Source organism: Typopeltis vanoorti, chromosome 10 (assembly GCF_054136105.1).
Source record: "Typopeltis vanoorti isolate ZY-2024b chromosome 10, IOZ_Tvanoo_1.0, whole genome shotgun sequence".
NCBI classification, from domain to species: Eukaryota; Metazoa; Arthropoda; class Arachnida; order Uropygi; family Thelyphonidae; genus Typopeltis; species Typopeltis vanoorti.
The window spans coordinates 77,380,356-77,452,444 of record NC_143558.1 but is presented as its reverse complement, the minus strand read 5'-3'; positions in this window follow the sequence as shown (position 1 = coordinate 77,452,444).

Here is a 72,089-nt window from a genome sequence, read left to right as displayed (position 1 = left end):
TTAGGTCACGAATCGGTATGTATTATGTCTGTGAATACCTGAGAAAGAACACGCATGAGCTATGAACAACAGCCGATTCATTGGTGGTAATTTACATATTTGTAATAATGTAAGAAGACAAAAATATAATAATCAAATTTGTAGTTTAGTCAACAGATGGCAGCACATGCTTTAATTTATATCGGATCACATCCCCCAAAACAGGCAAACCGGCCCCGTGAACACACATGGATTACAGTCAGGAAAACTTATGACCCAGCCATAGGTCTGATTCGATGCCGATCCCGGTTAAAAATGGGGGGGGGGGCATTGAGATGGTGCCGTACCTCCCCGTAAAAGGGGGCTCATGGCCGTTGTATCATCACAGAAAATAAATAAATGTGATACCTACTTCCCTCAGGGAAAAAAACAGACTTGTAATTTTTATTGCAATAACCTTGCAATAAAAGTTATTAAATAATTTCAACATAACATTTCAACAATTCAGAATGGCAGACATTTAATTTTGCAACACAAAGCTTAAAATCATTCGCAAGAGCTGTGAATAACACTACCTTAACTCGTTCATCATATTTTTCTTTCCATACTTTAAATACATCCAAGATTTACTTGTTTTAAGTAAGATTTTCTTAACTGTCAATCCTATGGTTTCCCTTTGCAATTTCTTTCTTATGGTTTCACCTCATGAAACCGCTTTTCATATTTTTCTACACCGAGGGAGTGTCCTGGAACTCTCTGTTATATCACCTAATTTATTTCCGCTGTATACAAATGTCCGATCTCAAACAGCCTCCTTTTCCGCTCAAGACGGTATTTTTAATCTATCTAACTACAAGGTCTTCTCATATCCACCCAACCATAGAATACTATTCTCACGTTCAAAGCGGTATCCAGAAGAGAATTCAGCTTATCGTTGATCCTTTTCACGCAGATGTTCCAATTACTGTCTTAGAAGTGGTCGGTTCTTCTTTATATTTCTTTTCGACATCAGTGGATAGTGTTCTACTGAATGGTATCCATCGTTCCTCCGCTTTTCATTAAATCTGTGATAATTGTAGAGGCAGCTGCCCAACTTCCATTTACAATCCGACTGCTAACCCATCGGACCTGCTTTTCATTTCATCTACCTTTATTCTCTGGAACAGACTTATTCACAAAGTCTTCTCCAAAAACTACAACCTCTGCCTATTCAAAAATAATAATAATATGTTGTCTGTTAACCCCCAATCCACGCCCGGTACCGCGTTCTGTACGATCTACTTCTCGTGTGTGGGGCTGATCTATAACAATGAAGAATTATTTTATTCCTTTGATAGCGAAACTAACTTGTAGAGTTTGCAACATCTGAAAGATCCTTACGTTCATTTTCTTTCAAGACGTGGAAAGTGGTTCTGCTTAATACCATTCTCAAAGGCCAAACCTTCTTAAAAACACTCATTCTACTAGAAAACGGTAAAAAAGGTGGCATCGAATATGCCTTTTATATTCCATAACATCCTGTGTTTTTATTTTATTTATTTTTTAACTTGAGCTCGAAATTTACCTTCACACGCAATCCAACGTCTGTTATGCCGATGCTATTAGGTTTAGTACACTAAAAGATGCAATAAAGGCATAAAAAGGCGATTATATGCTTTTTAAAGTGTTTTGCCGAAAAAAAAAATTTTTTTTTCAGCAACACGTTTTCTGTTGTTGCTGGAAAAAAATCTTTCGGCGACACAAACGAATAACGAACTCGAAGAGAAAAAACATTCTTCCAAAAATCGTTTTTAATTTCTTACTGGATTTTTTTTTTCTTTTAAGTAATCGTTTAGTTTAAAGGTTACTGAACTCTTGATAAGTCTTCATGAATAAACAACGCATAATTATTTATTCATCATCTTAATAAAAACGGCAATGGACTTTTTATTCGATAATAAAATATCCCATTACCTTAAAACGAAAAGTGCCTCTCGAGTTACTCGCATCGCATCCGAATTTCAGTTTACTGCTAGATAATCGAATCACCAGAAACTCATCTTACACCTTTCTCTCCGTTTGTTTTATTTCTTTGCTCTCCTCTCCACTAAACCACTCCAATGGGGGATGATGCAACCGTTTAGTGCCATTTATCCCGAATTTTACGGTACAGCGTTCATTCTTCGTCTTAGAAAAGCAAAGACACTCTGAGAATTGCTTTTAATCGTTTCAATTTTCTTTAACAGCGACCATTTCAAAGGTCCGCTGAAAGTGAAATAAAGGACAATGCGCTGCTGTCTTAAGAGTGAGAGAACGAGGAATAGAAACAAACAAAAAAAAAAAAGAAAAAGAAGGTCGGCGAATTGAAGAGAAAATAAACGTTTGGTATACGAGCATGAATGCAAGTCCTCGAGCAATTATTTACGTTAAATACTCGTGAATTGTTACATATTTACATAACGCATAAAAAAGATTAAAGGGGAAAATACAGTTTACATACTGTCGAGAACAGAAACAGTGTCTTTGTAAGGTATCTTTGCCAGCAGATGCCTCTATAGAACCCACGGTAAAAGTCTATTCCATTACCTAATCAACACGACACCAAGCAATAGCCGGGGAGGAAGGATTCGACTCGAGTTGTGCGAGGTCGTTAGTAATACAATGCAGTCCTCGTAGCGGGAGGAAGCCTCCATTTGAGACAAAACAGAGCTATAAATAAGGTTTAATGCTCTGTTTGTAGGCCATCAGGGGTACCCTTTAAGCCATTGTTATGATGTAGCCAAGCAACGGAGACGACACTGGTGAAAATAAATAGCTCTATCTCTCCGTTATGGCTCTTTTAATTGCCCTCCTTGGCCTGCAGCATAAAGCACCCTCCTTAGCACATCTCTATCCCTTCCCCACGTGGAAACTAAGCATAAAAGGCACACACGCTGGATCTTTTAGTTACAAGAAGACCATACGGTGCGTTAATAGCGTTTCATTAGGCACGTATTAAGTTACCATGCAGAAGACACCGCACTTGTTGCGCAGGTAAATGGGTTCTGTATAAAAGGATCGCAGGCTGAACTTACAAATTTTGTGTCGCACAAAATTTTAATATTTTATTTCGTTATCCCATTCCAGATAAAATACCGTAATCAGGAGCCAAGAACCAGAGAATAATAAAGATTTCGGTGCTACGCAAGGATTCAAGAACCAGCATGTTCCTAGTATATCCAGAAAGCCTACAGTGGTTTATGATTTTAATTAACAATCTCCAGTGACTGCCATATTTACTGTGTGCAGTGATGAAAACAGACTTGTAAGCCACATCAGAAAGATCACCTGGATTTTAACAAAAGCTGTTAAAACAACTCGCATAAAATTCTGCACCCTGACTACACAAATTTCTGTTTCTGAAATTTCTAAAGTGAGCGGTACAAACTTTACGCACATTTTAAATTATTTCTATTTTATATATGCATGAAATTATCTTTCCAACTTTGCCATAAATTCAAATCTATATTTCTGAAATAAGTCGTCTGTAAGTCAGCATGCAGGTGTTCTAGATATCTAAGATTATCACCTTTCTTCGGGAAATGGGGATCAGAACTGCTTGGAGGATCACTTATGTAGTTCGGCGAACAATTTCTTCCATAATGTAAAAATTAATCATTTAAATTATTTAAAGTTTTTTTTTTAAATATTAGCGCACTGTTCACAATTTATGTAAATATATTCATAGTTTCTTAATTTTGAAAAAAATAACTCCTTTGATTAAATGATTTCGTATTGTAATCTGTTTATTTTCCCCCTTTGTCTTTTGCGCCTGTTGAATCGAGGAATTTTGAAATGAATTTGGCCTTGGATTGTTCACTCTCAAATTTTGCTCGGCGGCAATTTTTCTTTTGACAAGTACTTTGCATGTTGTCATAGCTAATTCTAAACCTTAGTTTCTCAGTAGCTATTTCAACAGCATAACGCACACAGCCAACTAATTATTCTAACTCATTTTCAAAAGACACGCAGTTAACATGCAAATACTAACTACCAAAACAATCAGCAAATGGAGGCTTCAGGACACTCTGCAAAACTTTGTAACTTTTGGGACACTCTAAAAAAAAAATATGCGTTTTCTCCTGTTAAAAAGAACTGACTTTACAATTACATGTCACAGTTTGTGAGTTTTCCTCGCTTCAATGTTATGCAAACAAAACCAGTTATATGCGCACTTCACGTGGAGACAGAATTACCACAACGAAAGCAACCTATAAAGGCTCTTACGTTACACATACTCATGATTAGAATATCAGAAAAATGTTTTTTTTATTCATTTAATACTGTTATATCTTATGGACATGACTTTTGTTATATTTTACGTCTTACTATTCTATAATGCAACATGCATGATGGTGAAAAAAAAAATTTCGACGTATTACATGATCGCCTGAAAGTGCACAGCAATATGCGAGAGCACTCAACCTTGTTCTCATAAACGCAGCGAAAGTATTCCACGATACAGAAAAATAAAACAAACATTGTTTATGGGATGTAAATATATTTAGGCTTATAATGCTATCCTTCTGCCTAGAAAGGGGGGGGGGGGAAGGGTAGAGAAAATAGAGAGAGTGCAGAGGTAAATATTACATGCAAGAGGATGATGCATACAAGCCATAACACAAATCACTTGTGCTTCAGCCAGACCAAGGTTTTCTAGCATTTCTAATCTCGGCTAATGCACACGTGGAATTACAAACAAGTGTGCAGTATCTTAATAATAAAAAGATGCTATATTTCTACATAAAAGTAGGAAGATATTTCAGAAGGAAAGAATGGGGGGGGGGGATATCGTTCAAAATGTATGGCTTACAACCAACGCAGTTTTGGCCAGCTGCAAACAAGAAACTGCGACGAGCATAACGTTTCCGAACACATCGCACGTGCGACTTTCTGATACTCTGAATCCTCTTAGAAGGAAACCCATCTCGATTCAGTTCCCGTGCGTTTCGGAGACGTTCTTAATACCCAACACAGTGGTATTGTTTCAAGGTTGTGGAAAGATTCGAAATCTTTATGATGTTGTCGACTGCGAAATGTTTTTTCGGTCAAGCGACTGATTTTCTTTTGTTTATTTAGGAGCGAAAAGACATCGGCGAAACTGCAACTGAACAAGCTACGCACCCCGGTAGTCAACGAGAAGAAGAATATTGACCAGATAAGTACATATTAAGATTTTAAATACGAAAGTCTACAGAAGATTGTCACACTTTGCGTGTTTTCACACAAGAATATTGCTTGAAATAATTACAAGTAGTCGTGAAGACGCTTCGCGCGCAACACTTGGATAAAGGATTAAGCAAGAATATTTCCTGTCAAGTATAATATCCTTCGTAACCAAGTGAAAAACTTTCAAAAATAATTAATACTAAGTGCTTTTTAATATTTTTCTTAAGGATCGTGTTTTAGCGCATCTCTTGCATAGATGGAAGCACAATCATTCTAAGACAAATGAAATCTTTATGAAGACTTTTTAAACGAAAGTGAGTTAACCAGTCACACGTAATAATGACAGTGCATTTACTCCTCAAAACTCGTATTTCTCTTCGTGCTAAGTCAAAAACTGATTGACAGGCATCACTACTCAATTTGTTGCACGAAATTTCAGTTTTTTTTTTTTTTCCTTAAGTTTTCAGCCGCTCTCTTCGGTTTCGATTCAGGATTCTATTCGATAGTTATACAGTATGTCAAGTTTCTAATCTAAAAATTCAAAACCTTCTAAGAAAACGACGACTTGCAACACACAGGGTGGCATACTCTCAGGTAGGCCCGGTAAATGTGCCACCCTAGTTAAATGAAGAGTTCAGAAAGAAGGAACAATGACGCTACTCTGTACTAACGGACCTGTGTTGCTGCCATAGGGTCATGTGAATACGAATAGGAAACTGAAAAAAAAAAATTTTTAAAGCTTAATCTGAATAAAACTGCAACATTAAACTGAAGATTTCAATCTTGAAAATCAGAGTTACCTGTTGCAGCTAATGGATTTAATGCTTTGCCAGCCATTCAAAGCTGTTTGTGTAATCATCCATCATTGTAACCACTTGGGTTATCATCTCTTCAGGAACACAACTTGATTACAATGAACACAAATTTATTTTACAAAGATGAATTTTAATAGCTCAATTCAAGTTCGACTTTATCTTTTCCCGATATTCTGAAATTTGTCAACGTAGCGACACATTTATGAATAGCACAATGCTGAAGCCTTTTTCTTCTAGAATTCTTAGAAATATCCGGGAGAAGAATGCGTCGCAATGCCCTTAAGATGAAAAAAAAAAACACCATCATCGATCATTTCAAGGAAAGAAGAGGGTACAGAAAACAGCTTCCCGTCGCTAGCGCGTAAAAGGCTTTTAGCTCTTTGTGATCCAAACAGCGCATTACTCGGTGTGGCTGCAGGATAGGAGACACTGTCCCTCATAAGACACTTCGTTATTGTGCTATTACGTTGCATATATGCACATATTGTATAGGACGAGCGAAAGTACAAGCGAACGGGCGGACTTCCCGCACTGTGACCTCATCTCCACAACAGCCAGAGGAAGTTTGCATAAGTTATACACCTCTATGCGCTTCCTTCCTCTTGTAATCCGGATAACTCGATAAAACTGCGCCAGCACTACAACTATGAATATTTGAAGACTGCTCTTTACTTCTACAATTCATTTTTCTTACTTTCCGACCACTCCATTCTTCTCCCTTGGGGGGGGGGGAGTCGAAGAAGATTTTTCCATGCCAAAGTGTATTTACTCTGGTAATACACGAACTGCCCAAACATCGCAGTCTACTAAAGAGACTTCACGTTAATTCTAGGATATGTGTAATTTACATCAAGTATTCTTTGAGCTATTTCAGTCCTATTAATCCTCAATTCTTTTTCACAATGTATTTAAGACAAAATTTCAGGATTAGAATAAAGCCTGCTAGCTGCGTTTCTGCTACACAGCGAGAAAACTGCCATAGTAAACTACTTTACTTTGGAAGCTAACTGTATCTTGCTTGTAAATATCCAATCTCTCTCTCTCTCTCTCTCAATGAACTCGCGCGTTTTTCGAAAAAAAGCAAACACCCTTCTTAGTGAAGAATGAATGCATTAGTACCGAGAGTGATTAATTAATTAGACAATCCGGAATCACAAACTTTTGGAATTCGAACCTAAACTGCAAACTTTATCCACCAAAGATGCCAATATAGCGATTTCTTTGTTAATTGGCAACTTATATATAATACTACTGCTTACGCAATATCTGTCTGTTTTACGCTTACGTGTACAACCACACAGTATCACAAGCTTCTGAAGCCAGATCCGATAAAAATCGGTACTTCATCCTTATTCCTATAGTCTTAGTGTTTATATATTGCGTGTATTCTCATAGCTGGTTTGCCTGTTTTGCGGAATGAAAAACCCGAGTTTCTGGGAGGAAAAAACAACCTTTCCAACCGTGCATGAGACCAGCTAACTCGCCTTCCAATCAAAAGCCCTGGTAAAGGTTCTTCGTATCCTAGGCCAGATTCGAACCCACATCTTTCCAAAGGGAATCGTCTGAGCTGTGGCAGTTTTCACACAAGATATAATAAATCTTTTTCTTCGTGAAGTTTACTTTTACAACCACTTAACTATTTTGATTGGAATATTATGAAGATATACAGTCGTAGGCCATTTTTTTCCCCCGTAATGTACAAAATTAATAAGTGCAGGCTATTTTTCAAGAAGTCAATCAAAACTGGCTTCTTGAAATAACCAAATAAAAATTGTAAATCTCCCCATAAAAAACAAGGCCACCATATGAGCCCTAGATACTTAAATTATACATTTTAAGGTAGATAATTCAGAGAAATGAAAAATTATCAACAATGAGCGAGAGATGGCAAGCATCATCATCATCACATGATGATGAAGTCTTTCCACAATTTGTTTGTAATTTCGTATTTTGTTTACAATTAAATTACATTTAATTATTATATCAATCACTTAAGTATTAGACAATTAAAGTAGTCTGGAAGTAGATTCATCAAACAGCAACCGTCTTCTTCAGAAATGCGCGTAACACTGAATTATGAAGGTAAACCTAATGTCCCAGCGCGTGGCGGTGCATAATAACTAAAACTTGAAAATACATAACAAGGAATTCTCAGTGAAGTGTTAATAATCAATTTATGAAATTTAATTGTTATAAAGAGCACTCGCAATTCGTATCTCTTTCTCTCTTTCAACTATTTTTATCCACTCCTTCATACTGAATCCTTCAATCGTCACCAACACTGTCAGCTATTCAATCCCTTGTCAGACAGTCAATCACAGCAACCGGGCATCAGGTGCAGTTGCTACAAGGTTTAAAGGTTGCAGAAGCATCGTGTAATAACACTGGAAACTTATTACAGTACGCTTTTCTTTATGGCGAAGAAAAACTGTCTAAGAACGGTTAAGGAGATACATTACGCAGTTCTCACTTCTATAAAACCACATTTCAATCCCACGAAATAATTATTACTTTATCGGATAAGTTGCCTGATCATATCCGATCAGTTGCTTATAGGAAACCGCAAGCAACTAATCGGGTAAAGCGATTCAGATACGCAATTATGTGCATATTTATGTATGCAACTGTACATTAAGCAACTTCATTGGGTCTGAAAAGATTTCGTTGCCAGCAAATCCCTGAGCACGAAAATGACAACTAATTTTTCTATTCATGCCAAACTTCTTAAAAAATCGTATACTCATTTATATATTCGAATAAAATAATTAAAATATTTTCTTTATTTTTATTTTTTGAGAAATTGAGACTTAATGTTAACTATCGGGCATGTTTGCAACAACAGAATATTCTAAACGCTATAGGAAGAGTGCCAGTGGCGTTAAGTAACATGACTTACTTAATAGTCATTAAGTAAGTCATGTTACTTAATGACTATTCCTTAATAAACCAAAATGGATAAATGGCAAGTGGATAAATGCAAGAATATGTTCGCTAAGCGCAATATCCCGAAGGAGTGGTTAACATCGGTGGCTGAGTAACCCCATCGTTTGTATTATTTTCACTGCAGAATAAAGTTACTCGCGCAATTTAAAATATGTTTTGGTTTTCATGCTAATGAAGTGCCACTTACTGAATATTTTAGCGAAAATTAAAAGAGCCAATTCTTCCGAAAAATGTCAGGTTTTTATCAGAATTATTTCATCTCAAGTTATTTCATGCGAGAAGAGGTAGATATGAAAAGACAGATGTTTCTAGCTTGTGAACGAACCTGAAAGGGTAAGTCAAAGCAGCACAGTTTCTATTGATCCACGAGAGTTTCAGTCTAAGCGACAGAGATGATTGTTCAAGCCTTAAACTGAGAGAGAGAGAGAGAGAGAGAGAGAAAAGAACAGTTCAAACAAAGCGAATTAAATAATCTACCGAAAGATTGAAGTCTACCAAAGGATTTAATACAAGCAACTGGCTAGAGATTCAAAGCTGTGAAGCTGCAACTGGTTAACCTAACCAGTTTGACCTAAACCAAATTGAAGTTGTTCATCGATTCATTTAACAGACGCTCGACGAACATTGTATTTATGACAATATTTTCGCTTCTGTCTTTCATTCTTTTCATTTAAGAGAGACTTACGCAAATCTTGAACTTCTTGATAAATGAAAATATATAGCACAAGAATGGTTAATTTAAGATTTGAAAATTCTGTGTGCATCTTAGTCAACAACGTGGTTACACAAAAATGTCACGAATCCGCATCCTGTAAAAAGTAGGTAGCCAAAGGAAGAAGAAATATTCCATTTTAAGACAATTTAGCATTAAAGGTTAACGAAGCAATTAGTTAAGCCATCAGCAGGGTCAACTTACTGCGTGTGCGACCAGTACAGGTGCAAAGAGTCCCGCGCTTGGTAAAGAACATAAATATGAAAAATTCATGAATTCCATTGTATTAAATTAGGTTTACAAAACAAACGCGAAGGGATGTTTAAATTGGGAGATTCGAGCGGTGGCGGTCGTTGGGATTGAATGACGCAACAATGAAGATATAATGAAAGTTCTCAGAACAGCGTCGACATCGCCAATCGCCAGGAGTTTGTCTCGGGTCCAGTGCTTCCCAAACTTCTGGATGTCAGGGTCGCCTTTGGAAAAATTAAAATATTTCACGGCCTCCATCGAACAAAATCGTAATACAGACATATATTATTATAATATTTATTGTATTTATATTCAATACAGTTTATATTCAAGATTTTACGTTTGTAAGCTTTTTTTGTGCTTCTTATCAAAACCTTTGAAATGAAACTTATATGAATAAGCATATATTTGCTAATATTCATTAAGCGCCGAAATACGCAGGAAGCAAAATTTGTGAACCAACAGCAGTGTGCGATTTTTTCAATTAAAATATAAAAAATAACAAAAAAAAATAATAAAAATTAAATACGTTTCTTTTAAGATTAAAAAAAAAAGAACTACTTAGTCTTAAAACATTTAAATTTGTTTTCATTATTTCACATTATTCCCCTCAACAAAGTGCTTCCAAAACTGTGGGCCGTGGCTCACAGTTTTGGAAGCGTTGGTCTAGACTGCTTTATATGCGTAATTATATTCATTTGAAAAATTATTCAAGATCTTGCATTTGTCAAGAAAGTTTGTCGTCACAATTATAACAACTGAAAATGAAATAGCTACAAATTTAAATTTTGAGGACATAATACTGAAAAACTAAGTAAAACTGAAATATGATTACAAATGGCCACCTACATAGACTCATCGCGGGTTATCCATTTCAAAAACATTAATTATCAATACCTGTCATATTTTGCCTTTCATTCACCGACAAATCTCTCAAAACTGACTCATTCCATTCAATCACCACTCTCGAACCAAAAACATCTAGTCCTCACTCCCTTGTTAACAACACTCTTACTCAATTTACATGGACGACCTCTAGTTTTGCTCACATTATTCATGTACTGAAATATTTCCTCCATATCAATCCTATAACTCCTCTTAAGCAACTTATGACTCTATCATATTCCCCCTTATCCGCCAGCTTCTGTAACCCACAAAATTTAAATCTCTCCTCATCACACAGACCTGTCACCATCATGGCCTGTGAATCCACATCTTCAAGAAACCCAGGAGGCCAAATATGTGCACGGTAATTAATCCAAATAAGATCTTTTCAAAGCCTAACCTGTTTATCACGGTGTTCTTCAATAACCAGGTAATCCTATGAGCTGTTTTAGCCACTTTTGCCCTCTGAACTTCTGAACTCCTCCCCACCAACACCCAAATTCCTGGAGTTCAGTTCCATCAATATGGTACACAGTTGTTAATATTTTCACTACAAAATGCATAACCTTACACTTTTCTACATTAAATTGATCCATTCATCTTTGTCCATACCGACAGTCTATTGAAATCATCCTGTACATTATCAACATAATTTTTATTGACTGTTGCTCTAGCTAATTTTACATTATCAGCAAACAACTGAATACTTATTTCCCCTAAATAAGTATTCAGATCATTTCTAATCATTTCTATACCATGAACGAACGAATTAAATAGTAGTGGCCGAAGTACAAAGCCCTGTAGCATACCACTAGTCACATCCTCTACAGGACTACTGCTCCTGTATAAACTACTGACTGGTAGCTCTCTAACAATCATCCTCTTATTCACATCACCATCTTCATGCCCATTCGATGTAATTATCAGGATTTTATGCAGTAACCTGTCAAACGCCTTTGCGAAGTATCACCGTGTAGTTATTACGTTTATCCGACTCGGCTGTAACTTTATTACAAAAAGTAAGCTACTGAAGTATGACCTTTCCTTCCCAAAGTCACGCTTCCGCCATACAATATCTCATTCCTATATTCACCCATTCCCGAATGTTGTCTTTAACCAGCTTTTGCAATACTCTGACCACCCACCCTTGATAATTGATAATTTAATACTTCAGTCCCTCCTGGAACATTCTTTATGCAATGGGACCCTACCCAAGCTGGGACAATTTGGTCAAAAGAACTACCAATTCCCTAGCAAGTTCTCGTAATGCACGAGCTGATATCCTGTACAAACCCATAGATGTACTCGTATTCACATTCAAATTCTGTAATATCCGATGTACCTCGACTTTCTCTGTCTTACTTCCACATTAATCCCTGTCATTCTTCAAAATCATTTTCCTGTGGCCATTCTTGCTTTTACTTGCCACATACTAAAAGAACTCTTTCGGATTGCTCCTGGTTCTTCCGGCTAATCTCTCATACTCCCATTTTGCCTTCCTTTCCACACCAGTCATTCTTCTGTCCTGGGCTTTATACTGCTCATGGGATTGCTGTCACCTCTCTCAATGAATCTCTTCCCATTGCTTCTATTTCTTTTTAAATCCTGCTTAATGCTGCAACGCATCTATTTAACTCCCAGTTTATTAATTCTCTTAACTCTTGGCATGCAATCAACTAATTTTCTTTAAATCATCCCTTTACCACTTAATATGCACTATAACATCTTTTCTCTGACATATATCCTCCCATGGTACCTCTCCAAACAATTTTCTAAGTTTTAAGTTCTCGTAGTTTCCAGCTTGGTAGTTCTGCATGAACCCTTCTTTACTGAAAGTTCCACATGCTTAATGTAAGCTCCCGGGTCAGAAGCGAACGATCCCTCTCGCCAATCGGCGGAAATATACCCATGTTAGTTATACACAAATCCTCAGATTTAATTACAAGGTCCAGCAATCTTGACCCCCCCCCCAGTCCCTTACACAACAAGCTACATAAATTGCATTTCTTTTCGCCCATATGTCCTTTCCTCATTGCAATCTATATCCCCATAATTAATCCATCCATTGAACATCAACACATGTCCGTAGGATCACTCAGATGCTCAGTAATGTGACACACCAGTCCTCGCCAGGTAGTCCTGTTGTATGCTTTTCTGGAGGCTTCAACTCTCCAAACATCACTCCAGACGAACCATCCATCCAATCATTGACAATCTATCCCTTTCTGTTTTTCCATGAACTTTACCTTCTGTTACTGTTTTAAGAAGTCTTGCCATCCTTTCAATATGTCCAAAGTATTTCGACTTTCCTCTGTCAATATCCTTAAGGAGCCTTAAAGTTTTACCAATCTTTTCTAGCACCCATCTGTTTGTCCGCCTTTCAGTATATATCCTCAACAACTATCTGAAACACCCCACATTTCAAAAGCAGCTCTCCTTTTCCTATCAGACTTCCTGGGTTACAAATCTCACATCCATCAGTCACTATTGGAAAAACAGCTACATCTATCCATCCTTCCAGATTTTAGACAAGTTTCTGACTGTGGTTTTAGTCATTCCTAATCTTCTGAACAGCAATTCTTCACATTAATAATGGATCTCAGGTACTCGAACTTGCTGACCTCCCTCGTCAATTCTTCCTCCATTAAGGTACATTCGTTTCTCAAGAGCTTTCCTGTCCGTATAATCTTTAAGAACTATAATCTTGTCTTGCTAGGTTTGAGGTGAAGTCCTCTGTTCTTACTGATTTCGTTAACTTTGTCAAACATTTGTCCTAGTTCTTTCTTGTCGTTATAAAGGAGTACTGTATCATCAGCGTACCACAGATTACTGACCAATGTACAACCTATCCTAATTCCTGTCTGGAGCTCATCCAATGCTTCACGCATGATGTCCTCAGCATAGATATCAAACAGGCGAGTGGAAAATAGACACACTTGCATAACTCCTTTCTAACCTGAAGCCAATCTGTTAATCCAACACCTGTTCTTACCATGGATCCTTGCTCACAGTACAAGTTCGCTATGATTTAGAATGATCTTTAATAAAATTTCTTGCATGAGATATTAAACTAATTCTTGCAATACTTCATATTTTCCTTCTTATGTAGTAGTATGAAAACCGACTTCTTCCAGTCTCTGAGCCACGATCCTGTCTCCCATATCCTTGTAATCAAACTATGAAACACTCTTATCCCTCCGTCTCCTGTGGCCTTAACTCCCACAATTAAAGTCACCCATGATATTTACCCGCCCTCCACTTATTTATTTGCTAATACATATCACCCACATCATCCTTTGCATTCACTGGCCTGCAGCAGGCAACCAAATACTTTGTCAGATTAACTTATATCTCACACCAGATAGCCTCAAATGCTTTGCTTTCTTGTTGGACTACCACTCTGTTAGGCTGCAACTCATCTGATATCATCAGTAATACTGATGATATCAGATGAGTTGCAGCCTAACAGAGTGGTAGTCTTGATTAACTCCTCCTCGTATTCGGTTTTCTCTAACCGCCTTAAAAATACCGTAAGCTTCACTTTCTATGCCAATAATTATATCATCCTTAGTCTGCCACGTCTCACTAATAACAATAGCTTTTGGCTAATAGGAACTAGCCAATGCTAAATATTCCTCCTCCTTATTCGCATTACTTCTGGAATTAGTATACACAAATGATAAATCTCATAGGTCCATAATTAATCTTACGCTTAGCGCTCACAAACCAATTCTTATTTACTACCTCGGAAACTAAAATATTTTCTCTGTTAATGCTTTGCAAATTGTAACATATAAAAGATTTAATAAATATATTTTTGTATCTATAAATTATTTTCATTTTTCTATAATAATTTTTCACTCCACAAAATTTCTAGGCGCATTTTTTTTTCTAAGAAATTTGGGGCTCCGCATCTTTGCACAGGGCTTCATAAAATATTGGGTTTGTCCTGGCCAAGGCACGGCGAATTTTTAAATATCTTTGTTATAAATTCCAAGCATCAGATGCCAAGATCAAAGAAGAGGTTTTTATATACTAAACATAAGAAAATTAAACTTGACGAACTCTGTGAAGAAACTAAAACCAATAAATAAGAATGAACAGCTTCAAAAATATAATAACAAAATGCAAAATTGAGGACAGCAATGATTCAGATTGCAAAAAGATAAAAAAACAAAAGAGCATCTCCGAAGTAGTTGCACAAGATCCTGAATCGATATCTGATTTATCCGTGTCATTTCCGGCAGATTCAAGCATTTTACCAAACAATATGATCGCTGATTGGTATTTTGTCAGTGGTTTATGCCACAGAAAACGTGGAACTAACGATTTCTCTCTTGTGTGTGCTTTTCATAGAAGAGGCGATATTCACTCGAGATGGTATTTTCAAATATCGCAACAATCACTTGTAGACCAATCAAAATTCACATCTAGTTAATCAATCAAGACACCAGCAGAAATTCTCCATCAATATATCTGCAGGTATCTTTGGAGATAATTTAATAGGGCCACATGTTTTGCCAAACAGGCTTACAAGACCTTCTGTTTATAATCAACTTTATTCATAATTAAAAAAAAAATGCTTATTTGTGAAATAAAGAAAGACCAAATTTGATAACTTTGAGAAATCAAGAAACGCCTGTTATGTATTTTCCCAGTTTGCGAACAACCTTAAATCCCCCCCCCCCTACACACACAAAAATACTATGCGTAGTAAGCTAATTGAAATGCTAATCTCCACTGAGCGAGTTTCGATTTGTAGGACTGCGTTATCAGTATTCACATAAATAAGAATCTAAGCTACAGAAGATTCTACTAGCATCATATCTTGTTCATGTTTCCAACAACAAGACTGCTCCTATGCGACATCCCGCACTGATCGAAATTACGGAGCTTCTATGAGAGATGAGCTTGCTGTCAGCTCCGGGCCAATTTTTTTGGCTTAAATTGCAGAGTAGTATTCGACTGTGGTAACAATTAGCTGAACACAGCTGCAATACGTTGCCAAGGGGAAAAGCTCTCCGTGGCAACCCAAGTCAGGATAGATTGCTGCACCCAGAGAAATGGCGTGGAAACAAATTTCCGTCCTGGGGGTTCTCAGAAGGATTAGTTTCCCGTCGCGAAACACAAACACATTCATTATAATCAGCGATCGTGGGTGTGAATATTTATGAATTCTGCCAGGTCGATTTTGACAGAACAAAGGAAATGTTTTCCACTATCTTTCACACAGTAATAGCAACACAATATTACATTAGACTAAATGATCATTTACATTTCAGAGACTAGTTTGATCATAATGACTGAAACTGAATGGAAACTGAAGTATTACTGTCCTTTCAGTGATAACAAGATGTATAGCAGTATGAGTTTTCCGCTGTTTATTACCCTGGGTGGCTTAAGGGGAGGGGTGTTTACCATACTGTAAACACCCCAGCCCCTTAAGTCACCTAATTTAGTGAAAAATTACCATTTTCACTAAATATCTAAAATTATCTAAATATTAAAATTCTCCAAAGCTGAAATTTCGGAAATGAACTCAGAAAATCACTGTTTTCCTGAGAATTGTCACTAATGTCTGTGACAAAATTGTCCAAAGCATCAATGTAGTACTCGTAAGAATTCAATGCGTGTATTGGAAATCACAACGCGTTTATGACAAGTATACTTGTTTTTGGCTTATCTACTATGGACGTAATTCTGAATCGCCTAATTTTGCCAGAACAAATATGCGATTAAAACTGAAACAATTAACACTAGACCGAATTACATGAAACTTTTAAATAAGCCAAATAAGATCTCTCAATTTACAGGACAAATACTATTGTGGACGGTAGATGGCGTTGGGTGGAGATGGAGAATTAAGTAGTGGAGAATATGGGTTCTGCTGAATGGAGTGTTCTACCACGATAAGTCCTTGCAAATGTCACTTAATAATTTTCATAGTCGATATATAAATTATCACATTTTACTAAATTCCGTTGAGAAGGTATTGATAATCAGTTCGAATAGTTTAATAAACCCTCTCAATAGAAACGATCCGATTGAAACCAACATCAAATTATATGGAGATGTTTAACGTACATCGTAAATAAATCTTTATTAAATCACATCAGTCCAGAGAAAGGAAGAATTACCTCAATATATAATTTCGACACGTTTTTTTTCCTTTATCCCTAACCCCACCAAAACTCCGTTTTGAAAAAAATAGGATGGCTCGATACATTTTTATAGGGATTTCAAATCTCTTATTCTTATGGACTGACAAAACGAATCTACCAAGTGCTTAAAGTATTTGACGAAATGAACAAAATGTGTGCCATAGAAAAATAACTGAAAGTTCCAGAATGGATTGAAATACATCTCGAATTTGTATGTCGACACAATCCGTAACTTTGCATTAATTTAAAGTAACTGGAAGGATGCGAGATTCGTTCCAAGCCGAGGTTCATATCGCCGAAGTTTTACTTTATCTAGTTACGCATTCAGGGATATCGAACTTGGTGGGAGAGTGAAAAACATTACTTTGATATAAAATTACTCTGTTTCTTGTTTGGTATTCAAAACTACTGCCAATTATTTCAGTTAGTAGCACTGCTGTAACCTCACAGTTCTTCAACTAGTTGAACGTGTAAACTGTTTCTCTAAAACTCCTTAAATGCAAAGAAGTTGGATACCCTCCAGCGTATTTCAACACTTCTTAAGATAATTCGAAGTTAGGCATATTACATCTTATTCAATGCTTGATTTTATGGTCTAAATAAACTCTCCCAATCGCACTTAAAAGTGTGATTAGTCCCTATATTTAAAATTGATGCTTCTAATATTACCGACAGATGACACTTTTGTAAAACAACTGCTGTTTCACTAAGTATTTTAATGCCAAATTACGGTATAAGTAGTCCGTAACCAAGCCTATACATAAGATGTCACACGGTATCAAAAACTGAAGTGCGGAACTCCTTAACAGAACAGGCCTCAAGTAAATGACACGTTCACTTCAGACCTGAATTCTGTTCGCTCTCTGTACTGCTTACATTATTTTCTGTTATAGAATTAAGTGCATTTGGATCCAAATCCCAATATCTTTTCATCCGGGTTTCTCTACCAGCTGCATCATCTGTCACCTTCCCATGTCGCCCTTCACCTTTCAACAGTCCAATAACAAAAGATTCTCGTGGCGAAACGGAAGGAACTCAGCAGCTGCTAAATAAAGGCAAGCCTTCGTATTGGAGCAAATCCTTCATGTTTCATGGCAAGTGTAGAGAAAAAGGATGCCTGAATGCAGCACGTCTGACATTCCTTAATAACACGAGGAGCGTGACAAGACCGCATTCTGATCGCTTAGCCTTGAATCAACAAAGCTGACAAACGTACTCATGCTTGCAATACAACTTTTATGCCAGACTGAAGTGGCAATTCTGCGAACATCAGGGACAGCCATAGAAGTTGTTTTGTTTCACAACACAATTGATTAATGAATACACATGCTCTATTTAGCGTAAATTCGCTTTAGCGCTATCCAAAGGCAATATTTTTTATCGCAATATAAAAATACTCAGATATTAAAATAATTGCTTACAACCCAAGTTCAGGACAAGGACGTGCATCCATTAAATTAGGAGCCAATTGTTTAGGAGTCTACACCATCTGCTTTTGGCTATTCGAACAGCTAATCAGAGATCAGAACCTTTGGTTTGGTTTTGCAACGTGAAAAATATATCATGCATCATTGCTGTGGTTTACTTGTATTACAATAATCATGGACTGTTTCCATAGTAATAAAATTTCGCGAAACAATAATTATATATAATAAAAACATTGGAATATAAAATACACTTTTAGTGGTTATTGTATGTAATGCTCGGCAAATGTTATTAATGTAATATTAACATTCCCGAAAACCGCTTTCCTCCCCCACAATGTAGTAAACGTAAACAATGTCTTTTTATCACGAAAATTCAAAAATTCAACGAAATCAGAAAATGTTCAAAGCGCTCTGTCAGACCATCGATTTGTATTTGCTGTGCGTCATCAGATATTTTTTCCCGCAAAGAAGATGCCCAAAAATTAGTAGCTTTCTTATGCTGTTTCATATTCTTTGAGGATGTTAAGTTTCTTCGATGTTAAGCGGTCATGTTTGCAACATTTTTTTACATATATGAATTATTCATTTCGATCACTATACCCTTTTTCGGTATTCTTGTTATCTTTCATTTTTTTAAATGATTTTCTTCTCCTATTTTTGTGAATTGAGTTTATAAATACGCACGCTGTTAATACGTATCGTTCTTAAAGTACATTCAAATGGCGATACATGTCATGATTTTAACTACACCAGAGAAAGTAATATATATATATATATATATATATATATTGATTAATGAATACACATCCTCTGTTTTTAGCGTAAATTCGCTTTAGTGCTATGTCCAAAGGCAATATTTATTTTTATCGCAAATATAAAAATACTCAGATATTAAAATAATTGGTTACAACCCAAGTTTAGGACAAGGAATTAAATTGGGAGCCAACTGTTTAGGAGTCTACACCACCGAAATTATAATCTCGAAACAGAATATTTAGTTTTATGTACAATACTGCATTGCTTGGAAAAGCCCAATGAACACGAGTATAAAACTCACAATTATTATGCAGACTTTTATTATCTATTATTTATTTTGTTTAGCGTACAGATAAAATATAAATATTGGACGAGCAAACCTATTTATAGATTGTCAGTTCAGTTAGCCAGTCGACAGCACTATTTAAGAGTAAGTGCAAGTGAGGCTCCAGAGAAGGATGTGCGAGATAGTCATCAGTGATATGATGCATAGTCTGCACAGCGCCACACACGCAAAAGGGCGAGTGTCAAAATCTCCACAGATGTAATAACAGGGAATAGCAGCCTTTTCCTGGTCGTAAACCTGCTTACGATTGAAACAAATGGAGCTAGAGATGGAGAAGACATCTTAATGTATAAGATAAGAACGGTGGTTATTTTTGATTTTATTTCTTTCATGGTAGCTTATTTTCTGAAGCATGGAGGAGTGATCTGGGAAAGAACAAGAAACCATAAGAGAGAAGTTGCCCCTAACCTGTCAGAGATGGTTCTCTAGGGGAAACTTTTCGGGTAGGTTCTCGTTGTTATGTTCAGCTGTGTATCCACGAGAGTCGTGTGGTGACTTCGGCTCCAAACTGGCGAGCAATACTCTGTAAGTGGACAGACCAGAGCCAGTATTGCTGATCTAAGGGTCGAAGTGTTACGATCCTAAGTTGTATGTGTGAGCTTTTTTATGATATTGTTCCTGGTAAATCTTTAACTACGTTTTTTAAAATACTGTCGATGTGTAAAGATGAGATCAAGTGTGACACCAAGAATCAGCAAGGATTACTTTTATGGATTAGAGTTCTGTTGCAGAAGTTTATTTTTAGTCTTCTGTGGGCCTCGTTTATTTAGCTGTAAAGCTGAAACAAAAGTTTCGCTGGAGTTTGGAGTCCCCAGGTTTCAAAATAGTTTTGCAGTGGGCTCAGTTCTTTGCTCATCGTTTCCTTGAGACATTGAAAGGTGTCTTGGGAGGTGACTGTTATGTGGTCAAAGTAAATAAACTTCCGAATGGCTGATTAATATCTAAATTGTCCAGATGACAGCAAATGGGAAAATATAATTAATAATGAAGATCGCGGGCTACCACATCAAGAAGATTTAAATAAAATATTTTGATAATCTGATAAATGAAAGTTTGGACTTAGCTTAAAATGTAAAGCTCTTCCTCTGATTAAATAAAATCCAATAGCAACCGACTACTTGGATAAGGTTCAACTTCCATGGAACATGAAAAGGATCTAGGAATAAGAGAACAGTCCAAAATGCGATTTTCACTCAAATACAGTACGGCTACAAACGGGACTCTCATTAATTTACTAGCAGACACAAACATGCATTATTCCCCTAATAATGAGTGACTATTATACCAAATAATAGTCACTCCTTATTTAGAGTGCTGTATTAAAGTTTGAACTGACTTCTCAAGTACAAGAAAAGATATTTAAACAAATTCAAGAAAGCTGTATGCTGTACAATGATTTGAGGGATACTGTTTAGCAAGAATAGTATTCCTTGTAGTTTTTAATTGGTACGACACTTTATTGTCAGTAGTTGTTTTATTTAGTGAAAAGCAATTCCTTTCATGTGAAGGTTATTTTCATTACTGTTTGAATATCATTTTAGATTACTTTTCTGACAATTGCACGTGCGTAGCCGCTGAAAGGCTGATCCTCTGAGACTTTCACAATTTAATTACTGGTTTTCGCAACCCATTCAGCATCCTACGTCTTATTACAAGCAGCAATTTAAATTTTTAAATACATAACTTATTAACTCTTTTATCTAAATCAGCGTTCTCGGCATAGCTTTTCAGTTTATAAAGTGAAAAATACCTCGGGAAAACTACAGTGGTTGTCATAGTAACTAGTGGTAGATAACGTTTGATTTTACGTTGGATCACCGCATTTGTATGGTTCTGAGTTATCTCTTTCTACACGCCGTAGATTTCTACGGTGACGGATAGGATACGAAGCCAGGATGAAGAATAAAAGCATACATTCAGATTGTAAAACGTTGTAAGAGAAAAGGAAGTCTTATAAATCTTCGATTTATAGGAATATTACAAAAATGCGCCAGTCCTTCCAGTACGTTAAAACTTTGTTTTTACGTGACTTCTATTCTCCAGAAAACAAATTTGATGTTGACGATAAAAAGAGCGATTGCCGTCCGCAAAATTACACACTCTTCTGGAGCGGAGATGCAAAGGCATAGAAAAAGATTCAGTGGCGATTTCCCAAAGAGACTACGGTTAGCATAATTCAAATTTGAATTATTTATTTTTTTTTTATGTCAACCCCACCAACGAAAGGTTGTAAATCTACAGTGCATTTATTCTCTAGGTGAATCAATAGATATACCCGAATTCCTGCTCTGAAAACAAAGGTTCAGTTTTATGGCAGACTTCAAGCCTCCAATAAGCGAACAGTATCATATCTAATCTAATTTAAATGAAGAAACGTGTTTCAGAGCCAATCAGCTAAAGTAGGATGGTAGAAAGTCACTTAAGAATATGCAGATAATGAACAACACAATGATTGTGACACTGCATCTATTGCGATGGCATTGAAAGTATCTGCAACCCCGAGAGAATAAAAAATAATCGCAACTGCAACCGCAACCTCCAACTAATTAAAAAAAATCCGCAACCAGAAGCTGCAATCCCAAGATTAAAATAAAAAGAATCTGCAACCACAGCTGCATGAATTTAACAGTGGCATGAGATTCAAGATAATAATGCCAAAGAAGTAATCATCTGCGCGTACTGTGGCATATTTTTTTATAAACTTTCGTAATTTCTGTGAAATCAGAGTTTAACAAGTTGTTTAAAAAGATTGCAGGTGCTCAAAGTTTTAAATCTATAACCTTAATTGAAACTACTGAAAATTTACGTACAAAATAGAGCAGAACAAGTTTACTTGTGAATGATTTAAAGTTTATGATCAAACATTATATCCTTATTTCCCTAACTGGAACATCTGCGAGTAACGACTCTAAGCGACTAGCTTGAAGCTTGATGACCAGAAGATCAAGAGTATCCAGGAAAAAAACAGCTTACATGTTTAATATCGCAGCTATAAATAAATGTTTAATATTTTGAATAAACTCACAATATTATACATTAAAAGAGATTGCAATAATCACAACATATTAAGGATTGCAGTTACAATTCGCAATTGGAATTCTGGGATGGAAAGGATCTTCAAATTGGCAACAATTTGAAGATCCAACAATTCAGCGGAATTCAGTTGTTTTCAAATATTTAAGAATTATTTTACGAAACCGATCAAGGTCGACATGAGTGAGAGGAAGCAAAATTTGTAATACTTTGTCAGCAATGATATCACATGCGGCAAGGAATCGATAAAAGACAGTTGAAGTTTAATGTGCGCTGAATTTAACGGGTGATTTACGGCGCCATCAAAGCGTGCGTTCGAATCTATTTAAGCTCATTTCAGGATAAAAAAAAAATGCTGCACACTAGAAACAAACTCAAATGTCGATTATCTGCTATTTCATAAATATTCATAGGTGGCGCTTGTAACGTTAGCAGAAAATGAAAGCAAAGTGGGAGCAAAATAAGCTTACAGGTAAGTTAGGTTTTGGCATTACAGAAAAATAACATTATTTTGAAACAGTAAAAGCTGCTCAAAGAAAGCGAAGAAAAATAATTTATGTTCTATTAACTAAAATAAAATAGTTTCACTGTTTATTTCAAAGAAATGGTTATTGGAAATCAAATTTGAATTTGGTAACATGAAACGTCGAAAATTTTGTTGGAAAATTTCAAGGTCCAGGAAAGTTATATGAGGTTCAATACTGCACTAAAAATAAGGAAATGCTATACGATAAAATAAATGAATATTTTCTCTTCAAGGGACTCTTAAAACTAGGTTCCTATAGCCTCGTGCGAGGTTATGGGAACCGACAAAGCAACTTTGTCAGTCTCATTGCGTTTTTAATGAGAATATGTTTATTGAAATATCAATTCAATATTAATTATATGAAGAACCAAAGGCTTCAATTCGGCGATCGCCTAATTGAAGCCTTTGGCTCTTCATATAATTAGTAATTTATTAGGACACCTTCTTGGCAATTCTCATAGTAGGGTATATGTAAGTTCTGTTTGCTACAAACTTGGTATTTTTTTAGGTCTACCTACTCACTGATGAGACCTCAATAAAGGTTGAAACCGGTCTGGGTAGTGACCTTCTCTCACTCATAATGTAGAACAGTAATACAGCTCCTAGGAGCTGGGTTTCACATTATGGGGAAATATCAAGAGTAGTGATCGGAACTTGCCCCACCCTTACAATGAGTTGCCTCAGTGTTGCACTCCCTCAAGGGTCAGTTGTAACACTATCCAGGTATTTGCTTCTTGGACTCGCTGAACTTTATATATTTATTATATTCGGCATGAAACTTTTTGAGTTTCTTATTCGGCTATGAAACAATATGAGATGTAATATCCCTTAACTTAAATATCAATACATTGGAATCAAAGCGCAACTTCACAATCGTGTTTGGGTGAGTATTGATTACGTTTTGAAGTGATGTTTTCACATATTTTTTCTCTCATATCAGAAGTGCAACAAATACTTAAAAGACTATTGAAAAAAAGTTCAAAAGACTTCATTTCAGCGAAGTAAAATAATATTCTAAATATTACTATAGGGAATATTATAAATTCATCCAGTTATTGTATAAATTCATGTACTACTTAAAAGACGAGTTCTGCTCAGGAGCTCTATATTGATATTTTATTAGCGCTCAATTTTGGTTTCACTGGCCAGGACAGCTCCGAATTAAAAAAAAAAAAAAAAAAAAAAAAAAAAAAAAAAAAAAAAAACCGCTTGTCAAATCTCATTGTCTTTTAAATAGTACAATACAACTCCGATGAAGAAGGCTGTATTTTCATGAGCTCTCTGGTCTATATTTTTCGAAACGTCCTACGTTAAAGGCATCTAAATATGAAACAAGGATGGATTATAACGTCCCTGTTTCTGTTGCTTAAAAGGAATAATAAAATGCTTAAAAGAATATTTGCATTTGATCATTTCCTGGAAAACGCAGTGGATATTTCTGATGTAACGGAATGGCATAACCAAGTAATTTTTCCTTCTTCAAGTGCAGTATCCGTCTTAGACTCCCTAACCGTGGTTAAAAATACAAATTTAGAAGCCGCCCACACTTGAAATTTCAGAATACGAACTTTAAAGAAAACTAGAACAAAATAATCTAAAGATTAACAGAGATCGCATTTTAACTGTATAATAATGATGTCCTCAAGAAGATGCGGTCTTACAAGAAACAAGAATCCTTTTCTTGTAAGTTCAAGTGTTTTAATAATGTCATCAATACAAATCTGAACTTTCTTAATGATGTAACTACTAGTGTTCTCTGTGTTCAACAACAAACAATAAGAAGGTTAATAAGAAAGAACTGACTTCAAGATAATCCATTATCGACTTTCTGGTAATAATATACTCGGCATTTGCCTCTAGGAAACACTTGTGGTGCTTTCTTAGTTTCAAGTACTTTGACAAGCACTCGCAAAGTGCTAATTTTTAAAATCAAAACATGCTTCAAACTGCAGACTAATTTCTCTAAGATGGGAATATCAAACGATGATTTATTTATTTATTTTGTACTGACAGTTTGTTATTTATTCAAGTTTTCGCTATTTCAACTTTTACCAACATGTACATTTGACCCTTGAAGAACGCAGGTTTGAACTGCGCGGTTCCACTCATACGCGTTTTTTTTTTTTTTTTTTTTAAATAAATATATGGGAAAATTTTTGGAGATTTGCGACAATTTAAAAAAACTCGCAGACGAACCGCGTAGCTTAGAAATATTGAACAAATTAAGAAAAAGTTAGATATGTCATGAATGCATAAAATATACGTGTAGAACGTGTAGATATTAGTTTATTTTATCATTTACTACCATGAAGTAAACACAGATCTATTATAAAAAGTTAAACTGTTTCAAAATTTACGCAAACACTTACAGACCGTACATGGCCATTTAAAGTCGAGAGAAATGTAAAGATGCAATATTAAATCATAACTACACAAAATTAATGTTATTAATTAGTTAAATTAATTAGAATGAAATAAAAATTTTATAACGATGCTGCATAGGTTAGGCTACCACGAAGCAATCGTATTGCTGCTGCTTTGTTATCAATGCATGATTCCTTATACTGTACCTGTAAATAAATATGAATGATTTCTTTTTTACGTTATCATTTAATTTTAGATATCTAGTGTTAGTAATACGTATGACATATGCAGTTTTGTATCATATATGACAATATATGCCGGCCTGGTTGGCCGAGTGGTTAGCGTATCCGCTGTCTAGCCAAAAGGCTGTGGGTTCGAATCCCGCCGTAGGCATGGACGTTTGTGATTGACTGTGGAAATACTAGTGGTGGTGGGCAGTAGATGGTGTAGGTGACGATAGTTGCGGTTTGCTGTAGTTGGTGGATTGAATAGTGGAGATGGAGAGTTGTGGAGTGGATGCCCTCCCTCGATGAGTCTTTGGATTCCTTGGAGGTTTCATGTCATAATAGTAATATTGATGTAGGTACTGACAGATAGACGATTCATCTTGTAAACAGACGACGCAAACTTATGGTACCGATAATTACAGTGATTTAAGTGTATTTTCATTTCCTTGTGATTTTCTTTAATAATAGATTCTTTTCTGCAGCTTACTTTATTGTAAGAATACAGTATATAAGACATAGACGTCATGCAAAATATGTGTTAATCGACTGTTATGTTATAGGTAAGGCTTCTGGTCAACAGTACGCTGTTAGTAGTTAAGATTTTGGGGGTGTCAAAAGTTATACGTAGATTTTCGAACAACGCGGGGAGTCGGCGATCCCAACCCCTGCGATCGTGCAACGCTAGATAGAATTTAATCAAAGTGAATTGCTTTGACAAATTTAAATGAAACTTGATTCTTTTTCTTTTGTAAAACTACATATCCTTATTTAGCGACGATCGGCGAATTTTATGACCAAAACAATTTGAAATAATACAAATTAAAATTAGTATCGTGAATTTTAAAATATATATATATATATTTTTTTTTTGACAGAAATGTTATATTTTAACATAAACATACATAAAACAAGTTTTAAAAGAGGTATACCGTGAGTAGACATATCGATACAAAATTAATAACGGAAAAAACTCACGTACAAAGATTATTTAATAGTATAATTTTCGCCTGCGATTATATATTTTTTATAAAATATAAAAAATATATAATTTTTTTTATATTTTATATAATTAGTTAGCCTTTTTAGATCTAATTCTTCGACAACCAGATGGTAACCTACATTTCTCAGTTTATAGAAAGAAGACTCATGCAGGCCATTATATCCATGCGGAATCTCATCACCATTCCAGTCAAAAGGCAGGAACTATTAAAATTTTAGCGAATTTTAGGGAATTGGTTTAATATCCGTTGTGATATGTGTGTAATCTGGTTGCCCTCCTTTCCAGGTGTTTTCAACCCGGATTGGAATTTATGGATGCTCTTTTCAGAGTTCAAAGTCGGAGATTCTGGTGAATCTGTGGCTATCAACATTAAAATTAAGTTTCAGAATTCTCATTTGTGCTGTCTTCATCTTAAGACTTTTCAATGTGCAAGAACGATGGTCACGTGATAAATGTAATATGCGGATTGCAAACCTATATCAAGATAATTAGAAAAAATCAAGATGTTTTATCTGTTGGCCTGGTTGGCCGAGTAGTTAGCGTATCAGCTCACCAACGAACAGGCAGTGGGTTAAAATCTCACTGTGGCATTGCGACTTTAATAGAGGTGGTAGGTTAATCCTGTGCGAGACCACTACGAGCGTCTTTTATGAAGCCTCTTCAGGCCTCCAATAAGTTTTGTTTGGTTGTTAGAAGAGCTGGTTTCCGAATATCTACATCTTGGCTCACTCACGCTATTAATGTAGTGCAAATTTAAATTTTTTTTTCGCTGACTGGATTCACATTTGCAAAAAATTAAACCACTACTGTAGACTAGCGTGCACGTATATTTGAACCAAATGGAGCCTTTCTCAAGAAATAACGAGTTCGAACCACAGTTCAAGATGATAGCAATTGTAAGATGCGATCGACGGAGTCTTATGGACAACCCGTTTCATGACATCGTCAACGGAGGGTGTTCCAACTGCTGAATTTTCAGCTATTCAATAGAACAACACTCAGTATATATTACTGAATTCATTCGGTATAATTCTGCGTTATCTCCGTCCGTAGCACAGTCGGTTTCGAGGTTGCCCTTTGTGAAAAGATCGAAGTTCGAATCCCGTCTGGAGGTAGAATAACCTTCATAAGGGATTTTCATTTGAATTTAAGTTAGACGGTCTCATGCGGAAGTGTGTTCAGGCCTAGCCACCCTATTCCATCGAAATAGGGTGGCTAGGCCTGAACACACCCACCGCTGTTTCATCCCCTCTCCTGGAGACGGTGACAACATTCATCCCTATAATGCTCTTTTAAGTGCTTGCAAATTCTGAGCTTTTGCCCACACTCGAAAGAAATTTAACACTCTTTAATTATTCACGTTTTGAACTTAAACACAGTCCAACATAAATAACCCATCGTCGAAACAGAGATATTTTTAATGCGCTTACTTTATAACTGCAACTGAACTTAGATAAAATCTGCCAAGTACGAAAGTACATACGACTCGGGTGAGACAGTGCTGTTCCGTTGACTACAAAGTTATTTCGTCACTTTGCAACGGGTAAAATAATGTGTTGTGGAGGTTACAATACAGTGATATTTTAGATGTAACATTATAAAGAAATCTCGGTCTTGTTAAAAGCAAGTTCTGTTTATCGAACTCATTTATGTTTTGTAATACTGTTACGACTACGATGGGAAATGAATTCTCTTTCGGTAGAAAAAAATGGCATTGTGGATGTGAGAAATATTAAAGGAAGAGAAGGACGAGTAGAATTGACTGAATCTGCTACGATATTCATTCACACTTTTAATCTTAATCTGCATCATCGATGAGTTAAAAACAAATGACCCAACGCTGAACTGCCTGGAAATTCATTTGTTTTAGATGCTGAAATTAAAAGCATTTGAAAATTAAACAAATCTTAAAGTTGGTGTGGGGGAGAAGTATTAAGAATAATGGGCAAGATGTGGTACATCATGCAGATGAATGGGATACTTCGTTACTCAGGGAAATATCTATGATAACTTAACAGATTAAAATGCGAAAATGTTTCATGTCGGTGGATAAAAATCATGGGCGATTACTAATTCTGGAAGAATAAACCAAGAACAATGGAAAATAAGGAAGCAGGAATATTAGCAGTACTCAACATGAGTTCGTCCACAAAGGGTAGTAAGATAGCAAACTGATTTATCACGATGATTTGCAGAAACTTTCTTGGCACAAACAAACGGATTTTTCTGCCCACATAAAATTGATTAGGCTTTTTTTTTTTTTAAATAGAGTATTATATTTCAGTTCTAATCCAATGTTAATAAGGATATCGATATTATGACCTAACTGATTTTCTATTGGTTAAGTATTTGATAAAAATGACAATTTTTGCAACATCAAATTTAATGAAATTAAATTGAAAAATAAAATTGAAATTAAATTGAAATTAAATTAAATTTAAGAAAAACTGGAAAAGGAAAAGAGGCCTTAGGGATTGGGATGATGAAATTAAATGCATTATTGAAGAAAAGAAAAAAACATAAAAATTGGCTCAACCTAGAAACAATAGAATCAAAAGTCGAACACAGCAGAAAAAAAGCAACATGCAGGAGAATAAACAGAAACAGATGGAACAATTTTGTAACAAAATTAGAGAGAGACTGTATGCTCAAAAGACTTAATGCATATAAAATCCTCAAAGAACTAAGCAATGAAACTAGAGAAAAAGCAGATATTAATACCATTAAAATAGAAACATGGCAAAATTACTACCAAGATCTATGGTATGATGAAAACATTCAAAACAGAAAACTACCCTTTGTAAACATCTCTGATAACTTGGAAAACATCACTCTAGAGAATTAACAGAAGCATTAACCCAAAGCAAAACAGGAAATGCTCCAGGAGAAGACAATATAAACTTGGAACTTATCAAATATGCAGGACTTGAATTCTCACTCAGGTTACTTAACTTTTATAATATGATCTGGAAAGAAGGAAAATGCCACAAGATTGGACCAAAGCAATAGTTATTCCCATCTACAAAAAAGGACGCAAATCTGATTGTAACAATTATCGTGGAATCAGCTTACTTAGTACCTGTTATAAAGTATATGCAAAAATCTTAGCATATAAACTTAAACGTATAGTAGACCCAAAATTAATAGAACAACAAAATGGATTCAGAAAAGGCAGGTCTTGCATAGCCTCTGCATTTACGTTAAAATTGTTAATTGAAAAACACAGAGAATGAACATAGAAACACACATAGCTTTTATAGATTACACCAAAACATAGAAAACTATGGGAAATCCTAGAAGAATATGAAATACCAAACCAACTCTTTAGATCCTTGTATAATATATATCAAGATAATAAAATATCTGTGAAGTACAATAATTCAACATCAAGCTGGAAACCAATACATCGAGGAGTACGTCAGGGTTGCCCTCTCTCACCGGTTTTATTTAATATATACATAGATAAAATCATAAAAGAATGGAAGATAACTAATGAAGGAGGATTCAAGATAAACCGTAATACCAGATTAGCTACTCTTCTTTTTGCTGATGACCAAATAATCTTTGGAAATAATGAAGATGAACTACAAAAATCATTATGCAGTCTAAATAATCTGATAAAAACATATGGTATGGAAATATCAATAGACAAAACAAAAGTCATGGCCTTCAAAAGTGCCAATCCAGTAAGAATCAAAATAGTAATAAACAACAAAATAATAGAGCAAGTAAATACATTCAAATATTTAGGTTGCACAATGTCATATGAAAATGAAGCTGATATAGAACAAGATATCAAACTTTTTAAAAGTAACGGGCATTATAAATAAAATTTTTAAACCCAATTATGTACAAAAACACACACGAACATAAAAAAAAGCAGATGAAAGAAGAATTGAATCAACCGAAATGAAATTTCTGCGCAGAACTGAAGGAGTTGCAATAATGGATAAAATGAAAAGCAGCGAAATCAGAAAAAAACTTGGAATTACAACCTCCCTAAATGAAACAGTTATTTGCTATAGAGAAAAATGGAAAGCACACGAATACTGAGGATGAAAAGAAGCCGAATACCTAAACAAATTCTAAATTACCACCCAAAAGGTACTTGATGCAGAGGAAGACCCTTAAAAATATGGAATTGGGTCCGGAACAGGCCACTTGGTCTATAAACCTGGAAAGGAAGAAGAAAAAAATTAATGAAATTATCGCAATACTGGAATTAAAATCAATAAAAAAATATGGAAGAGAAATATACGCTTGAGAAAGAATGAAGATAATACAAAGGAGATTAATGAAAGGACCTGAAAGACGATTCAGAATGATAGTTAATGAAAACTCAAAAATATGTCCACGTTATTATTTTAATAGCGTGTAGTAAGTGCTTTAAATATTCCATTTAGATTTTACGCCATGAATAAAACAGTTATATGTTTGCAACAAAATGGTATCATGTTTTCACTTTATTCTGCAACAATAGGTAATAGATAACAATCACTCATCAGTGATTGTTATCGACTATCGAACAATCCCAGACAGAAGGAAGGCCCTTTTGCACACAATATTTGTTACATGCTCAGATCTCTCTAGCAAGTGAATCCGTTTCTACTAGAACTTAAAATGTCTACTTAATTCTTCTCAACTGTTTAATTTTTCAACGTTTAGAGCTTTCGAACTACAAAGTGACAAACAGAGTGAGTTTCTAGTGTTATTTATTAATTTAACTTAGGGTGTGATATAACCGTTTCAATCTGACCAACAATCTCAAATTTGACTTACGGAATTAGGAAATAATTTGCATCATTTAAAATGTTCGCGCTAATAATAAAAAGTTTCCTAAATAGATAGCTTTAGTTATAGTATATAAGGGAATTATTTCCACTTAGAAAAAATGTTGAATGAATGGATCTACTTAATATGATGCGACATGATCTTTTTTTTTTTTTAATGGAATCTACAGAAAAATAATTTTTAATTTCGAGCAGGCTACAAAATGCTACTTGAAATATTGGTGATTAGAAAGTCAAATAACTAAGTGTAACCATAAATATTGCGTGAATTAACAGGCTGAATTACTTATGCAGAAATATTCGGTTTGGAGTGCTGCGGTTGCACTCGCAGGTTAATCAAAAATATAACGAAGAAACTGAAGAAATGTTTATTAATTTACAGATATTTTTCTTAACGTACTACCCGCACCTAAGGCTGATTAACTGAGCCTCATTTGAATGAGCTTCAGAAAAACGTAACCGACATTCTCAGTAAGATTCAAAGGGAGGGAGGAGAGTTAAAGGCATAGAAACAGACGGAGAATCGTTGAAGTTGAAATAATAACAGAAATATTTTAACATTCTAATATTAAATACTATTCCCGTTCATTGCAATTATTTTGAATACAATCATAATTAATAATAAGGACATCACACAATTTCTTAGGTCTTCTTAAAAGAAAAGGAGAAAGAAGAAAACATGGTGACAAACGAAGCATTACTCTTATTTTTACAGATATAAGAAGAAAGCAGATTCAGCCGTAAGTATGCTAAGAAAGATCTTCTGAAATATTTCCAATGCTATTTGAGGTTTTATAAATACTATGTTAGTTACAAATGCAATTTTGCATTTTGTTGTGTAGCGAATGCAGTTCAGGCAGAAAATTAATTGCAGTCAGTTTTTATTGGACGGTGGTAAAGCATACTCTTTTGACACACGTAAATATTTCTATTGGTTTATCACATTCAGTTAAAACACAGATCTAATAAGGTTTGATCTGATAATCTGAGATGATCTCAGAAAAAAATTAAATCGAAACCCAAACAGCGTTGTCAGTAAACAATTTGAAATGCATTCGACATGCCTACGTTTTTAAAAATAGGTAGGCAGAACGTAGAAATACAAGAGGGATCAGGTTTATAAACATTTAAAGTGATAATTGTGGATCTTCTCGTCATATGTTAATGTGTATAAAATCGGTACAAAGAACGCATGTATATCCGCCAGATTAATACCAGTAACACACGCATTTTAAGACTTCATCGGAAGGAGTCCAAATCATCATATGAATGCTTCCGTTATTAAATGAAAGAGTGTAACAACAACAACAAATGCTCAATTTCTACGACTGAAACAATCTCCCGATGAAAAGAGAGGAAAGATAACCGAAACAATGAGAAAAAGGTCCCGGTCACAGTAGAATAAGCTGTTTGGATGAAGTTAGAAAATTGAAATTGCTAATTTTGAAAAGGGTGAAAGGCTAAAACATCATTGGTATGATGAGAGAGTTGCCACATCAGGAGACATCAAGCTAACACAAATAACATAATATATTCAACAGATATTTACCTAAAATCAGAAGAAAAGGTAACGAACACAACTTAGTACGAAGCAATAGGATAAACACGAGTTGATGACGAAGGATCGTAACAAATCAAATAAAAAATATAAGTTCTGAAAACGTAAACATATTTGGATAACTATTATCTAGAGTGCGTATATACAGACATAAAAATAGCAACCAATTTTAAAAATACTCAAGAAATTGGCATAAGGTATTCTAAAACGTTTGTGGACATTACAGCAGAGTACAAGTCACAAAGAGTACAATTATAACGCATTAAAAGTAAAAATATTTGAATACTCTTATCTCAAGTGTGTATATGTGTGCACAAAAGGACAGTTTCCCCCAATCGCGCTCGACCTGATTTAACTTTTGCACAGAGGGAAGAACAAAGACGCCAACTCCGAAGACAGCTACAAGAAAAACGCCAAAATGGAGACAACAGTTGGACCATAGACTACAAACAAACCAAACTAGTGCAAAAATCAAGTGACGCTACTAGTAACCGCAAAGGAGACTAGTATGCAGGCACTGCATAGGAAACGTGCAAGACCCTTGCGGGCAAAGCCACGCCTCACAGAACCTTGCATATCTACTTCACCAATATTTGTGGTCTCAACTCCAACTTTAATAGTGTCCACTATCATCTGCAGTCCACCAAACCCCACCTACACTTTTTTTAACAGAAACTGAAATCTCACCTTCCCCAGCACTATCCATCTCAACCTTCCAAACTATAAACTCATTAAGTTCTTTCGACCGAAAGGTGGCGTTTGCGCATATATCTGCTCTGACATACCCTGCCAGAGAGCAACTAACCTAGAATCGCCCAACCTTCACCTCCTTTGGTTGAAAATATTTCCCCACTCAGTCAAATTCATCTGCTGTTGCTATCGCTCTCCTAATACCACCAACCACTCCGAGCTCTTTAATTTGATTTCACTCCTAACAGTGAAATCATTCTCCTAGCTGAATTTAATGTCCATAACAACAACTGGCTTTCCTCTTCCTGTTGTACAGATCCTGCAGGCAGAGATGTTGAAACATTTGCCATCACTAACGACCTTACACAAATTGTTCTCAAGCCAACCAGAATAACAGATAACCCGAATCACTCTCCAAATACCCTAGATCTCTTCCTTACCAATGACCCTTCCAAATATGCAGTGAATGTAGTGAGCCCCCCCCCGCCCCCATAATTCTAACCACAACCTAGTTCTCATACCTCCCCATGCAATAGCGGTTACAAAATCCCACACACACAAGAGCAGTTTGTCATTCTAACAGTGCCGAATGGAACAGCCTCTGAGATTACTATGCTTTATTCCCATGGTTGGACTATTGTTTCCAGTCTTCCAATCCAAACATATGCAGGGAACGTATCACCAAAGTAATCCTCACTGGCATGAAAACATACATTCCCCACATTGATCTGAATTGCCGTCCCCTATCTAAACCCTGGTTCTCCAAAAGATGTGTCAAGGCTGTACAAATGAAAAATCAGACATACCACAACCGACTCAAATCAAGAACTCCATTCTCCTTCAGTGCCTATACTGAAGCTCGAAAAAGATTCGCAAGAAAATTATCAATACTTCCAAAACAGAATTTGAACAGGCAAAAGCAGGAAACTTGCAGCTTGTCCAAGCGGCAGCCATGCCTTTTGGCTTCTTGCCAAAGCAATTGGTCGCAACTTTCGCCCTACATTATTCCCACCCCTATCATACCCAGATGGCTCAATTGCAACATCACTAATAGAAAAAACAAACTAATCTCCTGGCTTCACACTTTGCCTCCAATGCATGACAATGGCAAACGCCTCCCAGCCATTCCAGCTGCCCAACATAAAATGCCCCCTGTATTCTTTTGCCAGAAAGAGATCATAAACCTGTGGTCTAATTAGACACAAAAAAGGCTCCTGGTCCTGATGGCATTCCTCCAGTTGTCCTAAAGAATAACAAATCGTTGCCATCTAAGTACCTCCCTATCTAACGCATGAAAATCTCTGAACAGTGCTTGGAGCGTTTTAACAAGAATAAAACTGATTTTGTGCGTTGATTTATTACTATGGATGAGACTTGGATTCACCTTTGCACACCAGAATCCAAACAGCAGTCAAAGCTGTGGACAGAAGCCGGTTGTTCAGCGCCAAAGAAGACAAAGTCGGTTCCATGAGCAGAAAAGGTCATAGCATCGGTGTTTTGGATGCTAAAGGCATTTTGTTTATTAATTATCTTGAAAAAGGGTAAAACAATAACCGGGGAATATTATTCCGATCTTTTAACCAGAATAGACGAAACAATTCGCGAGAAAAAAAGACTCGGTTTGCAGAAGAAAAAAATCATCTTTCATCAGGATAATGCACCTGCCCACAAAGTTGTTTTGGCGATGGGAAAATTAAGGGATCTGCACTATGAATTGTTGGAACATCCACCCAATTCCCCAGATTTGGCTCCCTCTGACTTCTATCTCTTCCCAAAACTAAAACTCTTCCTCGCTGGTCAACGTTTTTCTTCGAATCAAGAAGTGATTGCAGCTGTAGAGGGGTATTTTGCAGATCTTATTGAGAGCATTCCAGCGATGCTCCACCGCCATTATCCCATCCCACTGCAGGGATGGGATAATGGCGGTGGAGCATCGCTGGAATAAATGTATTAGTCTTAAGGGAGACTGTGTCGAAAAATAAAACGAATTTTGAAATTATAATTTAGTTTTTTCATTGTTAGGCCGAGAACTTTTCAGACATCCTCATATATCACCCATGTCTGGACAAATGCCATGGAGAAATTTGGCGAATCTCAAGTAGTTGCACTCGATATCTCCAAAACATTTGACCGGGTCTGACACAAAGGCTTACTAAGCAAACTCCCATCATTTGGACTGCCTCAGGACTTCTGCAGATGGATTGCCAGCTTCCTGTCTGGACGCACAATATGTGTAATGATAGACAGTTCCCTATCCTCTCACCATCCAAATAATGCCGGGGTCTCACAAGGTTGAGGTCTCTCACCGACCTTCTTCCTTCTGTATATCAATGACCTACTTCAGTTGACCTCCAACCCAATACACAGTTTTTCAGATGACAGCACATTGCACTCCTCCCTTTCATTTGATAAACCTTATCCTACACAACTCACTTCAACCCACAGAATATTAACCATAACTTCCCTTAATTCAGACCTCCAAGCCATCCTTTAATGCTAGTAAAACCCAGCTCTCTCTTATTTCCCACATAAAGAACCATTTTCCCCCAGTATTATTTTTGATAACACTCAAGTTCCCACACAAGATGAAATTTCTCTTCTCGGAATTACCTTGACATCAAGCCTTTCCTGGCATAAACACATCACAACCATTGCATCCTCAGTTTCCAAACAACTAGGATTTTTCTTTCGCTCAAAACGCTACTTCACCTCTAAACAGCTGTTAACACAAGTATACAAGTCACAAATCCGCCCAGCTCTCGAATACTGCTCTCACATTTGGAGTGGGGCTCCTAAAAGCTCCCGCAAAATGCTGTACTCAATACAGAGCAGAGCAATTAGACTGATAAATGATCCATCTCTTACTGACTCACCCCCCCCGTTTAGCCTCTGCAATTTGTGTATTCTATAAATATTTCCATGGAAAATGCTCATCTGAAACAGCATTAATCATTCCCCCACTGTGTACTAATAAGCCCATTTGAACACGTACACCTCCGCCCAACATCCTTTCACGGTACACCTTGAAACCCACAGAACAAGTTTCTTTTCTTCCTCCTTCATCCTTTCTACTGCTGTACTGTAGAACAGTCTCCTCCCTGATGTATTTACCAAGGAACACAATATAAACGCTTTTAAATCGAATGTAAACAAGTTTCTCCTTTCCCAACCCACTACCCATATACGGTGCTAAAGTACTGTAGGTTGACCAGCCAACCTCACATATATGGGCCCAACATAAGAAACATATATAGATTCAGAGATGGTAGCATGAAGACACCCATCAAATTAGCATAAGGTGTCTTGCAAATGTTTCTTGGCATCGTAGCATATTATTATTATTAAGGGCGATTCCAGGGAGTCCTTAGACTCATCGAGAGAGGCCCTAAACATTATTTCCACATAACTATTCGACATTCTCACAGTATCCATCATACCTTGCCTTGAACTCATTCACTGTCATAGCACCCACAACAGACTCCGGCAGCTTATTCCACTCATTTATCACTCTAAAAGTAAAGAACCAAGCTCTAACACCCTTGCTAACTACACTCTTGCCCAGCTTCCATAGATGTCCTATAGTTCTCCCACCACCAGTCCTGCTCTCAAAAATATCCTCTGAATTAATCCTATAGAAACCCTTCAGCAATTTGAATGTCTCAATCATATCACCGCTTTTCCGCCTATCAACCAATTTCTGCAACCCACAAATCTTCAACCTGTTTTCATAAGGTTCATTCCATAGACCTATCATCTTGGTCACTCGTCTCTGGATCCTCTCCACCTCCTCCCCATCAAGAAGAAACCTAGGTGACCAAATCTGGGTACAGTAGTCGAGATGAGGTCTTATCAAGGCTCGGTACAGAGGAACAATAACTTACTTGTCTCTGCTCGTCAAAGTATTTTTCAGCAACCAAGTGGTTTGATGAGCTGATTTAGCCACTTTTGCAATGTGTCCCCTAAACTTCATCTCCCTATCCACCAACACTCCCACGTCCCTGGCCTCATCAATCTCCTGGAGTACAGTTCAACCAATGTGGTATACTGCTGCTAATCTTTTCACCCCAAAATGCATAACCTTACATTTTGTCACATTAAATTGACATCGATTCTCCTTATCCCAGTCCTCCAATCTATCCAAATAATCCTGCAAGATTTTGACATCTTCTCCATTCACTATTCCCTACCCAACTTTGCATCATCAGCGAACAAATGAACCGTTCCTCTTAGATCCTTCCCTATATCGTTAATGAAAAATTAAACAGCAGTGGTCCAAGATCAGAACTCTGCGGCACACCACTAGTCACAGGCCGTCTTTTGGATTGTACTCCTGAATAAACCACTCTCTGGTATCTCTCCGTCAACCACCCTCCTATCGATCTCACCAACCCTATATCCATCCCCATCTGCTCCAGTTTACTGATTAAAGTTCTATGTGGTATCGTGTCAAAGGCCTTAGCAAGGTCCAGTAGTATCAATGTAAACCCATTACCTTATCCAGTTCAGCCGTCACTGTGTTATAAAACGTGAGCAAGTTACTGAGGCACGATCTGACCTTCACAAAGCCATGCTGTTCCCCATACAGTATCTCATTTTCATCTATCCATTCCTGTATTTTTCCCTTGACTAATTTCTCTAAGACCTTGACAACGATTCCTGATATGCTGATCGGTCGGTAAATTGCAACCCCAGTCTTGGAACCTCCTTTATGCAGTGGAACTATTTTCCCCTCTTTCCACACCTTCGGGACTAAACCAGACCCGAGACTCAGATTAAACAACATGGTCATGGGCAGTGATAATTCTTTAGCCGCTTCACGTAAGACCCTTACATTATATGTAAGGATTATACCGTCTCGAAGGTAGAGATATTTGGATATCCTTATCTGAAGTGTGTGTGTGTATACACACACACACACTTATGTTACCATATCTGTGTGTGTGTGTGTGTGTGTGTGTGTGTGTGTGTGTGTATATATATATATATATATATATATATATATATATATATATATATATATATATATATATACACATACACACACACACACTTATGTTACTATATCTGTATATATACAGGGTGTTCGGGATAAATTTGACATATTTATAATTAATTATATTTTTCCGTAAGTTACATGTATTAACACACACTTCTCTTCATTTAAAAGTTTGGACCCTTCTTCATTCATATACAAGATGTCAGAAAGGATGGATAGCTGGAACCCACCTGAATCATGGAAGAGAATAACTTGTATCATGATGATTCGTGCCCGCCATCAAAATAAGGATATTTCGACTGCTGCCCAATGCTCCCTGAATACAGTAAAAACAATCAGGCATGAACTAGAGACTTGCAATGGTGACTACGAGGATGTAGCAAGAAGAAAGATCCCTAGCAGACGATCTGATTGCGTTCGTACAGCAGAATTCCTCGCAAATCTGCAGGAACAGGTGTTGAAGAACCCTGGCATTGGAATTCGGGCTTTGTTCGTGGAGTTGCTAACTGTAGTCAAGCCCTGGATAACAAGGGTAGCCAATGGTAGGCCGTATGTATGGCAGCAGGATTCGGCCCCTTGCCACACCTCTGGGAAAAGTCAAAAATGGTTGTCTGAAAATTTCTACGACTTCACCAGTCCAAATGTTTGGCCTCCAAACTCCCCAGACCTTAACCCCATTGATTATTTTGTATGGGGCGCAATTGAAAAAGACACCAATCGCACTTCCAGTAATACAAAAGCCCAGTTAATGGATAAAATTAAAACAGTTTTTGCGGCCCTTCCCAGGGAGACTGTAGCATCAGCTTGTTCGAGGTTCCGAAGCAGAATTGAAGCTGTCATCGATGCTAATGGTGGTTATTTTGAGTAAATCTTGTTGATAGTATTGTAATTAACTCTGCCTGTAATGTTTTTTTGTCAATTCATTAAATTTAATAGATACAAAGAAGATTTTCTTTTTCCTTACGAAACTGTCAAATTTATCCCGAACACCCTGTATATATACACAGATATAGTAACATAAGTGTGTGTGTGTGTGTGTGTGTGTACACACACACACTTATGTTACCATATCTGTGTGTGTGTATGTATGTGTATATATATATGTATATATATATGTATATATATACACAGAGATTGGTAACATAAAGAAACTCAGTATGAGGTGTCGTGCAAAGGTTTCATGGGATCGGATTAGCATAAAATATATAAAAATTATAACATCTCAAAGGTAAGATTGTCTGGATATTCTTATTTAATGTGTGCATATACATTCAGAGATGGTAATATAACTGAACACACTCATTTAATTAGTATAAGGCGTCTTGAAAACGTTTGGTGGCATCGTAGTATTGTATATGTGAGAATTATAACGTCTCAGAGGTAACTTAACAAATCAAATCAACAAAGCGCTAGCTGCAATCACCAAAACTACAATCTCCTACACGATCCGCGGGCTTCCAGAGGATATCATGGACCTAATTAGAACAAAAACATACGAAAATATAAACATTAACCTCATCTACAAAGTTCATCAACAGGTTAAACGCACCTTAATGCCATCGAGGGACAACTCAGAACGCATCATCCCCACTACTCCAGCGGAAATAAACAACATCATAAAGCATCTCAACAAAAAAAGAGCCCCAGGTCCAGATGACAACCCCAACAAAATTATAAAGCTGCTTCCGTGAAAGGCTATAGTGCACTTAGTGAACACAACAAACGCAATATTAAGAATGCAGCAGTGTCCCACAGCATCGAAAACCGCCAACATCATACCCATAAAGAAGCTAAGCAATGATCCCCAGCTACGCCAAATTACCGACCCATCACTCTACTATCCAACATATGAAAATGTCCCAGAAAGAGTCATCCTCTCAAGATTACAAGAAACAACAAATAAACTATAATCATCCCTAATGAACAATTTGACTTCAGAGAGCACAGCACTGCTCAGCAAATCCACCGACCAGTGGAATTCATCACAACTGGATATAACTGGAATTTTCACACCAGCGCGGATTTCCTAGACGTCTCTAAGGCCTTTAGCAAGATCTTGCACCAAGGCCTTCTCTATAAACTAATAAAAGGAAATATGCCAGTAAACCAAATAAGATTAATAAAAGCATACCTCAAAGAACCGTGCAGGTAAAATTCAACGGAACAGTATCAACCAGGCGCAAAATCCTAGTTCCATAGGGCTCACTGTTGGCCCTCCTACTATTCGCAATATACATCGCAGACATTCCACAAAATCCGAGGACACTCACAAAGATCTATACGCAGACGACATGGCAATACTAGCAAAGATCTCTCCGTCCCCACCTGGCAATCTGACGACTCCAGGACAGTATCACTACACTGGAGAAATAATTCTCCGACTGGAGGATCCAAGTAATCCCCCACAAAAGAACAGCCATACTATTCTCAAGAACGAAAGCCTCCATCAAAGATAACATAAAGCTCTTCGGAGAAAAGATTCCATGGTAGACAGAAACCAAATATCTCAGAGTACAACTCGACAATAAACTCCGATTTAATAGCCACATCAAACTCATAGGTGCAAAGACATCCGAAGCCATAGCTCAACTCTACCCATGATCAACCGCTGCAGCAAACTAGATGCACGAAACAAGCTATTACTATATTTGATGGTGATACGCATTCCCAGCATGAAGCCATACCTCGAAATCAAACATTCTAAAATTGTAGCTAATGCAGAATAAGTGACTGCGGATGATACTGAACGCCCCATAGTTTATTAGAAACACCCAGATCAACCGAGAGACCAGAATCCCATACATACTTCCGCTCCTTCATGACCTAGCTGAAAAGTTCTTCTCAACGGCAAGCAAGCACGCACCCAAACCCACTAGTTTGGGTGCGTGCTTGCTTGCCGTTGGGAGTTTGGGTGCGTGCGTGCAAAGACAAATGGGTTTGGGTGCCAACTACAATGAATCCGAACACTGAAAACACAAAAGACCCAAGAGCATCCTGCTCCCAGCTGAACACAGCTAATTCCACAGCCCCCAAAGGCCGAGCATAAATCTCAAAATCCCGCAACCCCCAAGTTTCCTTCCACAAATTTAAAGGGGAATATGAAAAGCATATTTGATTCACCAACAATAACAACCAGTAATGTTGTTATTGCTGCAAAGGTAAATATATTTGGATATTTTTATCTCAAGTATAATAACCGAACACACTTATTTTTGCAAACGTTTCTTGGTATCGTAGCATATTATATGTGAGAATTATAACGTCTCAAAGGTAAATATATTTGAATATTTATATACGTGTATATACAGAGATGGTAGCGTAACTAACCACACTCATTTAATTATTATAAGGTGTCTTGCAAACGCTTCCTTACATTGTAGCATAGCATAGAACCTATAAGGATTATAACGTCTGTGTGGTAAATATATTTTGAAATTGTTACCTAAGAGTTACTTACAGACATGGAAAGCAATAAACATTTATTTAGAAGTATTAATTGCCTTGTAAATCTTTGTCGATGTCAAATAGATTAGATGAACTATACATCCTCAAGACATTTAGATGAGATGTTATTGTTTTAATCCTTTCTTGTTCACTTTGGTGAAATTATATTTCTATTTAATGCTTACGCATATAATGAATAAATTGATTTAGTGAATATGATATACAATATTTTTATATTTGTATGCTGTCGCTGGTGTTGGGTTTACTCATCGGGAAAGATAATTTTTGCTTCCTTTTTGATTTTCTTAAATGAATATGGGCACTTTTTATTTCTAGTATCATTTCGTGTATTCAATTGTAGAGAAATGTTTAGTTTTTAGTTTTGATATATTTAGCACTCTTCGTTTAAATAGTATTTTAGACACTTCAAGCATAATTGTAGCTTGAAGTGTTTGTTCTCTCGTGCTGAGTTAATGTGAAGATTTTGAGTTGTGTTTTTTTCGTTCTATTATTTTCCCGTTTCGTGTTCTGAAGTTTTCTTTTATCTGCCCAATAATGTTGAGCGCGGTGTAAGTTTTAATTTCCACCCACAGGTTTGTCTACATTGCTATAAAGTTATAATAATCTATCTCATGGAAATTGTTCTCGCAATTTAATATTAAGGTTTAAAAATTTTCATTTCGGTTTTTCGATCCTATTTTGTTTCTTGTATAATCTCATTTTACTAGCATATGTATTCTTATTCTTTCCTTTATTATAGTATTATTCTTTTATTTTGTGAGGAATGCCAGGCCGCTGTTTTCAGTTGCATACGTTCATCATTCCTTCTAAAATCTGCGTTGGTCAGAGGACGATTCAGATTTCTCAATTTTTGTTGCAGAAATGGCCTCCGTTATGAAGAAGAGAGCAAATTCTAGTTTTCCCCCAATTCCTGTAACTGTAGGTGTCTGCTAAATACCCATTTTCAACACGAATAACTGTTGTCGCTATCACTAGGAATAACCGGTTGTTTATTTTCGAGTTGGCCCGAAATGTTATCTTAGTACACTCTGCGAATAATTACCTAAATTAAATAATCTTTTTAATTCTTTCTCAGCACATTTTTCAGTGTTCAAGCTTTCTTTTTCCGTTTTTAGTTTTAACTGCGATATCCTCCCCCTCGTAATGATCTCAATTAACACGTTTTTGTTTCTCGCTAGACCAACCTTTTTTCATGAATCCAGTCGGTTCAATACTAGTTAAAAGATTAATTTAATCTACTAATCTCTATCTTGTTACTGCAATCTTTATTATCATCTCATTTAATACCTTATTAACTTGTTTTTTTTCCCGCCCATTTGCACGGAGCTCTCCCGTCATCAAAATTTTGAAGATGGACAACTTCAGAAGAAGCTGTTTCAAATTTCTACTCTTAAAGAAACAGACACTCAAATAATTCACCAACGAACTGCAGGTAATTAGAAGTAATAAATGTTTTTTTCTAATCTTTGAATAACATCTAAAATATGTGTTTTTACATGTTTTGTTTAGCAAGAAGCATTGTTTCATCAATTAACAGGTAATTATTGTCTTGTGATATTTTCGATTTGTCAGCCTTCTGCCATAAAAGTGATATAAAATGTATCAGCAACATTTGATAGCACTTTTGAGATTTATTCCAAATCAGAGTGAAAATGAAACAGATTCCCATGCATGTATATTCAAGTGTGTCAAAATCTTAAGATTTCAACCAGCGTCCTCATCGATATCAGAAGATAAATTTCGAATTTGTGCATTTTGATAGGTTCTGTATCTTTTTTATGCACGGATCTGTTTTGAGGTTTGTGCCGTTTATTTTTTATTTTATTGTTTATTTCCGTTTTTGTCTTTATTATTTATTTTCTCACTGGGTTTATAATTTAGCATTTATTCGTTCATGAGGTATTCGTCATTTGTTTAAATATTTTATTATTTTCTGTTTTAGTTTTTCTTCGGTGAATTTTACTTTTCATTTTTGTTAATACGTTGTTGTTAATTAGTGTATGTTTTGCCTTTTTGGTAGTTTTCATTTCACTATTTTTTTAAAACAAAATATTCTGCATTTTCAAACGTAACATTAATCGGACTTTGATGTATATAATGTTCTCTAAATTTCTTTTAATTTATGACATTTTTATGATTTTTATTTTTCTCTCCAGATAAATTTGGAAACATTGGGAAATAAGCACAACTATTCTGTTTTAATCCTGTACATGCTTACGAAATGCACCCATCGTTATCTGGTTGCCATAACACCCTTTAGATAAATTAATATACATATAAATTAGTTTAATGAATTACATCAAATATATGCCTTTCTCTAAGAAATACTGATAAACAAAAGACGAAATCCAGACTTGAAATGCACTTCTAATTATTTATAATATTAAATGAAATATTAAAAGCAATTCGTAGAAGTTGTGTAAGTAAGCGGATTGGGACAATTTTTTGTTTGGAGCAGGGGTCGGCAACCTGCGGCCCAAACGTGCATTTTTGGCAGCCCATGAACGTTGACCATACTTACATGGCATGTGGCCCGTATGTTGAATTATTCAGTGATGTATTTACTATGATGAATTAATCAGTTTAGCAAATATGATAATCGCATTTGGAAGCACATACATTTGCGAACAAGCATTTTCTGCAATGAGTTTTAGAAAAAACAAATTTGTTCTCGACTGACTGATGGATATTTGCATGCTTCGATTCGAATTGGCACCTCAGGTTATAAAGTGGATATAGGTAATTTGGCTAAGGGAAAACAATCACAAAAGTCACATTAAGCAGGGACACACACATATTGTGATGCATAAATTATATTACTTTGTTTTTACGTGATAATAATTTATTATCACGTAAAATTAATATTATCACGTATAATAATTTACGTGATAATAATAATAATTTTTCATTGAGTTTTATTTTCATGCTTGTTTCATATCTCAGTAGTAGGGGTGACGGTTTGAACAAAATGCTTCCGGTGGGCGTGGCTTCATGAGTCATGAATTTCCCTGTGGGCATATGTATCAATGGCTTCAGTTGTTGTGTTTTGGTTCGCGTATGGAATTGTGGGTGATTTTTTTGGTTCGTGTATGGAATTATGGGTGATGGTAAAGATAAGGATTCGTTTTGTGATTGGTGGGACACTTTAAACCAAATGCTTCCGGTGGGCGTGGCTTCATGAGTCAGGAATTTCCCTGGGAGCATATGTGGTCAATGGCTTCAGTTCTTATGTTTTGGTTCGCGTATGGAATTATGGGTGATTTTTTTGGTTCGCGTATGGAATTATGGGTGATGGTAGAGATAAGGATTCGTGTTGTGATTAGTGGGACACTTTAAACCAAATGCTTCCGGTGTGCATGGCTTCATGAGTGTGGAATGTTTGGAATTTCCCTGTGGGCATATGTGTCACTGGCTTCAGTTCTTGTGTTTTAGTTCGCGTATGGGATTATGGGTGATGGTAGAGATAAGGATTCGTGTTGTGATTGGTGGTGCACTAGTGACAAGATGAAGATCAAGATAACATAAGGAATCGTGACGTGAATGTTTGTTGTTATGAGATGTAGATAAGTGACGTCATTTGTTAGTTGTAAATAAGTGACGTTATTGTTTTGAATGGAAAGGGAGATATATTAGTGTATAAGTAATCGTGTCGTGATTGGTGGGACACTTCTGACAAGATCAAGATAAGATAAGGAATCGTGATGCGAATGTTTGTTGTTGTTATTGATTTTGGAATTTCGCTGGGGCCCTTGTCTGTCAGAAATATCACGTGATGTTTTTGGTTCGTTTATTGCCTTGTGGGTGATATTTAGAGATAAGAATCGTGATGGTATGTGCTTGGAAATTCACAGTTTCGAGGGGTTTTCTGAATAATTTAATTATATGCTATGTCACTCAAACATACAGTTTTTTTTTTTTTTTCTTCTTCTATAGATGGTTGTACTAATTTTTCCAATACAATTTGGGGTATTTCTTTACTGTTAAAGGGTGGGAATTCTTAGAGTAAGTCGTGATAGTGCAGTCTTTCGAACTTTTCTGAATAATTAATTATATACTGGTGTCACACACACACATACACACACATTAGACATGAAAAGTCGTTAATGTATCCATGTTGGTACTTTAATATGTATCCTATGATTATTCTTACGAAAAAAAACTATTCAGTATTAGAATTACGCTTACCAAAAAACATATGAACAGTGATTATTGTATTATAATTATCAATTGTTATGTTCAAGTTAAAAAAAAACTTACATTTCTTTCCAGAATGGGAACATCTTGGTACTATCTAGGTTTTCTGAATATTCCAAATTGTTGATTAACATATATTCACAGAACACAAACACAAGTCTGAAAAGACATTTCACTCTTTCATTATAGGTTACTGTGGCTAACATATATTCACACTACAAAACATAGGAGTTGAAAGATATTTCTGTAAATAACCAGAAAAGCTAGTGGAATACTTAATTTACTTTAGTATCCGATTGGTTCTCTGTAGTAATTCTTTCCCACTGTTGTCCAACCTTGGTGGGAAAGTCTATGCGCCGTTTTGTTTAGGGTAAGTGTTATTTCCGGTTTCGAATTCCGATTGCTGTTAGAGTATGGAATTCTGACAAGTGAAATTATTATTTTTTTTTTTTTCAAATTGATTCGTTATTTTCTGTATTTTACTTTTACAGGTCATATTCTAACAGAATAACTGAGCAGAATTAATAAATATATAAAGTATATGTGAATTTATTTTCCAACACTGTATATTTCTCATTAAGTCTTATCTTTAAGGTATCTATCTTATCCGGTCGCCTTTTGTTGTACGTAGGTGAGAAATCGTGTGTTTTGTTTCGAACTCTTGGTTTCCGTTGGGAAATTACCAATATAACTATTAATTTTACCTTCGATTCCTTGTGCTTTTAACCTATTTCTGTAAGTGGATTTTATTTATTTTATTTATTTTTTCTTTAGCATTAGTAAATTAAATAAAATCCACTGATATGAGTAACTGATATGAGACAAACAAGGTTTTGAACTCTCCGCAGTTTTTCTACAGCAATCTTTTTAAGAGTTTTTGTAACGTGTCATTGGTTTTAAATATCTAATAGCTCTGTAAAATAACCAAACTCTAACAGTATTGTGACTTTTCAGGTGAAATCTTCACCACTAAAATTCTAGCTATTAATTTAATACCCGATTATTTCTTTTGCTTCCAAGATTTGACAGGAGTTTCTTGAAATATTTGAGGGCTTGCATGAACAAATAAGACTTTTAATTCAATGAATCAAAAAAAAAAAAAATTCTCTGGTTACTTTGTGGCATGAAATTTCACAGGAAAAAAAAAATGTTATCTTCCTTCTTAAATTTGTATAACACATCTACGACACCCAAATTGTTCATTTAAATTTACACATTTTATTTGAACGAAATATTATTTACAAATTGTATTTACTGAATCTAACAATACAGAAAATAAATAAATTTAAAAATACATCAAAGATTCTTCCATGCTTGTGGAATTGCCATCGTATGGTTTTGACAATGTGACTCTCATCTGAAAGTTAATTTTCATTTGGTGTTTGTTGGGAATTTATTACTGTAGTAAAATTAAGGGTTGCATATTTATATTTTCGAATCCAATACGTATACTTCAGAGAATTATTAAAAGCACAGAATCTTTCGTTATGTTTCCAAAAGCATTTAAAAGTACACGTTATGTTTTCACGTTTTGGGCATCCAATTTCATTTAAATCAAGAACAGGCCTCCCTGTTAACATCGCTAATGTTTTTGATTTTTCTCTTCCTTTGGCAAGTAATATATGATATTTCCATGTTGATTCTATCATCCAATTTCTTAGTTTTTCCGAAGATAGTGAACCAATTTCCCACTTCAGCTGATGGTTATGTTCTTTAACTCTTTCAGGAACGGTTCTGGCTATAAAGTTTGTTAATGTTATTGATTTTTCTCTTCCAATGGCGGTATTTTTTTTTTGATACATTCATGCTGATTCCTTGTTATCTGCACGCTACGATACCTTTTTATTTTCTACAACAAACGGTTTTTGAGTTTAAGTAACGTGATTGGCTAAAATATCAGCTGTTTGTCTCTGTAAAATAATCAAATTCTAACAGTCGTATTGTTAGAATTTGGTACGACTGTTTTTTCTAGTCTGGTGAAGGCATCTACTGATGTAGTAACAAATTGTCACTTATCAGTTCATTTTTACTTTATTCACAAAACTACAAATCCGTTATTTGGTATGGTCTCTGTTTTTAATTCCCCCATTACTAGAATGTACGGGTGGTAAAGTTTTGAAATAAGTTTCGACTCGCAAGAAAAATAAAATGTTTACATTCAAATAACTATTTATGATCACAGCAAGCAAGAAATAATTCCTCAGCTTTTCAAAGTTTGGAAATTCAAACCCATATTGTTTTCATCATTTGGTATCATTTAAATGAAGAACGGGTATGGCTATTAAGTTTGTTAATGATTTTGATTTTTCTCTTCCAAAGGCGATTATTATTTGATATGTGCATGTTGATTCATTTGTTATCTGCATGCTACGATATCATTTTAATTTTCTACAATAAACTTTTTTAGAGTTTAAGTAACGTGATAGACTAAAATATCAGTTGTCACTCTGTAAATAACCAAATTCTAACAGTCGTATTGTTTGAATTTGGTACGATTGTTTTTCTAGTCTGGTGAAGGTATCTACAGATGTAGTAACAAAATTGTCACTTTTCAGTTCATTTGTTCTTTATTCACCAAACTACAAATATGTGTTGTCAAGTTTTGAAAAAAAAGAAAAAGAAAAAAGTTTCGACTGGCAGTGATACGTTTTTAAACTTTTATCATGTACAAATATCTTAAAAGAAAAGAAAAATGTACCTTCTTTTCTTTTTTACATCAAGCTTTTTTAAGAGTTTAGTAACGTGATGAGTTAAAATATCTGCACTCTGTCAAATAACCAAATTTTTATCTTACTTTGTGTGAAAGTAAGATAAAAATTTTGTGGGAAAGGGTAAAAAATTTGTATTACCTGGAGAGTACAAACCTTTTTTTCTATACTAAACTTTAAGAGTTTATGTTTTGGGTAAAATTATCTGCTTTCTCTCTGTAAAATCACCAAATTCTAACAGGTAGGATTTTCGAGTATGCGAACGAAATGTTTACAGATAACTAAAAAAAAAGTCAATTGGTAGCATTAGACAAATTTCTAAATACTTAATTACATGATATCAGATTCCCCATGGTCCTTGCATTAATTTCACAGTAGTGATTTTTTTTTACAATACTTAAATAGAATTGCATTAAGGTATAAAGTTATGGATTTAATTATCAAATTCTAAACTGAATAACTGAGTAAAATTTTCACTGTGGAAAACACAACAACACACATCTTTGTTCATTTAAGTTTTACAAATGCTTATTTTATTTTGCTGAAATATTACTTACAACGAAAAAAAATATCGAAACTTGTAATTACCTAAAAATATTTCACAATATTTAGTTTACACTATTTTCCTGAAGAAAGAAAATTTCAAAGACTTTTGTGGTTCACTCATTATTTTACTTTACTGGACCTAAACACCACAATACAACACAATACGATAGCTGCACTGGACGAACGAATTGCAGTAACTGAAAAGACACTCGACTCGATTGTTTTTCTTTACAGTACTGTTTACCTGACCCTTTACCCTGACCGTTCCTTCCAAAATGAAACTTTCACGCAGATGACTCACAGACATGTTTTCGCATGCTGGTGGATTGATGTTGATGTGCGTTTATCTTACTTTGTGACATTATGGTACAAACTTTATCTCTCTGGCTCGAATTCATCCAAAGGAAGATGAGCGAGCTACCCATTTATAGATATCTTTTAGTGATGTCACCTCAAACTGATAACCAATGAGATGAACGATCTCGCCATTGCGGATATCCGAAATTGCTTGGATGGAAAAAAACAATAGCATTATGTGTTGGGTGTGAAAGGGTAGTCAAGAGGTTGACAGTGGTCTTCCCTGAAAGGCTCCCCCACCTTTTTTGGTAAGCGTAAAACACACGATTTCTCACCTACGTAAAACAAAAGGCGACCGGATAAGATAGATACCTTAAAGATAAGACTTAATGAGAAATATACAGTGTTGGAAAATAAATTCACATATACTTTATATATTTATTAATTCTGCTCAGTTATTCTGTTAGAATATGACCTGTAAAAGTAAAATACAGAAAATAACGAATCAATTTGAAAAAAAAAATAATCAGAATTCCATACTCTAACAGCAATCGGAATTCGAAACCGGAAATAACACTTACCCTAAACAAAACGGTGCATAGACTTTCCCACCAAGGTTGGGCAACAGTGGGAAAGAATTACTACAGAGAACCAATCGGATACTAAAGTAAATTAAGTAGTCCACTAGCTTTTCTGGTTATTTACAGAAATATCTTTCAACTCCTATGTTTTGTGGTGTGAATATATGTTAGCCACAATAACCTATAATGAAAAAGTGAAATGTCTTTTCAGACTTGTGTTTGTGTTCTGTGAATATATGTTAATCAACAATTTGGAATATTCAGAAAACCTAGATAGTACCAAGATGTTCCCATTCTGGAAAGAAATGTAAGTTTTTTTTTAACTTGAACATAACAATTGATAATTATAATACAATAATCACTGTTCATATGTTTTTTGGTAAGCGTAATTCTAATACTGAATAGTTTTTTTTTTCGTAAGAATAATCATAGGATACATATTAAAGTACCAACATGGATACATTAACGACTTTTCATGTCTAATGTGTATGTGTGTGTGTGTGACACCAGTATATAATTAATTATTCAGAAAAGTTCGAAAGACTGCGCTATCACAACTTACTCTAAGAATTCCCACCCTTTAACAGTAAAGAAATACCCCAAATTGTATTGGAAAAATTAGTACAACCATCTATAGAAGAAGAAAAAAAAAAAAACTGTATGTTTGAGTGACATAGCATATAATTAAATTATTCAGAAAACCCCTCGAAACTGTGAATTTCCAAGCACATACCCTCACGATTCTTATCTCTAAATATCACCCACAAGGCAATAAATGAACCAAAAACATCACGTGATATTTCTGACAGACAAGGGCCCCAGCGAAATTCCAAAATCAATAACAACAACAAACATTCGCGTCACGATTCCTTATCTTATCTTGATCTTGTCAGAAGTGTCCCACCAATCACGACACGATTACTTATGCACTAATATATCTGCCTTTCCATTCAAAACAATAACGTCACTTATCTACATCTCATAACAACAAACATTCACGTCACGATTCCTTATCTTATCTTGATCTTCATCTTGTCACTAGTGCACCACCAATCACAACACGAATCCTTATCTCTACCATCACCCATAATCCCATACGCGAACTAAAACACAAGAACTGAAGCCAGTGACACATATGCCCACAGGGAAATTCCAAACATTCTACACCCATGAAGCCACGCACACCGGAAGCATTTGGTTTAAAGTGTCCCACTAATCACAACACGAATCCTTATCTCTACCATCACCCATAATTCCATACGCGAACCAAAAAAACCACCCATAATTCCATACGCGAACCAAAACACAAGAACTGAAGCCAGTGACACATATGCCCACAGGGAAATTCCAAACATTCCACACCCATGAAGCCACGCACACCGGAAGCATTTGGTTTAAAGTGTCCCACTAATCACAACACCAATTCTTATCTCTACCATCACCCATAATTCCATACGCGAACCAAAAAAATCACCCATAATTCCATACGCGAACCAAAACACAAGAACTGAAGCCATTGACCACATATGCCCACAGGGAAATTCATGACTCATGAAGCCACGCCCACCTGAAGCATTTTGTTCAAACCGTCACCCCTACTACTTATCTCGCACTTTAAATATTTCTGTTTTTCAAGATTGATATAATGAAAATTGATAACTTAAATATTTTTAACTCACTATTTTCTCTTAATTAAATGCTTGCGACCGGATCCTTAAAAATAAAAGTTGAATGTGGCCCGAGAGTCTGAAAAGGTTGCTGACCCCTGGTTTGGAGAGTAGTGAAGGGATGGAATGAATAGGCAGAATTAGTTGAGTGCCCTGACAGTGAATGAGTTTAAGAAGTATGATAGGTTTAGGGTGTATAATAATAAGTTTGGGTCTCCCACGATGAGTCTTCGTATAATAATAATAAAATTTTTATTCACTCAATATCAATCAAACTTTATTATTATTCACACATAATATTTACGATATATTCTCGCACACTAATCTGCATATAGGGTATATAAACGTACTGCTAACTTACTTTTTTTTAAAAAAGTAATATATATATATATATATATATATATTTTTTTTTTTTTTTTTTATTATTATTTTTTTAAAGAATTGAATGACTAGAACCGAGATTTAAGTAACAATGTTTTAATATTAAAACACTACTAGTTTCGGCTTGTAACAGCCTTCATCAGGTGACATTATAAAAGAAAGAAGAAAAAAAAAAGAAAAAACACTAAAACACTGAAGCTTAAATAAACTATGAACATCATAGACAGTCTCTATACATAATTGACATTAAATCGTTGTGGTTATTTAAAGCTGTTCTTTTTAGTTATATTGTTGGGAAAGTGCGTGCTAGTAGCATCTCGTGAACGCCAGTACATGATTACAGCTGAATGAAAATCTGGGAGGTTGTAGCTCAAGTTATTATTTAGAAGAACAGGATTGAAGATGATTTCTCTAGATTATTCCACGATTTTTCTCTCTAGTTCCTCATTGCAACGGAAGATGTTAGTAGATTTTTCCCAGCATATATATATATTTTTTTTTTTTTTTTTTTCCGCATACGAGTACGTGCTCTATATATCCATATACATTTATATTACATATGCATTACATATAATTTTTTTCCCAATAGTAATTACAGGTGACCTTTGAAGAACGGGGGGGTTGTTGAGCTGCGCGGGCCCACTTATACGCGGATTTTTTTTTATAAATATATTGGAAAAATTTTTGGAGATTTGCGACAATATGAAAAAGCTCGCAGACGAACCACGTAGCTTAGAAATAGCGAAACAATTAAGAAAAAGTTGGTAATGTAATGAATGCATAAAATATATGTAGATTTATCATTTACTACCATAAAGTATACACAAAACTATTATAATTTATCAACACTTATACGCACACAAATGCTCACATAACGTACAGGCCATTTGCAGTCGAGAGAAATGCAGACAAAAGTAAAGATGCATATTAAATCACAACTGCATAAAATTAACTGTTATTAATTAGTTAAATTAATTAATGAGCATAAAATAAAATTTTTATAACGATTCATTCATTAGTGTATAGGCTAGGCTACCACAAAGCAATCATATTGCCAATGCATGAATCGTTACCTGTAAATATAAATATGAATTTCTTTTTCACGTTATCTTTTCATTTTTGAAGTCTAGTGTCAGTAATACGTATAACTTCTACAGTGTTTTGTATCATATAAGATAATATTGATGTAGGTACCGACAGACATGCGATTTATCTTGTAAACAGACGACGTAAACGTACGGTATCGATAAATACAGTACAGTACAGTACTGTAAATGCATTTTCTCTTCCTCATGATTTTCTTAATAACATTTTTTTAGCTTATTTTATTGTAAGAATACAGTAGTTTATACATATTAAAATATGTGTTAATCGACTCTTTATGTTATGATCAGAGATAAAGGAAGACACCTTGCGAGAAACACGTGAAAATTAAAGAGAAATTCTGCATGACTATATGTAACTATTAATGAGCAAAGTCATGCTTTCTAGTCACAGATACAAAGTGATATTTGTCCTAAGAAATAAATAGCTCTCAAAGCGACCGCTATGTGCTAATTATGTACAGGCGACCTTCAAATGAATTTTGCCCTGGTATACTGGGAGCATCGATTTCAAATCGCTTTCTCATAGAAGTGGAATACCTGCATAGATCAACTAATAAAAGGCAAAAATGAGAACGTGCCTTTGAAATGGCGAAGCAGCTAACTGACTTCTAATTTTGAAGTGGATTAGCAACAGCGGAAATGTGATTAACATGATATGTTTTTAAAGCTACTTCACTACAGGCTTCCTTAAAGCAGGGTAGTTGCACGAGAAAAAAAAGAGATATTTGATTGCTAAAAGGCAGTCGTTTGAATGCTCAAACATCGAGGGGGGGGGAGGCCATTTTTGATGCATTCGCTAACTTTACCCATCACAAAAGTTTTTGCTTGTAATTCAGTAATGTTTCCTTTTCGGTATTCATTGCATCTGTTAAACACCGACTTCCACTACGGCCGACAAGCGGAAAACATCTCCTCTGACACAAGACATCACCATTCCCTTTTCCAACCCTCCTCCTACTACTGCGACAAACTTTCGAGTTTTCGGATATCAGCTGCACAACTTCCACACGGTTAACTGGCTCCTAAGATGATTGTAGTTGCTTAGCAACGACCTAGAAGACGACGGTGATGAATAGGAAATAGAAATGGAAATGGTTGTTACGTAACGCATGAGTCGTGATGGGCTTACGGACACTCAGTAATGCTTGAAATAATTTTTTTGCCTCACGGATTATGAATTCTGACAGTCACAGTAATTAAATGAGCGTGATAAAGATTACAAACATTAATACGGCACGGAAATGGCTTATCTGACAGGAAAAAGTAGAATTTAATTAGTGAAATAATTTGTAGCGGAATCCTCCTGAACATCCGCTACACTGCGCCAAATGACAGCTCTAATTGAAGGCTCGGAAATTCAGCATTTAAGAAATAGTCTTCGTCGTCTTTCTACGAAGATGAAAATCTCTAAAATGTGATGATTCCGTATTTTGAATAATAACTCAAAATGGATGAGCCGAGCTTAAATGTTGAAATATAAAGCAGTTCTGAAAGTGGTCAAAGAATGTTCTTGCTTTAATAGAGAAGCAAAAGCCTTCCTTAGAAATTTCTACCCGAAGTCTTTCACTGCTTATTTCTAGTGATAGTTTTACTTATTAAGCTTGGCATCTCATACCACAGTTTTTTTTTTTTCTCGATATCAGCTGAAAATAAAATATGAAAATAAAATTGGGGTATTTCGAAATGCCGATTAACAGAGGTGGAGAAATTATTTTCAGAAAGACAAAAGCCGTATTTCGAAATGTCTCAGTCCGCCAAACTATTGTGAACAGTGGAAATTACACCCGTAATGTAGTCATGTAAAAAACATGTTTGCACTCCCCTCCTACGTACGGACAAACTGAAGAGTTGCATTCCTTCATATTTATTAAAACTTTAAGCAAAATTACAAGTACTGAAATTCCCCGCAATAAAACTCACGTTATTACAAAGGGAAAAGACAAAGCATTCTGAATTCTCTAAACGTTACATAAAATAAATAGTTTCGATCATAAATTAGCTCTTTTTAATAAAAAAAATTAGGACTATGAAATGAAGCAAGTTAAACTTAAGATAAAAAAACAGAAAACAAAAACTTGCGTCACTCAGGCAATCGCATTGCTGGTCTCACTATTCTGAAATAATAAATTAAACCTGACTGTAAATTTAAATTCCTAATTATGTGCAGTGTACGAGTATTCTATTTTACTTAATCTGCGTAGTTTTTTTTTTTTTTTTTTTTTTATGAAAAAGTAGATTAGCAAGGTCAGCCTTTCACCAATGCTAATGTGCGCTAAGATGGTTATTATAGAAACCAAATAATTTTTTGTTCGGTTTCAATCTATATATATACTCGATAAAAAAGATTTTCTTTCTACAATACGAATTTCGCTGAACGTCTGGTTCTGCAACGAATGGCAGCTTCCTCTCCTTCTGTTGAAAGTACATTTTCAACAAAGAGATGAAAGTATATTTGCCTCTTTCAATTGTGAGTACATTTTGGTATTAAATATGACTTCATTTTATCAACAGATTATAAAGAAATATTAAAAACCTATAATTTAAATTATTGGCTTCTCCGCTATAAATGTGAGTAATGTTTATTTTTTTAATACATGTGATATTTCATACATATTTTATACTTTTTACTTCATTTTTTCTCACTGAGATACTATTTTATGTGACTATTCGATAGTGCTAGTATTTGTTTAAAAGCGAATGTAAAAAAAGACCGCCCACTAGAGTCACTAAAATTTGCGTCCTTCATCCCAACACTATGAAATGAGCAAAAAAAAAAAAAAAAGAGAGAGAGAGAGAGAGCTGATAAAGCACTTGTAGGGATCCCTCAGGTTCTGTGTGTCTGGTGTGGGCCTAATAAACCTACTGATAGCTTTCTCCCTTGGTGTTACGTGCGAGCGGGAGACATCGATGTCACACCATTTTCATGACCTGATAGAACCAGCAGTTGTCAAGGAGACAATACCGCAGCACCTGAGAAGAAATTTGTCCGCGGACATCTCCTAGGAGACCATCTTACGTGAGCGTCGCATTTGTCAAAAAAGAAAATTAGGAAGTAGGAAAACAAGTTGAGCAATATAAGAGGTTTGGAAAGATAGGAATTCAATCTGCACCTTACTGGGATCTTGAAATGCAAATCGACAAGAAATGAGATTTTTATTAGCTCTGCGTGTGACGGAGAAATAAAAATTGCTTACTCGGTGAAAAGGGGGATGCAAATAAAAAGACTATAGCAATCCCTTGTCATTCCTCAGAAGGCAGAATTTTATTACTTTGTTTTTAAGACACCGAAGCGCATGCAGTCTCACCTCCTTTTTACCTTTCCGTTCACTTTATAGTTCTATCAGTTTAATGATAACTACAGATGGAAGTAAGGACGGCGAAAGAATGCAATGGAATGAAAAAATAATGCAGATACGCAGAGAGAGAATTAAAAGGAGTCTTAAAAATATGGCACATGATTCGGCTCATGCACGAATAAGCAGATATCCGGGCTGTAACAGTGGAAACATCCACAGCAGTAACAGTATCTGAAAGCAACGGCAGAATATTGTCACTGTAAGTGCCTACGTAATGCTTATCCATCAATGTAATAGACATGAAGTGGGATAATGCATAATATTAATTATACACCAATGACACTGTACATAACGCATCCCGACACATGGGGACAAAATACAAGTTTAAGTCAGAGCTTATTAAAATCTTTAATGGGGAGTTCCTTAAACTAGTCAGAGAAAGATAAAAAAACTAAACGGAATCTATGGTTACGTCTCGGTTAACTGCGCGTGAAAATCGATTCCAGAACGATATCAGGGTCTCTTATGTGCGCTGTACTAAGTACATGCGAGGCCAACAGCGAAGCGTTCCTTGTGACGGTCGTGGGAATCACTTTGGCGCAAAACCTTCGAACCTGCTAATTAAAATCTGCAAAGATCCACACGCATTGTCTTCGCCCAAACACTATTTTACGTATTTTATTTCCTATTCATTTGCCCGTTTGTTTGGTTTAGGAGTATTTTCCCTTTTCCCATCTCTTGGTTATCGCCTCTCTTTCGCACATCTGCGAAATCAATTATTTTTTTTCCCATTTCTCTTCTCCCCACGCTCTAGGGTAAATTTTTATCCCTTTCCTTTCATCACGATCAATCTCTCTCTTTTCCCCCCTCTCATCCACTCCAATCCGCTTTGTTTCCTCTGATTAGCAATGAATAAGAACACTTCAGGAACACTTGGCTCCGTCCGTAATTCTGAAGAGCTTGAATTTTCTTTGAATTGTTCAGTGTATTTTTAATCAACAAACACTTCTCTTAAATTTACCCACAATTCATTCCCTAAACTTAATTTCTCCATGAATATTTATAATTCCTGTTATTTTTCTATATCCGATCATTCGTTTTAATGTAATTTTATTTCAGGTTGTAGCTTTTAATACAACTAAGTATTGTCACAGTTCGTTGACATCGAGGCATAAAACGTACCACACAGAATAAAAGCAAACGATACAAGACCAAATAATGCAATCACACTAAACAGAGCATAGACTTAATCTTAGATTGACACGGTACTCGAAATGCACGATTTCCGGTCTCCATGACCGAAAAAAAAAATGCTACAAAGTTTCGTTTTACAAAGTACGATTTCGGTTTAACGTACTGCTTAAGAATAACAAAAAATGTGCGTGTTGTATTAAAACGTTATGCACGTGCACTATACCCGTTGTTATGGGTTTTGCACCCATTCGTAGTGTAGCTATAGAGTATGTCGCTCCAGTTATTCGACTGTTACAGATACTGAGTATCAATCTGCCAGACACGTGAGCGCAATTTTAGAGGTAATAATTTAAACTGTAAAATAATATTATATTCTGTACAACATAGCTTTAAATGATATAATATTATAAACAATAACTGATCCCCCAGGTAATAATTCAAGTATTACTTACATAAACTGTTCAAACATCTCTATATAGTATATACCGAACTTTATCTTCAATTATAAATTGTTTAAATAAAAGTATTTGTTATAGCGCGTTTTATTGTCCTTAACGTTTTGTTCTGTATCTAAGCATAAGCACAGTAACACTATCACAAAAGGTTCAGCTTAGTGAAATCTTCCTCATTGTCTCCAGATCTAAGCTTCCATCACTAGAAAGCACTTCCCAGATATCGGAAGTTTTCACTACTTGTCTATTTAGTCTAAAACCATTAACGTTTACATTTGCTCTTCAATTGTTTCTATTAATATGTAACCCATATCTATATGACACTGTTCCGTTTGTCTATTTTATTCTTCTGCATTTGTCCAAATCACCACATCATCTGCACGTGCACAGCTGTTTCTCCTTTCTGATTCAAGAACATATCTAAGATACTATTCATCACTACAATAAACAGCAGCTAAAATAACACACTCCCTTGTCATAGTCCATTTTTAAGTATAACCATATGGAGTACTGAAGCAAGTGATGTGAAGTCAACAGCCTCTGTATACAAGCGCAGTCGTGAGAACCTCCGTAGCTCAGTCAGTTTCGAAGGTGGCCCTTTGCTTGAAAAAGATCTTGGTTCGAATCCCGTCCTAAGATGTTCAGAACTTTTATCAGGACTCTTTAACCGAAGGTGAGTTAGCCGGCTTCATACGGAGGTGGTCGGGGTTTTCATGTTAACATTGGCCTAGTATAAATATTAACAAGACAACTGCTTTACCACCCGGAACCAGCGGTTGAGTGCATGTAACTTATTCAGTTAGATGGGGGGGGGGGGAGAAACCTTAGAAATGTGAACCATTTCCTCTCTCAAGGTAGTCATCTTACCAGCAAATGCTGCCAGTGATGAGCTAATAATTCAGTTTTGTTTGAAACTCATGAGCATAGCTTTTGTAAGTTTTATAAAACGAGTCTTTCATAACCAAAACATTCAGGCTTATAAGAAACCCTTGGTGTTTAGGTTATCATCATAATTACTTTGCTATACAAAGAATACAGCGAACACCTGAAAATCGTAGGAACATACCCAACGCTATCTTCAAAGAAACATCTAAATTCGGTAGAAAGACAGGTGCACTAACATCTGATGTGAGTAATGCAGCAATTATCCACCACGAACTCGATGAATTGGACCGTATACCAGATACACTCCGTCCAAAATAAACAGATCTTCTTGGCACTGAAGGTAGACCAACATAAGGAGAGCAAAGGACCCAAGGATATCTCAAGGTAAATACCTCGACATAAACAAATGGGAAACTCTGGCTCTATATCGGTCAACGTGAAGAAATGCATTCTGCAATTGTATGTCGCGCCACAGAGAATGAAAGCATAAGAATAAGGATAAAGCATCAAATCACATAGCAAATCTACTCAACTTTCAGATAGCACATGTCGCCACTGTAGAAGGTCATGCAGATCGGCATAATTAGTCAATCTCTTCGGACTCACCAGTAGCTCTTTGGAAGACAATTATTATACTCATTCGCTAGTGACTACCAATATCTAATAAGTATTTACATCTTCAAGTGGAATAAACAGTGTACGAGAATTGGTCATAACGATCCTCGGTAAGGCTTCAATGTTTGGAAAGTTTAAAGAAAATCCCGAGATTGGTTTAAAAGTTACTTTTAATTACACTGGCCAACAAAAAAAAAAAAAAAAAAAAATTCTGCTGATTATGATCTGACACTTGTTTTTTTACGAATTTGGGTGCGCTGATTTCAAATATCAAACCCATTTTTCTCTATCACGTCAGATTTTTCCTCTATGGAATTTTCTTTTTGCTAATTTGTAAGTTATTGATAGTTTTAAGGGGGGGGGGAGTATACTATTTAGAGGATCAAAAAATCGATTTTTTAATATTATTTTCTGAAAGTATGTACTTTTAAAAATCTGTTCCTAACTTCTTATCAAGAAATTCGAAAAATTCCCGAAGATATAGCCTATTATTCAAAGCGGTGCGCAGATCAGAATCGGAGCGCTTACCGCTCTCGCTTGTTAGTAAACGAATAAATGCGTAAGAACCTGCAACGGCACGTACTGGCGCTTTGAATGCGAGAGAGGCCGATAACCGACCTAATACATTTAGGTGATGAAAAGTAGGCGATGACAACTGCCTAAAACAAATGAATGCTATATGCGTCATAGTGGACAAAGAACGATCGAAATCAGTCAATCGTTAATCGATCGTGAAAGTATGATGAGCGCTTATAACGTTTCAATAAAGTCTCTGGTTTTTTTTTTTTTTTTTTGTCTTGATAATTGCATGTTAGTCGGCAGTGAAGAAAATACATCATGTCTACTACTACTCGAAATTGTGTCAATAGTGTAGATTCCTTCTGCTACATTTGTGGCAGCTTTACTGTTCCCAGTCAAAGGAAAAATATCACTGATTTCGTTAAAAAAAGTGTACTTTGCATACTTTGACGTAAAAATTGCAGATCAGGACAAGTCATGGGCTCCAAATAAAGTGTGTAAATCACGTGTAGAAAATTTACGACAGTGGAGCAATGGAAAACGCCGAAAATTAGCTTTTGGCATTCCAATGATTTAGCGTGAACCGAAAAATCACGTAGATGATTGCTATTTTCGCATTCAAAGCGCCAGTACGTGCCGTTGCAGGTTCTTACGCATTTATTCGTTTACTAACAAGCGAGAGCGGTGAGCGCTCCGATTCTGATCTGCGCACCGCTTTGAATAATAGGCTATATCTTCGGGAATTTTTCGAATTTCTTGATAAAAAGTTAGGAGCAGATTTTTAAAAGTATATACTTTCAGAAAATAATATTAAAAATCGATGTTTTTGATCCTCTAAATAGTACTGCCTCCTTAAAACTATCAAAAACTTACAAATTAGCAAAAAGAAAATGCCATAGAGGAAAAACCTGACGTGATAGAGAAAAATGGGTTTGATATTTGAAATCAACGCATCCAAATTAGTAAAAAACAAGTCTCATATAAAAGTCAGCAAAAAATTGTGTTGGATTGTGTTATTTTAGACATCTAAAATAAATTAATTAGCGTTGAAAACGGGACTTCCTGAAAGAACAACTGCAAATGAGTTTCTTGATAGATTTCATATTACGATCATTATTCAAGAAGAAATTTTCAAGATGTTGTAGTTAATTTGTAAAGAAATATTTCGAAAAATAATAATTTTCGAGTTGGCTGGTATCTGAGAAATACTTAGATTCTGTGCAGAACAGTTAAATAACATGTTGAGTTTCTTTTAATTATTATATCCAGATGTGAAAGACAACTATTTCTATTCCCATAGAGAACTTAACACAAAAGCAGATGCAGTTTAAGTCTGTTAGAAAGGAATGCGGAACCAGATTGTCGGTTTAAAGCTAGATGCTTTTCCCAGTTTCCCACAAAATTCTTTCTGGGACACTGGGAAAAGCACATAGTTTTAAACCGCTATTTGACTCAATAGCGAAGCCATCATCCTGTAAATATACTTGGCGACATAAGAAACAACCGGAATGTAAGAAATATGCAAACGGATTGGAACTGTAAGGGAACAAATCTCTGTATGATAACGAGATTGCTTCTTTGATGGGTGTTTGTTAATATGGAGAAAATCAAAGCTCTCCATGAAATCAATATTCTGCATAGCTTAAAATCAGTATTATTAAAAGCCAGACACGAGGTTGGCATTTTTATCAAGAATTTTAAGAAGCTTGAAAGTTTTTCACTTGGTATAAAATAAAGATACCAAGAAATTATATTCTTGGTTTAATCCTTTATTTAAGTGAAAGTAAACAAAGTTTACGCTTAAACTATTTACAGGACTGGGACAGCTCGTACAAAGAAGCTAATGACTTCGTATCCCATAATGCAAAGCATATCTCCTTGCGGACATGTATAATGCTATTCATTATGAGAAGGGTCACTACCCACACCAGTTTCGATCTTTATTGAGGTCTCAACAGTGCGAGCCAGACCCAGAGATGAGGTGATACCAAGGTTGAAGTAATGCAGAAGTCATATTTTTATATACGAGTTGCCAAAAGGTGTCTCACCTTATTATCCGTGGGAGCGAAACCTCTGGGTCTGGCTCTCACGGATAATAAGAGTTTGCGCCTGAAGTATCTTCAGGCGCAAACTCTGTTTGCTTACAGTTGGATCAAGGATTAAACCAAGTATATAATTTCTTGGTATCTTTATTTTAATTTTAAGAAGCGTTTAATGCAGAAATTTAGAGCTGCTGAATCATTTGTTCACTATTTTTATAAATAATTAAAATAATTTACTTGTCATATAGGAAGCTTATGTTGTACATGTATTACAGTTCGTAGTTGCTTTTCAGGCCGCGTCACTCTTATTTGTTAATTGTGTGCTTGTGTGTGCTCTAAATACTGATTTTTCTAATTACCAGGCATTCAATTTTCCGGACAATTTTTAGGTTATCGGATATTAGTTTTGTTTTAGTTTCCTTTATGAATCAATAGGTGGGGCTTATTTCATCAGAAGATATTTCAACATTTGCCGTTGTGGTTATAAGCCAAGCCTTCCTGCATATCTCTATAAATGCGCACGCGCGCGCGCGCGCACACACACACACACACACACAAGAACACACGAATCTGCTCTTAAAAATCAGTTATTTCCCAATTTAAAAAAAGGGAGAGGATATCCAATGCGTTTTTATACTTTTAAACTCTTCAATCAGCAAATTCACCTGCGTTACCTATCGACAAGTACTGATATTTCTCGACTATTTATAGAACACAACACAAAAAAGAAAGTCATTTGTGATGGAAGTCTAATTTAATCAAGTTCCCTGATGAGAGGCATCCAAAATACACTTCGAAATATGCACCACTGAAAAGATTCTTCTCTTTGGCGCATCAACTAGACATTGATTCCAAAGTATTCTCCACAGCTGGAACATTAAGTCGAAGAAAAGACGTAAGAAATGGTCAAGGGACGTTAATGAAAACGGAGGAGACGGACTAATCACCATGCAGAGAGGGAGGCTTATGCAGTGCGAGCAGTAGGTTAAGCGGACTTTTCTCATCCACACCCCTGCTACTGTTCTGGCAGTTTGTTTAACTTGAGCTCCATTAAGGCCATTAGCTGACACCGGGCGGAAATTAAGAGCAGATGAGCGTCGAACGAACGACACATCGACGCACACGATGCCAGTCGCGTGCACACGAAGGTTAATGACAGCTGCGCGCAGTCTTCCTTTCTTTGACGAAAATGTCGAGTAGGGCGAAGACGACTTTATCAGAAACAGTTTACGTCCTTCGAACTTTGAAGGGAGAGCCACTTAATGATTTTTCAGACACGAGCGGAGTAATGCGGTGCAAGTTTAACATCCTCTCTGTCATTCTAACCGGGGTAGAGGTTAACGTCTAATGATCCTCTACAAAAAAAACTGGCTGAAGCTTGTTTTCCAAAAGATTCGAAGTATAAGTTATACGAGATTAAAACAGAAACCCAAACTTATTATTTTAATTGTTCGAAATTATCTTTACTGCGCAAGTGCTGTTATGAAACAATTGAAATGACCTGGTGCTCTGTTAGGTATACAGTTTTACTACAGAATGCAATTATTAAAAATTGGCCATGAGTAATTTCCCAGAAAAAAAAGTGTCAATGCACAAAAGGAAGTTCATGTAACAGATACTACACGAAGAAGGCGGAATTATTGTTCCACAAGATGACATGTTTACTTGATGGTGGCATAAAATGAATAAAAAGAAATGCATTTAAAGAAGGTGAAGAATTGAGAGAAGTAAATGATGACGACTTCAATGTCATCATTTACTCGCCATGATTCAAATGATTTAATTCAAGGCCGATCAGTGGTAGCAATAGATGCCTAAGGTTGTGTTGAACTTACAAGGCTTATTAATTGAGATTAACACGAGGCTCAAAAATAAAGAAAACCAAGAAGATCGATGGGCTAAGTAAATTAAGCGCTGCTTGTTCACAAAATATCATTTGATTTTTCAAACAAAAAATTTAATAAATGGCAGCATATCTCAGTCTCACACACAGGAAGTGCACGTGTCACTCCAATTAGTTTGTACCGTTGTTAGAGTACTTAACACGAACAATTCTCGGACTTTAAGCTTATATCATTCGGCACTAATTGGCTGTCGTTTTAGGTGCGGCCACGACAACGTGTCTGCGCCTGTCTGCATAATATTAACTATAGCAGCCGAATAAGCAGAGCTGAGTGGAATAATCGTTGGAATATTCAATTCCTAATACAATCGTTAGTAGGAAAATCTCTAACGTATCTGATTCTAAGATAAAGTACCACTGCTCCAAGGCTTCATTGTTCAACGTCAATCAGATTTTTAAACTTAAACGTTTACTTAAAAATTAATATTTTGCCTTACTGTATTTCATTTAAGTAGTTCAAAACTTATTTTTTAAAAAATTCGTATATTAACCATTCGAAATCGCAAATTTCGTCTTCAGATTTCAAGATTTCCACACAGGAAAAACAGCTTAATTTTCGCTTTTCTGATTTCGAAGAAATATTCTGTTTCTCTGGTGAGTCGTGTCTTATGTAAAGTGGTGAAGTTGCCACTTTTACCCTTCATTGAAACGATATGAGTTTGAATCTCATCTAGAAACGTTAATTACGACTTATGGTGAGTAACTGGTCTCAGGGAATACGGGGGTTGTTTGTATGAATTTCTTCCTCCTACGAACAACCAACGAGAAGAAATTCCATCCAACGTATACAAAGTTACCACTTCTGGGTGGACAAAAGTTAATGTAATTTCATTAGGATCTCTATTGAAATTAAACTGTGTATCGTTTTCAATTTTGATTTCAGTCGCACCATTTTAGTGGTAAATTCAAACAATATTAGTCGAAATGATACAAATTGTAAGTCCGAAACGTTGCACAAGCGTTTTAAATGATGCGATAATGAATGATGCACGCAATTAATACTTTTTTGTCTACCTCATGACTATTTCCTTACCCGTTTCACATGAATAATATCAAAGTAGCATAACATTAAATGAAAACCATGCCAAACTCCTCATCTGAAACCTTAAAATTTTACGTTCCTTAAAACAATCCGTGTAATTATCGTTTTATGTAAACCACAAAACATTGCAAACCTATCGCCTAATTAATACAGTGGGTGGTCTAATGATTACATAATCCTCTTTCTCCTGCTCTAGAGACAAACATGGTACCTTTCTCAAGCCAGTTAAGGATACCAATAAACAGAGTGTGGTGTCACACAACTTGCCAAGAAAACTGTCTACTATCTAAAGGCGTTCACCAACATCTACGCTACAAAAGGAATTCAAACTCATGACCTACTGGTTGAAGAGTGGAGATGATGTCCACTTGTCCAATCATGCAACAAGATAACGCTAGTTCTCAAAATTTCATTGTAAACAAACAAAAAAAAAACTGGTATTCTATACATCCAGCTCGTTAATTAGAATTCAGAGGGGCACCCACAATAAGCCCTTCATCGAACTCAGAGATATTTTGTTTTTCTCCATTATCAACAACACTATTGACGATTACTGACTAGCAGCATTCTTAAATGGTTGTTGAGAACACGTGGTGATACACGTCACTAAGTATTTACATACTGAGTAAGTGACGTTTACGTACATGATGAAAAATATGCATAAAGATGTTTCTAATTCAGTGGCCGGTATGCGTATTTGGACTTCTTAAAAATGTCTAGATTCTCAGAAAGGGAGAAACAACGGAAAAAAAAAACAAAATCCTCCTATCAATACAACATCTCCAGTTCTCCTTCATCTCCCATGTATTGTTGATTAAAACAATAAATGGCAGATGAAAATAGAATACTGGTGTCAGCACTAACATCAATACATCACTGGGACCCCATTTTTAGTGCATGCATGAAAGGCCACAGTTTATTCGTTCCCTGAGTTTTCAACATGAATAATCAATTATATTTTAATGCGTTCCAAATATATTTATTTTCAATACACTTAGTTTGTTCTACTAACACCCTGAAAATAATCTAGGGCCAGCGGCACTGTCCAATATTTATACATTAAATGACCCCTATTAGCACGTGTATTAAAGATCACAAAACAAAAACTGATATAAGATCTAGAAATAATGACATCGGTTCATGAACAATCATGAAAAACAGCAGACGTTACTAGAAATGTATTCAATATAACGTAAACTTACTATTTGAAAATGTAAATTTTATTTAATAAATATTTTAAAGAATATTTTATAGAACAATCAATGTTTAATAAGAGCACTGTGAGCGAAGCTGCATTAATATCCACTTCTTGGTTTGTTATGAATACAAATAATATATTGCATCAATATAACTTACACTAACAATGGACTCACAAATAACACACCAGACTAATTGGACATCCGACTTGTTCCAAACAGCTTTTACGAACTTTGAGGAACAAACGATTCCAACATATTTCCGCCTGATGAGATACAAATATGGCCAAATGCTCTTAATATTTGTAGAATATAAAGAGATCTCGGAAAACGACCGTACTTTTTTTTTATTTTGTATGTACGTGATCCTATTCTCCCCTTTCTCGAAAAAAAGGTTGTAAACATGTTACAATTCATACCGTGGGTGAGCTAAGGATTATTATTATTTTACTTTACTTTCTTAACATAATCCGGAAACTCCGTTCTTAGGGACCAAACTTTTCCAGTCACTCCAGTTCTCCAGGAAATTAGCCTGCTGGTGGGAGGGCGGATACCATTAATAACTTGACCAACCAGGCTGACACTTTAATATTATTAAATATAAACTGAGTAATTATTTGCTATTAATATATTATAATACTGATTATATATATATGTGCACTATTTACAAGTATTAGAATATAATAATAAAATCTGCATTTGGGAAGGGGATGGTAATTCGCTGTTGCCATTGGATAACACAATAATATCGTATGGTAAGCAATGCAATATTAAAATTATCGTTCAGCGCATAAGTATCCGAATGAGTATAACACACTAATCGCAAATATTTTGCAGGGTTGAGTTTCCAGAGAGAACTACGAGTTTCCATGCGAGGTAAAAAGCTCCGTTATCTTGAAGATTTTCTACTGAATTAAAGAGACTATACGTTGATGCATACAAACTTTTTAAATATTGTAAAATGTTGCTAGATTTAACTACAAAACATTTGACAAGCAAATATTGGGCGTGTTTGGATAGAATGCATCTGAGAAGACTAGTGAATAACTTCGAAATCTAGAGAAACAAAATATATCATTAATTCTTATAAAATTCTTCAAAACTCCTTTCACGGAAGAATACAGATGATTAATGCACAATGCCTACGTTTCTAGAATAAATAAATTCTGCTGTCTGAAATCCAAAACGAAGAATTAAAACATATCCAAGATATTAACGTGTTCTTTCAAAGAGCAGCAAACAGAAAGCCTATAAATTGTTCGATAGCTGCTTTTTTGTAAAAAGGGTAGTTTTTTTTTTACTTTATAAACTATAAAATACTACTAAACTATAAACTTACTACTAAACTATAAAATATAAACTATTCTTGCCAATAAAATCATCGGATTTGTAGTCAAGCAGCCTTAAAATAAAAGACAACATCAACTAGTCAAAATGGCAAACCGATTTATAAAATTTCATGAGCAATCCACGTTGCATACAGACCATCTTTGATGGATTGCGCAGAATATTTTATAAACCGTTCCACCTAGTATTCTAACAGCCAAATTGCAAAGGACGCCAAAATTCACTAAGAGTCGACGACATCTGGTGTCTTAATTCAGTACCACGGAGACAGAGCTCATACAACTGCCCTCATCTCCTTCCATTATCTAAATTACTGCAACTCAGACTGCATGCAAAGATGGCTTTTGCCGATCGACTTCAGAGATAGGATCGTAATGAGATGTTAAATATTTTGCCCATTACTACGTTCAAACGAGTGTCTTGACGGCAGGGACTCGATAATATTCTTGAAGAGTCTGAAATTGTTTAAAAAAAAAAAAAAAGAAAAAGAAAGAAAGAAAAATGTCCAAGGATGCCATTATAGTAATCCCGTTAAGAGGGGATTAGTCTCTGTTAGGTTGTTATAATTATTATTTTAATAAATATAATAAAGAACACTACTTTTGTAAATGAAATCGTTCACTGTGAGAACAGTACGCGCATCAAAACACTAGAGATTTCCTAATACCTGGTCAAGGTAAGTAGAGAAAGCGCGTGCTGATGAAAGGCCATTTCATATACTATTGCGCAGTATCTAAATTAACGACCAACATTCGCAGCCACCAGAGGTAAAGCCGATGTGTAAATCGGTTTATTCGTAATTCACGAGTTGGCCGCAAGCTCTGTTTGTGCCCGGAATACCACGCGCACACGACATCGGTGGTCTCGTGGTGCAGAGCATTAGTGGCTACAATTCTACGCGTTAATTATTAACACTATTTTGACTATTCCACACCGAAAGCGATATGTAAACACGTGATCGCGGAACAAGTGCTCTAGTTGACAGCTGTGATGAATAGCGAAACGCGTACATGTCCCGACGCACTACTTCGGGACATCTACGTTGGAAAAATGATTGATTGAACTCCGTGGATGTTCTGAAGCCGTTTCGAATGGAAGATGGGAGCAACTTTGTTCTATATAAAATCAAAACGGCTGATAAATAGTTGTAGCAACGTGCGTTACATTTGCCCATAATAATTATAGCAACTATTAATATCAACTAATCACCTCTGCATGCGCCCTGTGGGTATAAAAATTAAACACATCACACAGAAAAAACATGGCGAAGCTGAAATATTATGAACTCAGATATATAATATAAACATACGTATTGTAATAAATCCGATAACGCCTTTTATATTCCAAAGGGAAGATGGGAAGCTCCTTTAGCCCTAAGTTTGGGAAATGTTTGGTTAGCAGTCGGTCTTGGGTTTCAACAATAGCTGAGCTCATGACTACAGTTGATTTTGAAGGTATCGAGGCAAGAGTACGGGAGATAACTGCCATCATCTCGTGATCGTCATGAAGTCTGGCGATTTAACACCTGATGAAAAAAATGCATAAACTACCTACAGATATTTACAAGCAACTATGTTCAGGAGATGCGAACCCACATCATGTTGATTTTAAAGTAGATATGCGATTTGCTTGGCTAACCAACTATTAATTACAAAACTTATAAAGCAGCAAATTAAAAATGATCACAAGAATTATTATGATGAGACATTTCTGTTTTCTAAATATGATCTGCTACGCAAGCCAACTTGAAACTTTAGTTGTGGCATTTACAGCAGTCTTTCCTATAAACGTTTTTTTTTTTTTTTTAAATCCCGTAAATGGGCCAGAAGAACACACGCAATTAACTAACGCATAATGTACTGCACTGACTTCACAGCCTTCTTTTACTTCAGCTATAATTCCATACTACCCAGCCCGGATTAAGTTGAGAGTATATTAATCTGCTTAATACCAAAATAGCTCTCTCTCTCTCTGTCTGTATAATAGAATATCTCGATTTGTTTGCCGACAACGCTAGGTGAAAAAACGGAATACGTGGGCTGTGCACAGCTCAGTAGCAAGGTGCTCACTACTACTGCCAGACGTTCTATATCACTCAAAAATCAATCATACATTTATTTATATATGAGGATTTAACACCAGCGAGTCCTCCGAAAGGTCCTCAGTATATTTTTATCTCGGGAAAATATAAATTTCAAACACTCAGACCATCTGTGAAATTTAAATATTTTGAATTTAAAGCGGAAAAAAAAGAATTTGTAATATTTTGGCATTTATTGCACTATGAAGGAATGTCTATTTTAATTTGTATAAACAGAAGTATAACTATTTAATACGCTATTTAAAAAAAGCGAATTATAATAAATGATTGATTCGTCCACATCAATATTTACAGTGGCCTTTAGATCGTATTGGGAACAATAAGCAGCTATTCCTTAATCGTGAGAAAAACTTCCAAACGAGTATCAACTCTCCACACCACTCCCCAGAGTAGATGAGAAAGACAGATAACTTAGCTCAATGTCATTAAAACTCCGTGTTATTCCTCTCGAAATGATTATCTCCTTCCATGCTTATCTGTGACAGCACTGAGATCAGATCAAGTTTCTCTCCTCGACATAACTTTAATCACTAGCGTTTGTTATCATTAATACGCCGTCGCATCTACCGCTAGTAATCGAAAAAACAATTAACTGAAAGGCAATTTGCCGAGCAACAAGTTACTGTCCTTACCAACTCGCTAATGTTACCAACGGCTGGCATTTGATTAAAATGTCAAGTTTGTGATATGAATGGCTTAATAGTGAACGAAGTCATGGTTTCGGTTATTTTATAATTAGAGCAAAGTCGAGAGATGATTATATGTTGTGTGTCCATTGGCTAGTTTCGAGGAAGAAACCCTACTACCTCCGTATCATTGTTAGCTGGTTTGATTGAAATCCGAACTAAGGTTATAAGGCCAGTATATTATGCTTGTTAATTGCATGTTTTCCAGAGGTTTACCCGTTTCTTAGGGTGAAAAACCAGAGTTTTTCCAAAACTTCTATCACATTTCTATGCGAATGGCTAACTCACCTTCAATTGAAAAGTACTTCGCCATTCTCGACGAGATCTGAATTCAATTCTTTCCAACCGAAGGGCATCGGCCGAGCTAACCTCCGTAAGAGATCGGCAACTACTTTCGGTTAAAAAAGGTATTAAAAATATTTCTTGCACCCAAGATAAGACTCAAATTCAAGTCTTTCCAACCACACTGTTTTCAACTGTGCTCTGGCAAAGCTGTGACCGAAATGAAAAGGTGGTTTAAAGCAAGTCACTTGTAACAAGGTAACTTTGAACTGAGTTTAAGCTGCTTAGGCGCCGTTTTATATTTTGTGGTCCACTTTTACTGTCATAGGGAAGGTAAATTATAGAAGTTATGACTTGCTTTGCATAGAGAGAAGCCGGCGTGTACAATTCTTAAAAGTCGGATTTTTTCTATCACAGATTTCGTTTATTCGCTTATAATTACTCAACCACCTTTTTTTTTTTTCTTTTTTTTTTTGGTTACTTAAAATGAACAGACTAAGAATTTTACGGAGAGAGGAAGCAAATCTGCCAATAACACCCGACTGATATCGTAAGCACTGCAAAAACCATTATCCAATCTAACATGTAAAGCAGGTCATAAGAATGTAGATTTTTTAATACAGAAGAACAAAACTTTTTTGCTATTATAATCTTCAAATACGTTTTTTGAAGATTCTGATACAAAATATTTGTAAATAATTTTCAGTTAGTCGACGAGATATAGAATATGTTACGCGAACTACAAAGCAGGCTCCTCATGTGAGACTCACCTCCCACAAGAGCTACTAAACATTAGAACATGCAAATGAAATGGTTGAACACATTCTCGTCACTAGAGATAAAATTTGAGGACATAACAACGAACAAGACTGTGTTGAAAGGGAATACGTTTCACATAACACTTGTCTCTGTACGAACCGTGTTTTAAATCTAATTG